The 52,099-nt window shown below is 37.2% G+C and overlaps 1 protein-coding gene across 4 annotated transcripts; it reads left to right on the forward strand.

The window, feature by feature from the left end:
* The first annotated feature begins 10,595 nt into the window (after positions 1–10,595).
* On the forward strand, positions 10,596–49,883 carry LOC105228557 (MAGUK p55 subfamily member 7). Of its 4 annotated transcripts, none has more exons than XM_049451714.1 (12): positions 10,596–11,832; positions 35,670–35,748; positions 36,027–36,208; positions 36,299–36,394; positions 36,485–36,616; positions 38,846–38,875; positions 42,465–42,632; positions 42,695–42,877; positions 42,943–43,081; positions 43,382–43,675; positions 43,743–44,086; positions 46,408–49,883. In XM_049451714.1, the coding sequence occupies exons 2-12, from the start codon at positions 35,706–35,708 to the stop codon at positions 46,582–46,584; spliced, it is 1,788 nt and encodes a 595-aa protein (XP_049307671.1). In that variant the 5' UTR covers positions 10,596–11,832; positions 35,670–35,705; the 3' UTR covers positions 46,585–49,883. The 4 variants fall into 4 exon arrangements, with proteins under 4 accessions (XP_049307671.1, XP_049307672.1, XP_049307673.1 ...); XM_049451716.1 differs by having other exon boundaries at positions 10,600–11,832; positions 43,499–43,675; XM_049451715.1 differs by lacking the exon at positions 38,846–38,875 and having other exon boundaries at positions 10,599–11,832.
* Positions 49,884–52,099: the final 2,216 nt, after the last annotated feature.

Consider the following 52,099-nt stretch of genomic DNA (forward strand, 5'->3'; position numbering starts at 1 on the left):
GACATTCCAGGTGCATGCCCTCAAATCATAGTCCTTATTTCGTTTGCCATGGTCGTCATCAAAAGGGGGGTCTCTCATCCGAGGCTGTTTTTTTTTTCCTTTTCATTCGGGGTGATTTTTTACGTGGCGGGTCCCAAACCCAGCGCACAACCCTATGCAGGGGATGTTTCGCCTTCTCACTTTAGCTCGCCTTCAAACGGATGTTCTTAGGCTACCCAGAGGATACTTGGTCAAAGACCGGAAGTCGTGAACTGCTTGAGTCATATGTAAAAGAATCGTTTCTGCCCACTCCCAAGTGAATGGCGATCAGAGAACTTTCCTCACTTGCGTGAACTTCTACACATGACTCCATCTTCCATCCTCCTAGACTAGAATACCAGAAATATTTAAGCTAATAGACAGTCGCACGAAAGCCTGTATTAGTGCTTCCATCAGAAGCACTCAAAGATGAGCTACGTGATATCTCATTGTTAGACTTTTTCTCGTCGGGATAAGTAAGTCTGAAGTATTATATATGCGGACAACCCCGCTTCGATTCAACTCTTGGAGCAAATTCATTGAAAATTGGACTCATGGAATGGACTATCTGAGACGTAGCCGCGGCTAACATTTTATAGAGAGAATCTTCAAAAAATAAATGTCAAAGAATGTTCTTTATAATGATAATAAATATTCTCCACTAAATTTGAAGTTCCTGTATTGTTTTCTTAAAAAAAAGTAGGGAACATCGAAATGGGTTAACCTTTATCATATATGGAAAACATAAGCCAGACTGATTGAATTAAGCTCTGGTATTACTAGAGGGGCTAGAAAAGTATAGACCCAATTTTGATTAAAATGCATCAAATTTAGTTGAAATCGATAGATTAGTTACTGAGATATATTATTTCATCTACATTAGGGTGCCACGCCCAATTTATTGTTTGGACGCAACGACGGACAGACAGTTAACCAAATTTCCACTTCTCTCGTCATCTTGATCTTTTACCCTATATCTATCTCAATTATTTTTAAGTCATACTAACAACCGTTAGGTGAACAAAACTATTATTCTCTGCAGCACCATGGTACCAGGGTATAAAAACCAATGCCACACTTTTACTTACAAATAAGCAAAGTTATCAAGCGATTTCTAAAATATTTTTTTCTAGAAAAGTATAATGGCATCTAAATATAGCTTTTCGCAATCATCTACTAATCAATAGAATGTGAGGAATGCGAAACATGTAAATGTATCGATTTGAAAATCTATGGTTTAACAAAAAAAAATGCGTTAACTTAATTTTCAGCGAAGCTATAATACCCTTTACAGGTGCCTTTTTCAATTTCAATAATCTATGTGCAATTCCCATTAAAGGACTTCAATTTGATCTGCCAGTTGTATGGTAAACTATATGTTATATGTATCTCTATATAACATCGGCGGTTCCGTCAAATGAGTAGCTTAATTAAGAGAAAAGGTTATAGGTAGAACTTCAGGACAGGCGGACATGACTAAAACGACTCGGTTCGTCAAGCTTTTTATAAGGCCGTCGACGTTTCCTTTTATGTGCTACAAACATGGTAGTTAACTTAATACACCCTTTTCAGGGAACACAAATGTGTTCAGCAGAAGATAGGAATGTATTTTGACGCACTAATCATATTGTAACGGGTGGTCCTGAAAGTATTCGACGCCGTACTCGCCGAGGGAAGCAGAGGAAGAGAAAGATCTCCACTCCGACGGAAAGAGCAGGTTGAGGAGGACCTGACTTCGCTTGGAATCTAAAATTGGCGCCGCGTTGCGAAAGTAAGAAACTACTGGTGCTGTTGTTAACTTGGCCATAACAGTAAAGAAGAAGAAGAGATACAACTAGAGATACTTTTTTCAATCGATTTTTCTGACAGATCAAACGTGAGTCGTGCCAAGATGTCATGTTATTTTTTTCCAGTATTGTGTGGCATTTCATCATGATAAGACTCAGGCCTGAATAACGTTTACAAATTGTTCGACACTATTACTCACGTTCGATAAAGAATGGGTTTCAGGCGATTCGGTCAACTTATGGTCAACATAATAGGCGTACTGGACGTACTATTCGCAACACCATCACCCATCTTGAGACCCAGCGTCGACTCAGCGTATTTTACGTCGAGATCTTAAACTAAAAGAGTGCAAAATACAGCTTGTGCAAGAACTGAAGCCGCTCGATCTTCCCAAGCGACATCACTTTGCTTTATGGGCTCTTGAAAAGTTCCATGATACGTCGTTTTCGAACCATATTTTGTATAGCGATGAAACTCATTCTTGGCTCAATGGGTATGTAAACAAACAAAATTCGCACATTTCGGACGAAGAGTAAAGAGGGGATGGGGATCCGCTTCGATTCAGGCTTCCGGCAAAAAAAACACGCGTCATTCGTCAGTTACCAGTCGAAATGTTGGAACGAGTCATCGACAATTGGACTCAACGGATGGACCATCTGAGACGTAGCCAACTAACATTTTAAAGAGATAGTCTTCAAAAAAAAAAAAACCAAAAGAATGTTCCTTCGATTGGTAATAAACATTCCCCATTAAAATTAAAATTTCTGTGTTTTTCCCTTAGAAAAGTAGGGAACCTCGAAATGGATCACCGCTTACATTAGCATTATTATCTATTACTTCCTTTTTCATGTGTAGTTTCAATCACCCTTAATTTCATTCAGATTTTGAACACAATTTCTATTATCTTTGCCAGGAAATCAGATTAGACAAATTTCTTTTATTTTAATTTTATTGAATTTAGTTTTTCAAATGTAGTTATTATATAACAATAGATACAAAATATATATTCCTTGCAATCCACCTTTACCATTTTCACCGTCTTGTGTACAACAAATCAAATGAAATAAAATACAAATAGATTTGCAATTAAGTTTGATTAATGTTATATAAAATCAGCGGCGCTCAACTAGAGCTTTTAACCAATAAATCCTCCGCCGACACCAAAACCTTTCACCGAGTAGCTCGAACGGAACTTGCCGATACCGAAGCCACCAAATCCAACGGGCGAATAACCACCATAACCATATCCAGTAGAATAAGTGGGGTAAGTTGAAATAGTGGACACTACCGGTACGCTGGACACTACAGGCACACTGGCGACCACTGGTACAGTTTGGATCGAGGAAACCGAATAAGCAGGAGAGATTATTTCACCGCCCGTAAAACCGCCCACAAATCCACCGCCAATGCCACCAATTCCAATATGACGCACGAATCTTTCATGTTCTGGCACGGCTACGTACACCTCCTCGCCCATCCATTGCGGACTCACTTCCACGAACTCCTCAGTTTTTTCTCCGACTGGCGCATCCGTTGCAGATGCGTCAGTGCTTGCCTCCTCCACATCTATCGATTCCGTCACCGGCTCTGGTGTCACTTCAACTGACTCGTCTTGTATGGGCTTAGCGCTTGTTTGCAAAGCACAAAACGCAATCAAGGCGCAGATAACCGCGAATTTATGCATATTGCGGCGAATACTGATTAATGTTTTGGAATTATCCGCAAATTTGAATAATTTTGTCACACTTTGTCGCTGAGTTCACACAAAATCCTCAAATAACAATTTTCGGCTATTACTTCACTAACGGTGCGTTACTGGTCACTTTTGCAAGCCAACTGGCAAATCGTCTCGGAATGCGATAAAAAGTGGTGCGTTTATATTTCGTCTAAGCAAACAACTTGAAAACACTGCTGACTTTTTATGAACTCGCAATTGAATTTCAGCTTGTGCTAAACATAATCACAATGCATACCACCATTTACTGTATCAATTTGCACCTTACCACAAGCATAGGAACTCGTATGATGTTCAACTTATTTTTGGCAATTTTTTGGCATGCCACAGTGGAGTTAGACTGTGCAAAAAGGGACCCAAAAAGTTTAATGAAATTTCAAGTTTATATAAAATACTTTTCAATAACAACATAATCGGAAACTTTTACGACGAATGGTAATCCGAAACCACTCATACTACTGTGATCAAAAAGTAAGATGAGTGATTATCGTTGAGAATTTTGGACGAAGAAGTATTGATTCCCCCATCACGATAATGGACCATGTCATACTGCATTGGGACTTCTTGAGTTTTTGTAAAAAACTCCGCTCATAACGTATTCACCTGATTTGGCTGATACGGGGACCCCGACTGGAAAGCATTGACTAAAGTGACAACAGTGCATTTTATACGACGGGGAATACTTTGGCCGGGACGAAATTAATTTGGAAGAATAAATGAAGAATTTTTTTATAAACATATTCAACATACTTTTTGATGACAGTTGTATTACTTGTGCCAACAGTTTTTCAATCCTCAAACCAATTATTAAAGTCAATTTCTGGAGTGGCCCTCAATGCGCGTGCTCGTAGCGATTCACGATTAGTGTCATCAATTGACTTAAAACAGTTTCCGCGGAGTAGTTATTTGAGTCTGCTCGGGGCTAAACCAATACGGTGGTTGCGGCACGAAATTGGTTGTAAATTTGGTGAAAAACTCACGAAGAATCAAGGCAGTATGCGACGGTTCATCATCGTGGTGCAAAACCAAGAGTTGTCGGCCGATAAATATGGCCTCTTCGCGCACATAACATCATTCTTTGTTAACAATTTGACCGGTCGGAAGGAATTCGGAGTGCACCACACATTGCTAATCGAAAATTATCGTCTTCGGCTCAGCTTTGCCATGATATTGGGCCGATTTATCGCCTGATCCGAGCCGAAAGCATATACTTATCTCATGATATCCTGGATACACAGACGCTAACGCGACGCTTTCACTTTTCTTAGGCCCAAATGATATTTCAAAATGGTTTTCACTGATCCTTCCAAAATTTCAACAATACCAGTCAGATCAATTACTGTTAGTCGTCGATTATCAAGCACTAATCCTTAACGTTATTGATGTTTGCATCATCCGTTGATTTTCATGGCCGTCGTGGACGTGATTCGTCGTCAACCTCCTTGGAATAATTTGTGTACCATTTGATTGGTGCACTTGCTCGCCACGAACAATTATCACCGAAGGCCTTTTAAACATTCTAAACTGTGATATTTGAGGCTGTTTCTTGCTAATTTTGGGTTGCTAAAGGATTTCTTAACACATAGTTTGTTGAGTTGTAATCAAGGGGTGTAGCGGTCAAACCACCACCATTTATTAAAATGACAAAAATAGCTAAACGTGATGGAAAAATGTTGAACTCAAATTCGTAATCAGGACACATCATATACCCCATAGGCCTCTTAGCACATCAGTCGCAATTTTTTCCTTTAGATTTGTTGAATAGTGTAATCTATGCCAAATTTCGTGGAGATATCTGGTCACATAGTAAAATTTAGTACAAGAATTTGATTTTGATAGAGCAGTTTTAATGATATAACATATAGTAGTCCTATTTCCACACTTCCGCTAGCTTTTTGGGGGAAAAGGTGTGTGTAAAGTGTGCGATCATCATTTATATATATTTTTTATAGCGCACCAATGTTTACTCCTGGGTGTTAAAAACTTCGTGGCGAACTGTTCAGAGTATAAAAAGTTGTTTCGTTGTGACGAAATTTGCGAAAAGATCTTGATCTACACCTTAACAAGATCAGATTGACTGAAGAACTGATGCCGCTTGACCACCACAACCGTCATATGGTGGTGAATTCGGCTGAGCAATAACGTGAAAATGATTCAGATTTCCATCGCAAAAGCATCTTCAGCGATGAGGCACTTTTCTTTCTGAATGACTTTGTCAATAAGCCAAATATGCTTTATTGATCAGGCAGCAATCCACACGTACTCCATGAGACACCATTGCATCTCGAAAAAAGTTTGGTGCGGCTTATAGGCCGACGGTGTCATTGGGCCGTACTTCTTCCGCAATAATTAAGACCGGCACGTTACTGTGCAAGGGAATTGCTACCGCTCAATGATAACCGAATATTTTTACTAGGACAGTTTGTGGTGGTTTAACAGGGCAGCACCACAAGCCACACAGTGAATGTCACAAACGATTTATTGAAAACTAACTTTGGTGAACGTGTTATCTCATAGTCAATTGGCCGCCTCAGTCGTGCGATTTGACGCCGTTAGCATTTTCACTGATCGATTCTACTGTACGCTGCTCGTGTTTACGTCTTTTAGTAAGTAATTGGTACTTTACCCAACTAAAATTTCATGATGAAACTACTATTTGAATCTGAATTCATACTGACCAAGTGATAAGTAAATACATTATAATGCAGATATACATAATAGCAAAACAATTATGATATTATTTTATTAGGAGAAAAAAAAAGTTTATGATTCAACTCAATAAGCTTTTGCAATTGGTTATAATATCAGAATTTCTGGACTGGATATGAAAAGCATAAATTCAAATCGAATGTTGAATTAGTTGACGAGTGCCACCTTGAACCAATACGCAATCAACGATTAAAGTCGCCTCTTCACGAACATAAGAGATACTCTACAAGTCTCTCGTGCTTCAACTAATACCTATATGGCGCATTATTTGGATCCGATCCGGTAACCAGTATTAGAAAAAGTGACTCATCGAGTTTGGAGCGAAAAAATAATCGCTTAGTTAGCACAAAAAGAAGTGTGAATTTATAAACAATGCATTAACTGACTCTTTGCCTTTTTATAGGATGTTCTTTCGAATGATAATCGAATGAGAATCGATTGAATTCAGCTAATAATTTCGAAATTTCTAAAATGATTTCTTTGACTTCACCACAGAACCAAATGAGCAATCCAACATTTTGTATGCTCTTCATGATACTTTGTCTAGTAAATAGAAGTAAAATATTGGCTCCTATACTGGTAAACAATTCTTCAATATTTTCTGATTCCAGGGCAGTAGTTATTTAGCACCTCCGCGACAGATATGTAAACAAACAGACGAGATAAGGTCATTAACATGCGGTGAGCTCTAGCTTACTCCAAAATATCATGTACAAACAATTTCTTGGTCAGTTAAGCTGTAAGTATCACATACCACAACAAGCTACAGCACATCGCGGCATAAACGTCATCAATAGCTTGCCACTGATCTTTCATTACCTTCGAAGGTACTCTGCCAGAGATTATGCAATAACTGGGTAAACTAAGTTTTTTCGAGGCTACATAATTGAAATGGTCAATAATGACGATCAAACATGACTCTTCATAAATAAGAGTAAATAAGACTTGGGAAACTACCGAGGTGAGCACACGCGTATTTACTTTTCCCTTTTTGAGAGCGCAAATCTGTTGAACTTGAATTTGTTGATGTGAAGTGTAATGACTTTGCCACGTCGGCAAATGTCAAAAACAAATTTCGAAACTTAGTATTTACTAAGCTTAAAGCGTGTGAAACTATATAAGACGTATGGGGTTACGAAAAGATTTTATATTAGCACAGGCAATCGCAAGATAAACTTGACTAGACAATTTGAAAATCTTATACGACATCGATTTCAATTTTCAGAATACACGGCAAATATGTGGTTCCTGCCAAGAGTATTACTAGTTTGCATATTAGCTCTCACAACAACTACGATTTATGCTGAAGAGGCGCAACTGACGCCGCCAGCCACGAGTTACGGTGTACCCGATTACAGACAAACGCGCTCCCTCGGCGTTGACGGTGACTATAGCAAAGACCTAGTTGGTCTCTCGACAGATCTCAGTGGCTTATCGAGTGATTTAAGTGGACTCAGCACCAGTTACAGTCATGCAGCAAGTGGTTTGGACGACAGTCTCAGTGGACTTAGCGCCAACAATGCAGTATACAGTAACTCCGACGCTTATACAAATGCGCTCAATGGTTTTACCAATTACGGTGGCGATCTCAGCGCATTACAATCGGTGCAACAAATTCCAGTATATTCCCAATTACAACAGGTTCAGCAAGTTCCAGTGATATCTAATCTACAAAGCGTACAGCAAGTGCCTGTAATATCTAGCGTGCAGCAGCCGATCGTGGTGCAACAGCCGGTCGCAGTACAACAGCCGGCACTCGGTGTTGAAGGTCGAAGTTTGGGCGGTGCTGGCATTGCGGCACTAGGCGGTGGCTTGGCGGGTGCCGGTATCGGTGGTTTAGCAGGCGCTGGTGCTGGCTTTGGCGGTGGTTTCAAGCGCTACCGTACCAGCATACACATTCGTTCGCGTGGCTTTGGCGGTGGCCTAGGAGGTTTTGGTGGTGTAGGCGGTGTTGGCGGTTTGGGTGGTTTCAAAGGCATCGGTGGCGGTTTTGGAGGTGGTCATTACAAGGCGCGCTATGCAGAGAGTTCCGGCGGTGGTTTCGCTGGTGCTGGTGGTGTGGCTGGCGGTTTCCTAGGCTAGCATAGAGAATTCGATCAATCATTTTAGATTACTCGTAATATTTTTACTTAAATATTATTTAAGAAGATTTGTAAGCACAAAAATATATTTAACATAAAACTTTTTCGTTGGATGAATACTTATTTCATGAAGGCTAACGGGACTAGATTGTAAATTACAATCAGATTTATTTATCGCTAGAAATTTAATTTCTCCCCACCAATGACCGTTCTGCTTATTGGCTGATCTCTGGTCTTCGACCTCTTTGAGGTTTACAGCCTAGTACTATTCGGTAATGCCTCTTTTGTGATTTTCGCAAAGTATTACAGATCCATTTACGGCATCGGAATCTACATATGGTATAAGGCCAGCTGCTTGGTTGCCGTCCAGAGGTTAGCATTGTTAATAATTCTGGACCAGAGTATGTATATGAAATATGCGGATATTATTTGGAAGATATTATTTAAGAAAAGATTGCAGCAACACTTGTTATACTGTCCTCCGCCTCCCAGCATATTGAGCAACCGATTTCATGCTTGACTGGAATATTTTTATCTTCAAAAGTCTGGGTATAAGTGTCGACCTCCAAACTGAGGAAAAAGTAACCGGTGGTAGAGATGCCGTAATATTAGGGGTTGGGGTTTGTAATTAACTTAGGTGGTTCAAACATCGCACATTTTGACCTAAATAAACTAATAAAAGTCAACTGAAAAGCCGGAAATATCTATATTAAGTATATCAATCGTCGGCATAAAAATAGAAAAATATCATTGAAATATTCTCATTAGGATTAATCTAATTTAAGATTAAGTATTATCAAAAACCCAAGCCTACGAGTGGTATAAAGTCTTCGAAGACGGTAGAGAGATCGTTGAAGACAAGCCTCGTTCTGGACGACATTCGAATTCCTCATTCTGATGAAAATATTAAAAAAAAGTGGGGGACCGTCGCGCAAGTGTTAGAGAGATGGCAAGAGAGCTCGACATCTCTCTGGAGTATGACTGACTCTTCGCGATAAAATGATTCTTTTTCTCTCTCGACATACTTAATCGTTCTAGTTTCGATCCTACATTCATGGAGAATATCATAACTGCCGATGAAACGAGTTCATGAGTTTGATATGCAAACAATTCAACAGTCATCGGAATGGAGGGAAAAAGACGAGTCGAAACCAAAAAAAAAAACACTCAAAAATAAAGTTGATACTCCTTGGTTTTTTCAATATTCGTGATTTAGTGTATTGTACGTTTGTTCCGGAAGAACAGGCGGTCAATAAAGAGTTCTAGTTGACCATATTGAAAGTTTTTCGAGAGAACATCAATCGAAAACGGCCATGGGTTTTATACGATGATATTCTACCATCGCATCGAGCCACGCTTGTGATCTAATTTAAAGCCAAGAACGCAATGAACACCATCGATCAACCACCGGACTTATCATTACGTGTGACTTTAGCTTGTTCTTCAAACTGAATTTGCCATTCCGTGGAACCTGTTTACAGTCGATCGAAGAGATAACACAAAATTCACTTGAAGATGCTGAAATCCCCTTTCTAAAAAGTGCTTATGAAAAGTGTCTCGAGGATTAGAAAAATCGTTGGCTTAAGTATATTACGTCTGGTGAGGATTACTTTGTAGGCGACAAAATAATTATTGATAAATAATTCAACTGACTTTTTTTTATCACAGTGTATCTCAAAGATTGGCCAATATTTTCTATTTTTGTAGAGCTGTAAAATTACTTTTTTTTTAATAAAATATATGGCATAGTACCTTGCCGTTACAATTAAAAGCTCTTACTTGAAGAGATTTCCTTTGAATTATCACTAAGTATTTACTTATATTTGTATTAAATACATTTACTTAAATCAAAAAACGCGTGTGTGGCAAATAATCACAAATGATACCTACCCTTCGATGTATTTAACTGCTTTTATTATCGAACGCTTATGTATTTGGAACGCATATAACTTAGCTAACTTAATTATATGACATTAATTATTGTTTGAAAATAATTCAACAGGAAATGGCTCGCCATTAGGGTTAAACACAAGTTTCATTATTTGTCGTTTAAGTAAATTCATTTAATAACGACAAAAACCACCCTGTGTTTGCAGCAGCTATGCATCCCTTTTCCACCAGACTACCGTTATAGCCGAAGACATGCGCATTTCTACCCCAAACAAAGCTGTCTGACATTGTCAGTTGCAGGAAATGTCACCATTTGACATTTCCAATCAGAAACAGAGCGCAAAAAGAGCACAATCCGCTCGCCGGAGCACCGTCGCACAACAAACGTCAGCTCAGCTGCATGTTCTCCACTCGATGCACGGAAATTAGAATACAATTCAGATATGATTCGCGTTTGAGGCGGACGGGTAATGTGGCACGGTTGTGTGGGCTAAAGCGTTGGACGTAAAGCAGAAACAAAAATCAAAAGAAAAAAGTGAAATACAAAGAATTTTCCTGCACTTTTTCACAGGGAGCTTGCCAACAAGGCATGTGGAAATTTGTGCAAAACAAAATTTAAAGATAATGTGATGATTTGGAAATGAAATTTCTATTGAAAGCTTTATCGAATTGGTAAAAGTGCGCTCCGCAGTGTGGCATTTCAGTGCTGAGGTCGTTGCTACGTTCGATTCGTACGCAGACCTCCCTTCAGGCAGCTCCGTTTAGGCGAGCAACGCGCAAAAAACACGTCTACAGCTAAAAATAGCAGACCAAAAAAATTCCTTGTTGTTAAAAATATTTCGCTCGACGTAGTCGCAGTCGAAACAAGTGAAGTAGTGCTGTGAATTGAGATCTCGCACGAGAGTAAATAAATAGCGTACGCAACGTTCGCATTGCAATTGTGCACAGAATACTACGAAGTGTGTGGATAAAATACATATGTACCGTTATATGCATATATAAGTACATGACAGCACAGTAGTGAAATCAAAGGCACAAATTTCATAATTTCACCTCTGCCTTCGCCTGCGCCTTCGGTGGTGGCTGTGCAAGAAAGCAAGCGAGCGAGCAAGGTGGCCAAAAATCCAAAGTGACGGTTGTGCAATTCGGCAGAGGGGTGTAGCAACAAACGCCCATACACACGTACAAACATAATACCCAAATTGTGCAAGAAAGAACAAATACCAGTCGGTATATTAAAAGTTTGTTGTTGTGAAGTGTTGTTTGTAAGATCGGCAAAGCAAAATAAAATCTTTGGCTCGACAACACACGGAAACCTTGTAATTGCAGATTTATGTGCCACAGGCGTACAAACCTACACACAATCGGCAAAGGGCGCATATATCCACATACATACAGACGCGTACATAAATAGTGCATACATACAAATATATATGTATGTATGTATATGTGTTGCTTCATAAATCTCAGCCGTGTGTGTTTCATGAAATTTTAATTCCGTGTGTAATGAATTGTGTGTGATTTGTAGTGCCGTAGAAAAAAGTAAGAAAGAGGCGAAGTCAACTATCGCAGCCGCACGAAGAGACCCCCTTCTGCATTTCTCCTGCTGAGGTAAGCAACACGACAATGAAGTCAACAACTTCTTTATGGGCCATTTTCGCACATATATCTCTCTAAGTCATTTACATTTATCAAACGGAAAACTTAAGGCGCTTGGCTAAAATTCGATAATGGCATCATATTCTCAGCTGGCTGGCTGCTGCTCGAATTTCCGAAGACATATGTTTGAGTAAATTACTTACTTATGGGTTTTTAGTGATAGTAGCTGTTGCCTGACTCCAAAGCTCTTAAGTTGAAAGCCTTTTTGGATAGCCAATGCTTTCGGTTTGAATCTTTAAACTTATCAAACTTTGAAAATTATTCTGAAGGCAATGAGAATAGTAAGAAAAGATAGGAGATCACTTCGGGCTCATTTCTCTTTCGAAAACTCTGCACCACAAAGCAGGATGGAGATGACGAGTGACTTGTGGAATTTGGTCTTTATTCGTTCTCAATTGCCTATTCAGTCCAAATTAGCTCCTGTTAAAGAGAGTTATTCCGCATTGGATTTCGAGGCTGATATTGTTTTTGCTGTTAATGCTGGTTCCTAAATAGACGAAATGATCTACCACTTCGAAGTTATGACTGTGAACAGTGACGAGAGAGCCAAGTCGCGAGCGCGACGACTGTTTTTTTGATGACAAGAAATATTCTTCCAATTTTTTTTAAGATATCTAACATTCTGTTATACATACTACGATCAGAAGTATACAGTGACGGTCCATCTTAAGTTCATACATTTTTTTATATTTGTAGCGGGTTGCGGATGCCATGCCAAAGGAACTGCGCCGGCTTGGCGAACAAGAATGCATTAAGCCAACCTGTTCTAATTTGAACTATATTCCGATGGATACTGTATCGACTGGAACAAATGGAATTCAGCAGAGGCAATGTCTGGGCTATAAGGTTTTTAACTAGCCTGACAATGGTGGAAAATTATTGCCTCGTGTCTAGTCGCACATGCCTGGCTTTTAACGGCATTCGTACGCCTGAATATGATGAGTTCTTGTCGGCAGCGTTTGAAGCATTTCTGATATGTAAAATCGTCCTTCATCGTCTCTTCAATTTATATGGCAACCAGTCTCCTTGCTTTTGAATTTGTACGGCAGTTCGTAGACGTTTAGAAATGGCTGATTGAGTGACTACCAAGGGTCTTGCATTTGGCAACAAGATTGTAATGCTCATCATCTTCAATTCTTCTTCTTGAGTGTTACTATATTCCAGATATTCGATTCGTCTGTTGTACTTTGACGACTCTCATCAAGTAATAATAGCCCCGAACTTAACTCAGATGTGCAATGCTGTAAACACATTTCGGTTTTTGACATTACCACCTTTTGTTGCCTTTCTGAACGGGGTACACACTTTGTTCTAGTGCAATTCTGACAGCATTCAGCAAAACAATACTTGTCCGATGAATATACTAGATCAAATTTGGCCAAAGTTTCTTGTTAAGAGGTTTCGTCACTTTGACATATACCAATAACTTGAGAACGATTACCTTAAAGGTCGTGAAACTTCGACAGCATTCTAATTAAGTTTAGTACTCTAAGCTAAAGTTAGAGAATTTAGAGTTGTGGTAGAATCGCTCCAAAGGAACATATAGTATATTCAATTTCAAATAATCATAGGAATTCAATCTCTCATCTGACTTTTATGTTTAAGTTGTTTAATGACTTTTTCACACAAAAAATTCACAATAAAATAGAGCATACGAGTATTCACCAAGTTACGTCCATTCATGACTTATATACATAGCTTGACTTCCTTATTCCTCATTATCTCAGTGAGTTACTTCTTAAAAACTAAAAATTACTTAAAAAAAATCCTTTAAAAAACCCTAGATGAAGACTATGCCAAGACTATTGCCTTATAGTCTCCATAAATAACGACACAAAAAAATTATTCTAACTTCGGCATAGTTGACAATTTCCAATGATTTTTCAATTAATAAAAAAATATCAAATTACAGAGAAAATTATAAAATCCTGTACAAATATGGTACAAATATGGTACCTTTAAAGTAAAAATTTTTCGAAACAAAGAATGAAATTGACAAAACTCACTTGACATGTGTACATCCTTCCAAGCATTTCACTTTCCTGTCTTCGTTTCTTCCTTCCTGCCTTCGAAATTCCTTTGCTGACGCATGCAATCTTACATTGAGTTATATCACGTCATCGGCCAACACGAGCAAGTGCAAGTGCACTCCTATTGTTCTAGAGTGAATAACAAAACGGAAACAATGCAACACCACCATAAAGACATGGTTGAAGTATTATTTGTTAATAATTCAAAAATATGAACGCATCATTGTTTAGATATGTACATATGTATATACGTACAGACTTATATATGGATAAGTTAGGTATGTCTATAACATATAGGAAGGATAAAATAAAAGCTTTGTTGGGTAAGCACATATAAGAGAAATTTACACCGTAGTAAGGGAGTGTGTTTCCATCACCGTATGTCTTCAAAGTTAGAAAATATAGAATTTCTAGTTCTATCGGCGAGGAGACTTCAATTTTGGTACATACCGATATCCTACCATCGGGTTAAAATACTAAAAATTCCTTCGCTTGCTATTTGACACAACGGCCGATATAAGCTGTTTGTGTAACCAACTAATATTTAGAGGAAAAGGCTATCGATACAATTAGATACGCACAAGTCACCCAAATATCGCTTTCAACATAACGTCGAAAAATTCGTGCAAGACAAAGCTTCTAATAAAAAGATATGACGCAACAAGTCACAAATACTGAACATTAATGCATTAAAAAGGCTAAAAAGGCTAAAAAAAGCGTTAAAAAGGTGAGAACAATTTGCCTCGTGCACAAAATTTCTGATAGATTTATCAATTCGGCCTTAAGTAACTCATAAAAACTTTAACAGAAATTTCGAGTAGCGCCCTTGGGTAATTAACCAGTGATTTAACCGATAGTTGGCTTAATGGGAATCCAAACGAAGGCGTCTTAAATTTACCGGATTTCAAAATATTATATTAAGAAAGAAATCAGAGGAAAAGTTCAAGAACTACATATACTACTATACCTACGAATATTTTTTCCAAAGCTTGCTCCTTTGTGCTGCTTACTCGCTATTAGACAGACTAAAAAGTCTGTATACTTTCTATAAGGTAGTCAAATAGTAATAAATAAAATTAATAAAACGGAATTTGGTGTTTTTAAAATAAATTAAATTGTTGGAAAAGTTGATACTCTAAATATATCAAAAAGCTTGTTTCACATTCCGTTCATGAACATTTGGATGGCAAGGCTCGCTGTTCTCCCCAAAATTTACATATTTCTTGTTGTGAGCACACTCTTCGTTTGAAGACGTAATTAATTAGAAGCCAAATTCGTGAAATTGTTCCATCTGTTCAATGTATATAATAATGGCTTATCAGCTTTGAAATCACCTTTAGGGTTTCAGCAGGTTTCAGAGAAAGAATGCCTTGAACTCTTAGAGGATCTAACATGTTTCACAATGAACTTTCAATGCGTTGATATTCCTGGAGAGTGTGACTCAGATGGACCAGCCAGAGCGGATATCACCCTACAATTAGACTACTATACAGAGGGAATTTATTAACCTTTGACTACTTGTAGATACTTAATCGACAAACATGTCTTACTTGTAGATAAAACTTGACAACGTTTCGGGAGTTTCACTATACATCTTTTTGTATCGAAGATCATCTTCAGGAGGACAGGTTCGTTCAGAGAGAACATAATAGAGTGAGGGCATTTTGGCGATTGTGGTTTCACAAAGAACCTCTTAAAGAACTAGGTGTTCTACTTACCCAAGTACCTAGTTATTCAACGAATTCACCGGTTCTATACTGAATGCCTTTTTTCTGTTCTTGACCTCACAACAATGGTGGCTTGAAGGGAGTTTTGCGAAAATAAGGTGATAATCTGTTAAGGATTATTTTGAAATAAAAATGCATATTAATACGAAGAAATTTTTTAGCTCAAGTTCGTAAACAAGACACTTCAAATACCCGACAGACCGCTTTGTTGAGTTGTACAATTGATTGAATTTACTTCAAGTTTTCAGAAAATGCTTGAATGATATTTTGCTTTAGATATGTACATATGTGCAAAACAGGTCGATCTCTTTTTACGTTCAGATTACCTCTAACCCCTTTACTTGATTTCGATCGGATCGATATTGCCGGTTCTGACAAATGAACAGCTTCTTATCGAAAAAACTATGCAAATTTCGGACTGATATCTCAAAACTCAGGGGCATTTTCGACTACCCGAAACTGTGTTTCAGATGGTCCATCCGATGAATCCAATTTTTTATGACTCGTTTAAACATTTCTACTGATAACTGGCGAATGACACGGGTGATGTTTTGCTCCAAGGCCTGAATCGAAGCGAGATTGGCCGCTTAGACTTTAGATTTTATATATCCCCACTGGTAAAAGTTTAGCGATGTGATACCTCACGATCTTGGTGGCCAATCGACCCACTTAAAACGTGAAATTATATGCTCACCGCTGTTTTCTCTGAATCCATTGATTGATGCGATGTGTAGGAAGTGGCGCAGTCGTGTTGATACCAAATGTCGCCGAGATCACAAGCTTTAATCTTAGGCTAAAATAGCTGGTTATCATGGAGCGATAACGCTCACCATTGACGATTACTTCCTTGCCGGCATCATTTCGAAGAAATATGGACCGATGATTCCACCGGCTCACAAATCACACCAAACCGTAGTTTATTCTGGATAAAATGGCAGCCCTTGAATCTTTTCAGGTTAGTCTTTGTCCCAAATATGGCAATTATGCTTGTTTACATACCTTTGAGTTAAAAAGGTATGTAAGCTTGAAAACGTCGGTACTTTTTGGAACTTTTAAGGGCTTTAGGAAGGTCGAGCGGTCTCAGTTCTTGCACAAGCTGTATTTTGTACGTTTTCAATTTAAGATCTCGACGTAAAATGTGCCAAGTCGTTCCATACGTCAGTCTGGGTTGCTGCGAACAGCGCCGAGTCGACTCTCCACAGTCTTCGTATAAACTCTCAGCTGCGGCTGCTTCACCGCTTGCTGGACGTGGTCTTTTCGGTTGCATGTTGGGTCCCATGCTGGGTCCCAAGATAGGTGATGGCCTTGCGAGTAAAACGCACTTTGGCCGACTATGTAGACCATAAGTTGAGTGAAGCCCGCGAAACACGTGAATTTTCGTAAAAAATTGAATGATTTGTAAACGTTATTCAGGCGTGTCATTACATGATGAAATGCCAAACAATACTGAAGAAAAATGACACGACTCACGCGTGATCTGTCAAAAAAAGTTATTGAAAAATGTACTCGTACCTCTTGGATCCACAGGCCAATCAAACTTTTTTCCCGCCCAAGTTAAGTTAAGAGCTTATCCAGCTAGAAATCAACAAAGTCGGTTGCTTCTATGTGCTAATAGTGATGAAGTGAAAATACTCCAAGCTGAAATGAAAGCACTGAATAATGCTGCCATTGAGTTCTGGGCAGTACGGCATAGCTACCAACTGCGTTAGCAACATTACCATGCGTCCATATGTGTATGTGTGTGCATGGGCGAGTGTGTGCTGCTGCAATTCTCTGTTTACGCCAACTTAATTCTTGAGGTGTCTGTTAGATTGATGGCAACCACTTGATATTGCGGCACGGTCGTTTGAAATTTACTTATGTAAATAACAGCATAGCGAACTGGTTGGCATATGTTTGCTGTGTATGTGCGTGTGCGAGTATTAGTGTTAAATGCATTGGTAGTCGACTGACTGTCACCGCCATTAAATTGATGTGCAAGCAACTTGGGCATTTGCTCACGCTATGCGTACTTACACATGTGCTCATACAATTTGCAAGTGCATGCCGCACATTTGCATGTATGTGTGTGTGAATGTGAGTGCATGCGTTGAGAAGTGTGTGGCGTCATTCCATTAGTAACATTAATTTAACTAGTTCAAGGTCTTGAGACGTCCTTTTCCACTGCTGCTTATTCCGGCAATGTGCTTTCTTCGTTTTCTTTCGCTTTTATCTCTTTTCGCTCTATTTTATTAAACTCACATAGAGACAGACACACACACTCATATACATGTATGTATATATGTGGGTGCATAAGCACGCACGGAAAAATGGTTGCATGTGTTTGTGTGAGTTCAATGTCGGTTATCAACGCACCCTCATCTAGCAGCAGCAGAATAACAAGAACGAACATAATAAATAACAACAAAGCACACGTTGCATGCGATGCCAGCGGGAGTGGCGAATATGCCCGAATTATATCTGCACGCAAGCCGCGAGTGGGCGACTTCGAAAAGCTGAACCTGCTAGCGTCGCTCGTACGAGCGTTTATGTAGTTGCTACTTAATAATCGTTTTTTCGACAAGTTGGTGCCGATAGTCACCCATTTTTTATTGTTTACTTTGTCTTTAATTAGCGCAGTTTATCGGCTTTTTAGATTCATAGACCTCCATTGACCTTGAGCTTTAAACAACTAAAAGTAAATAAGTGATTGCATAATAAGCGAAATTAAATGTTTCTATGAAGAAACAGACAATAGAACACTCTTTTTATTTCACTGAAATACGACTTCATTCGTGTGACGAACTTGCCTATTAATATTTTCATCCGATTTTAGAAGCTCATAATATACACAAAGTTCCGATTTCGGCAAATACAGAGCATTACCTTTGCGTCATTGTTTAATTCGTATTAATTTATGGTACAATATCGATACTCCTGAGACAGCCACTTCGCACAGAGCTTTTACATACTAAAATAATCATGAAAGTATGTCTAAAATCATTCTTCCTTAAATTGCTAATTGGAGATTCCAAGTGTAGCTGGGTCCTTCTCCACTTGGTCTTTCCAACGGAGTGTAGGTCTTCCTCTTCCTATGCTTCCCCCGGCGGGTACTGCGTCGAATACTCTCAGAGCTGTAGTGTTTTCATTCATTCGGGCGACATGATCAAGCCAGCGTACCCGCTGTCTCTTAATTCACTGCACTATGTACGTCAATGTCGTCATATGTATATCTTGCACATCTCATCGTTCCGTCGACTAGGGTATTTGCCTTTACCAATGCGCAAAGGACCATAAGTCTTCCACAGAACCTTTCTCTCGAAAACTAGTAACATCTACTCATCAGATATTGTTATGATCCATAACTTTGTACCATATAGCAGGACGAATTTGATGAGTGACTTGTAGACTTTATTTTTCAATTGCCTACTTAGTCTGAAGTAGCACCTGTTGTCAAGAGTTATTTTTCGTTGGCTAACGTTACTGTTAGTGTTAATGCTGGTTCCAAGATAGAAGAAATTATATACGACTTCGATGTTATGACTGTCAACAGTGACATGGAAGACAAGTCGCAAGTAATTCGTCTTGTCCTGGTTCCCTAGCAGACCCATTTGTTTTGCTTCTTTATACATTGCTATAATTTGTGCGGTTGATTATGGCATTGTATGATATCAATCAATATCGTATAGGCGTATTTGTTTAGGTCGAAATCACGTCCCGTTTTAGAAGCTTCAATGGATTTTAGATGAGTTTTTAAGAAAATTAAAAGTCAGGAAAATCAATTGTAACTTCAATAGGATGCTTTGAATCGTACCTCTCTTTTTTCGCCTAAAATAGTAGGAATTCCTATCTTCAAGTACAAAGTTTTAAAAACGTCAGTAAATTAAATATTATAAAACTCAATTAAAAATATCCCTTAGCCATGAAAATCATTCTGAAATTCATAGAACTGATAATATTATATTAATATAACACTTAAACCACGTACAGTATAATGGCCTACTAGAATGTGTCAGTTGCTGCTCTACCTAAGTGGAGTATCTTAAAAAACTATCCAAAAACTTTACCTATGGTCCAGTGACATAGTATGAAATGCATAGTATGAAATTACGAATATTGCTTTATGACTATATAAAACTAAGTTCGGGTATAACGGGTAGAATCAAAGCTGGCGAATTTCCTTCAGGTGTTGGCAAAGTTTTTATTAAAATAAAAGCATGTTGCTTTGAAACATCGATTATACATACGATGTAATCATGAATAAGTCACAATCAAATTTGGTATCTTCTCAACATACATACTATATATTGCGGACCATACACTTAGACGTAGTTGTAATGTCATATTTTAGTTTGCGTCAGCAAAAATTGTATTAAAATATCTTCGAGTAAGATACTCGTATGTGTAATATGTCACGATAATATGTGCTAAACTTAACAGAATGAGTTGAGGTGAAAAAACTCAACCAAAAGATAGAAATTCACTATATTAAAAGTATGAAAAAGTGGAAAGGCGGAAATCATTATATGGGGTGTATTGTGACAAAGAGAAGAACGGACTAAATGCATAAATTAATTGCTAAGTTATACTCGATAACCAAATTTGAAGTAGTGTTATAAATAAATAGTACTCACTTACAGTTATATTGGGCATACAGTTTGTGAGAATAAAGAAAAGTAGTAAAAAGGAGTTGGAATATTAATGACTCTATTTGTATCTATTTTTACCAACACTACATGTAATTAACATGCCACGGGAAAATAAAATGCTCTCAGGCTTTCATTAAGATACCTGACATACAATCATCAATCACAGAATGGATGGAGTAATAGTATTTATATAAGGTTTCCCTCACTTGTATCCATTTTAAGCACAAAAATAAAATTTTATGAGTAAAATATGCCCCTTCAATTTTATTAAGATAACTAATATATTGACCGATGTATGCGATATAAAGTCACACGGTAGTTCGAAAATCCTTATATTAGGTATATGGGTCCTAGAGGAAGTACTGATCCGATTCAATCCATTTTTAATATACAAACATACTATTATAAGGTAAGAATTTTCTCTGAATATCAATTATATATCTTACACATTGACTGATATTTTCGGTCAAAAGTCAACAATTGGTGCTGGGGTCCGCATATTTAGTCCCTAGGGACATGAACAGTTTTTATTGCATTTGGAAAATTTTTAATCTCAAGGTGACATATTTCAAAGGCACTATTAGTGTCAAGTTGTATAACGTCATATTAATAGCATCTTGGTTTGTATACTTGAAAGTGAAAGAATCAAAAGTAATAAGAAATAGGCGAAGTTCTAGTGACAAAAAATAATCACAGGCTGGGGACCTGTTTTGGGTCCATAGTCGCTTAGGACTATAAGTTTTACGGAATGATTCGTAGAACATTTCCAGCATACACGCTTTACCCGTTTTTTGGCTGCCTGTAAATAAACCCGCTTTATTGAACAGTTATGATACGATTTTGACAACTTTTAGACTTGACATGGCATACCTTAAATGCACTATTTCTGAAAAGTTTTAACCCGTCATATTCATTGTATACTCTGAAACGAATTAATCATATTGAATTTATAATTGTATTATAAAGAAAGTAGGCGTAGTAATAATTCTATTTCGCCATTTTCGCACCATAATATATGAATCTCAAGATAATGTACCTACCAAATTTGGATGAAATTGGTTGATCAGGTTCTGATATATGGGTTTTCACCGTAAGATAAGCAGTGCCACTCGCATTGTCCCATTTTGATACCGGTTCCTGTAAGGCCTGTTGTATCATCTCGGAGGCCACATCGAATGAATCTATGAGACAATCTTATTCAACCATTATCACAATTTGGAGGTAATGCCGAAAATAATTTTCTTAAGCAATTTTGGTATATTTAGCTAAATTGTTTGAGAGATATACATACATATATGCTAAACGTATTAGGGACGGGACGACTAGCACTTTTTCTTATAGCCACAGATGCCCCTCTTTTATGGTTACTATTCGTTTGCCAAAAAAAAAATATATTATTGCGGAGTTTAGTTATGATACTTAAAACTTCCAGTTAATGGCGTTTTGTGGGCGTGGCAGTGGTCCGACTCTTATAACAGTAACCATTAGCTGAACAAAACTGTTATAGTCAGTAGCAACATGTTGTGAAACTGTGAGACGACGCTGTCATAATCTCTATTTCGATCGCTCTTCAAGCATCTATGCACATATATCTTTTGAAGGCAAAATGCACTCACCCTAATGTGCACCAGTTATGCATTTTCAAAAGTTCTCTTAAAGCCCCGTAGAATTTTCATATTTCACGGTCTGCAAACGCTTCATTGAAAGTGTTGTTGTTGTTGGTGTTGTTTACAGTAGCTGTAAGGCTTTTAATCACAGCTAAGAAATTTAATACCTCCTTTTTGGCGCTCACACATTTTCATTCATGCCACATTGGCCAAATTCACTGGAATCGCGTAATTTGCAAAACACGACGGCATGAACACACACACACACAAATAGTGGTACTCGTGTACGGTGTATCCAGCCGTGGGCCGTCTGGTAGCAATTTCGCAACTTTGTATGATAGTAAATACAAGTGCGTTATTAAAAGGGCGTTCAGTGGGGCAATATGCGAGGATGTGAAATATGAGAGCAGCGACTTTATGTGACATTAAATGCACACAAACAACAAAGCGGAGCAAAAAGTAAGTTTTCATTTTGTCCACAAGTATCCACACATTCGCCTACATTTCGTCGGAGCTGTGTATTTATTTATTCGTGGTTGCCATATGAATGCGAGCGCCCACAAACGCACACACATGCAAACAAGCATTTATGGAACCACGCCGCGTTGGTGCTTCCACACTATTTTGCACTTTTGTTTACTTTAAAAGAGTGAAGCGTATAAGAATTTATTTTCTTCCTCTTTCGCTTCCTCTTCCTCGGTTGTTGGCGGTGGTACTCACACGTTTAAGTGTTTGCTTTTTATTTGGCGATATCATATTTCATAGGAATTCAAGTGCTCCAAAGGAGTTTCAAAGTGAAATACACATTTCTGTACATATTTTAGAAAATAACGGTTTGCATTTGATATCTGAAGTGGCAAAATAAACACGAATAAATTATACTTCTCTTTGAGTTACGGAGCTATTTTATGATTCATATCAATTCGGAAAACCACATATGTATGTACATAAATAGAAAGAGTTATGCGCTAATAATGTACGTACGAGTATAATAGTTTTGTTCACCTAACGGTACATAACTAAACCACTACAGCTACAGTAAACAAGCGCTTAGGACAATTCTTATAAGAACTATTATCAGCACTGATATAACGGTACCGCTCTCCATATAACGGTACTGTTAGAAACTACTAAAAGCGCAATAAATCATTAACTAAATACATCAGAGACATAAAATTTTACCCGCGAGATGGTATGACAAAGACTTGAAGGAGTCAGTGTAAAAATTATACGATGAGCGTGGCAACGCCCACTTTTAGGTAAAATCACATACCTCAGTACCTGCGGCACCAATTTCCACTAAATTCGGTACATAATATTCTTCTAACATTCTTATTTCACAGTGCGAATATGGGCAAAATAGCACTCCAACCACACCTATTTCCCCAATAACACAATTATAAATTGGATGTGATTCTTTCACTTTCCGGTCTACAAATCTAGATGAAATTAATATAACGGTATACAACTTTGCATAAATAATCCTTTAAGAGTATTCCACCTTAAGACCAAAAATTGTTCAAATCCAACCAAAACTCTTCAAGCTCCTTGGTAGCGTATATTTGGACCCAAGTATCTATAGTTTACTTTCCACCGAAAATAACGGCATGGGATTTGTATATATTGAAATTCAGGAATTGAAATTTGCCCGACAATGTTGGGTCTGTCTGTCAAAAATAGATTGAGTCGTGTCAATACTTCCCCCAGCTCCGTATACCTAACAGAACGATTTTTGTACTTGCAGGTGACTTTATACCCCATATGCCGACCAAAATGTAAGTTATCTCTATGAAAACGAGATAAAGTGTTTTCCTGTTACCAATGGGTCTTTTTGCCTAAATTTAATATACTTGACCGAAAACTTGATGCAGTCATCAATCCATATAACAAGCACATGACATCCGGCTGGGCATATGATTATTGATGGAAGCATAATGAACCTCAGAGAACATTTTATTAGTATGTGGCATATTCTTGGTATATAGTCCTTTGTAGTATTTACAAATATAGATGAAATCGAGTCGATACTACCACAAACTATCATATACTATATAAGTAGAAGTTCATTTTTCTAACAAACTTCTTGTCAAATATGTCGGTCAGTGTATGAATTATATAGTTGAACTTCCATAACTCGAACTTCTATAACTCGAACTCTTCAATTGACAATAGAAGTCAAATTTCATACAGATCTCCTTCCATAACTTGAAGTCTCTTTAACTCGAAGTTTTTTGTGGATTATGGTAAGGCAAGTTAAGGAAGTTCAACTGTATGCATAATTGCTTGTATTCTTCTATTTCCTCTGGTTTGCATCTGGAGGTACATATTTCTCCAGTTTGATTATTGCAAGTTGCAAGAGTATAAAATTTCCGGCTGCACCCGAACTTATATCTTCCTTACTTGTTTAAATTAATTTTAATAATTCGAAATATTACGTGGTTTGTTCAAAAAGTAAAGCGAAGGGGGCCATCGCCCCGGGCGCAACGTCTTTGGGGCGGCAAAACGATCTTCGCTCTTTTTTACTAAATTTATTATAAAAGATAAAGAGTTGTACACTCACAATGTAATAATCTGAATAACAATGAAAAATATAATTTTTTACTCGAATACTCTTCGGTCTTTGAATTCGTCTTATATCTTTTTTAAAAATAGTGATGGAACTTAAAGATGCACTTTTCTAGCTTTGATCGCTGCAAAATCACATATCATGTCATTGCAATTTAAAGTTGAAGCAGTTTCACATTCTATTGAGAGAATCGCTCTGACTCATGGTCGATCTCAAGTAAGATTTAATTTAAGTTTGATCGATCAATTTAAGTTTGCTTAAAGATCTTTCACAATATACAACTGATACAGGTATAGTGAGTATTTGTGTGGCTTCTAGTTCCTAAATTGTATATACTTAATATCCAATATATTTTGTAAAAATTCACTTTTGTTCGAACCACCTCATGAAACTTGTAGGTAGGTATATAAAGGAGGGCGGCAGAACATCCTTGTCCCCGGGCGCCCGAAGTTGTAGCTACGCCACTGCCTGAGACCAAATTCTCTTAATCAATGTCAACGTTGTTTTTGATCGAAAGTGAGTAATTTTGCCATGAGCTTCGCTGCGACAGGACCCATACCTAAATCATTGGTTAAAATCAAATACCACGAGCTAGAACAATATGTTTATGTCCCTTAGCATATTCTCTAATCGTTATTCGAGGATTGGCCAGTACTATTTTCTTGACTCTGAAATTGTTATATCATTCTAGAATTTAACTTTGCTACATATTTTCAAATACTTAATTCCAGAAGGTTATTATTAATATATAAATTAGGTTCCATAAAGCCACAGGTGCTAACAAGTTAAAATACAATTTTCAAAAATGCCGTTAGATGAAAAAAAGTGCACTGAGTCCCGATTCTAGTGAAAATTTAACTGGATTTGTTTGGAAACAACTGACATAGGAATTATCTATAATATTGAGATTAAGAATAATTAATATGGTGATTATAGAAAGGTACACAAACTTTACACCAGCCATAGCGTCTTTTATAACAATTTTAATTTTAGAAGCTTTCAAAAAAATAAATGGCCAAAAGCTCAATTCATCCTTCCAGTTGCTCTAATGATTCAATTTACCGAAACGTGACACCTCATACAAAATGGCATTTAAATTCATGAAATTGACCTAAAAACCATTGAATAGAAAGGCCATTTTGCCGTTGCGACTTCTTGCTATGTAAAAACTGCGCGGCCCCCCGCGCACCACAGGCAACACTCTTTCGACCATAACCCCACAAAGCGCAACACTTTTGTGTTTTCTTTTCAAATTACACAGCATAAGCATAATACAATTTCACCGTCACACCAACGCACCCCTACACCCACTTGCCGTCGTTTACAAAAGCGTTATATACTCGTACATACATATATATCACGTGCATAGTAGTGCACCTCTTGAATAACTCATTCGTGCGCTCATAACGGCTGTTAGCTCGCACATACATACATATAATATTTAGTAGTGGTGAATCCTTGCACTTGTCGTTTTGCAAAAACAATAGCACATCGCGTTGCAAGCAAACAACCAGCTGCAATAAGAACAAAATGCACAACAACAACACAAAAATATATAGTTGCGACTGCTGCACCGATAAACAATGCGAACTAGCTGCCACTGCAACTCTGCCTCTTTTCCAGCTTTTGTTTGTCACCGCTCGTGCATCCTTTCGGTGTTTTTCTACTTCGTCGTTTGAGCACGTCTGAGCTACCTTTCAAATGTTGGTGAGTTGCTGAGCGGATTTACTTTACACCCAAGGGCACCGATATTGCATAAGTATACCGGTTTTCTGCACCTACTGGTTGTTTGAAGTATCCTGGATTAATCGAAATAGTTATAGAGTTCCTTTAAGTTATCAGCTTAGCTATAATATCTTATTACGATGTAGTGATATTATTCGTATTGCAATATAGACGAATTAATTTTTCGAATTCAAAATTATTAAACATATTACAATTCTGTAACCATTAAAACATTAACTAGTAAGTAATGAATGGATAAGTTCATGTGTTACCAAACATTTTATGTGCTCGGATCAAAGCTGTCAAGTGTTGACAAAACTTCATACTAAAAATGCTGCGAGAGAATTAAAAATTAATTATTCGACGAAAATTATATTAAAATCATACTGAATCGAGGTATATCAGACATAAACTTAACCGAAGAGGCTAATTTGGATATATTGATTTGATTTTCAAAACGTCAACCAGGAGATCGGAATTAATGATATTAGGGATATGAAATTAAGACCAAAGTGTCATGTTCAGCACTGAGTCATTATATAATAAGAATTGTTAACATAACGAAAATTACTATATGTCTTCTTCCTTATTGGCGTAGACGCCTCTTACGAGATTATAGTCGAGTTCACAACATCGCGCCAGTCGTTTCTCCATTTTCGCTGTTTGATGGTAATTGGAGATTCTAAGTGTAGTCAGATCCTTCTCCACCTCTTTCTAACAAAGTAGAGGTCTTCCTCTTCGTTTGCTTCCACCCGCGGTTACTGCGTCAAATACTCTGAAAACTGGAGTTTTTTCACCCAATCGGACGACTTATCTTAATCGACTGCGGTTTTTGCGGTTGCCAATGACCATAATCTTCTGTAGCACCGTTCTCTCGAAAACTCCGAACGCCGACTTATAAGCTGATGTCATCGTCAATGACTCTACATCATATAGCACGTCGCGGATGATGAGTAACTTGTACACGTAGAATTTGCTCTTTGGTCGTCGAGAGAGCGCTTTACTTCTCAATTGCCTACTTAGTCCGAAGTAGCACCTGTTGGCAAGAGTCATTCTGCATTGCGTTTTGAGGCTGCCATTGTTTATGGTGTTAATGCTAATTGCCAGATAGACGAAATTATCGACGACTTCGAAGTTATGACTATCAACAGTGTCTTGGGAGTCAGGTCGCGAGTGGGATGGCTGTATGTTTATCGCAGGAGATATTTCTTCATGCCCTCGTTCACTACTAGACCAATTTGCTTCGCTTCTTTGTCCAACCTGGAGAAACCTGGGACCTCCTTGTCTGAAACATCGTTCGGTATTGAACGACTCGGTAAGATCCTTCTCGATCTTAACAGAGCTTTTGGTATTGCTCAATGGTAGTCTGATTTTGATATATCAGAGTTAGCCACTCGATGGTCCGAATGGCCCTACTCCAAACTCGTCGTTGTAACATAAAAAAAAATTCACAAACCATCGAAAAAATGGCCAAAACCGATCAACAGAAAGGGCTTCGTCTTCCATCAGGACAACGCTAGGCCACACACATCTTTGATGACTCAACAAAAACTGGGGGAGCTTGGCTGGGAAGTCTTGATGCATCCACCAAATAACCCTGACCTTGCACCATCGAAATACCATTTGTTTTGGTCAATGCAGGACTCCCTTATTGGAGTAAGGTTGGCTTCAAGAGAAGTCTGTGAAAAATAAGTTGAAGTTTGATTAGAAATACGAAAATACTTTTTCGACTACCCTACATACGCCTTAGTCCAAAGCCCTATTTTCACTACAAGGTACACACATGCATAAATATTCCTCATGAATATGGAGTGTGGCGGGTGGAGACCAAAAGGCCTCACCGTGAACTGGAAAGGTGTTGCGAAAATGCGTTGTGCAAGTGTGTTTATATTGAACGTCGCGGACCACAGTGGCTTGTCGTTACATTAACGTTCGCTAACAACTACAGCTAGCTTAAACTCAGGAAAACAGGAGAAAGGGAATGAAGAACAATTTTTTTATTCTCTCATTCAGTTTGACAGATAGGATTACGGCGGGTTTTTGAAAACCGAAATATGTCTAAGTGAGTTGCGTCGTTGAAAAACATTGCCTATGCACATATACATACATACATCGCTCCGTTGCACCCGTAATCGCCTCTTCCTTACATAGTTTTTGTTATTCGGAAACATGCGCTATTCTGTAAGTATGTAATATGCACGTTTTTTGCCCTGTTCGGCCATTCTACTAAGTTCCAGCATTGTTTTAGCTGTTGCTTGCGCTCATACTTCAACACGTTATGTAAATATGGCTGTGTGTATTTTGAGTTATGAGTTCATGCGCATTTAGTCCAGTGGCTTTTGTTTGGATGCACTCCAAAAACTGCTCATTCATTTTGTTTTAATGCACACAAATAATATGTATGTATGTATTTAGGGCTTGGTGCAGTTGCTGCCCATGTAAACTTCGGTATTTGAACATTAGTTCGAAACATGTACGTTTGTATGTGCTTCTTTGGAATTATGTCAGCACATGCAAATTTTGTGTGCCATATCCTGGCTTGTTCCGACTTGGTAGACTGAAAGGCTGCAAAGTAATTTGACAATTTAAAAACAAAACGGCGTATTTATTATGAAATTCTTCTGTTGTTTCTTATTCTTTTTAAGATTTCTTTAACTTTAAAATAATACAATTAAATGACGTTATCAAGAGGAAAGATAATTGATTTAATGAATTTAGTTCATATTTCACTAATCTTCTATTATTCTATGAAATTCAACACAAGTGTTTATTCACCTTATCGTTTATGACCTCTCATTTCCTTCTTTCCAGTGAATCCAACTGATTTTGTTATTTATTTCTGAAAGGCTCCATATTGTTCGACAATACATATGTACAAACATATCTACTTCTTTATTCAATAACGGACCCTTTTGTAATATTATTATGATACGTCGTAATTACGTAGGTAGGTTCGAACCCTGCCATCATGGCCTTAACTAGCGCTGGTTAAAGCACTGTCGTAAGACTTTATAATCAGGCTATACCGTTTCATTGTTGTGCTCAAACTATTTGGTGCTTTCAACCACTTAAATATATCCATTATGCTTTTTGTGGGCATTCAAGGTTTGGTGCCTGAGCGGTTCTAAGTATTTCATGTCGGGCGGACATTCACAAAGGAAGTAGAAACCAGTGAGCTTAAAGCATTCATGCAGTTGAAGACTACGCTGGAATTATTCTGTGGCGTCGACAACGCCATCAATGCCGCCTGGCTTCTATTATATGTATTATTCTGCTTTCTGTGGGATAACACAGGAAATTGGCTGAATTTCGTAGGCGAATAGAAAGAGTAACCGCGGCGATCATAGGAGTAAACCCTCGCCTCTAAACCGCAGTCTATTTTAAACCCATCAGTATTGATAGACCTAATATTCTCCTCTCTTAATAAACCTCTGCTCCAGTAACGACTAAAAGGTAACTTGAAATCTAACTTTGGGAGGATATAGTCTGATTTACTAAGTTTAGCTGATTCAGAATCTCGATATGTCTGTAATATTTCTGGTTCCAACTTTCTAATACTTTATTTTGATAGCAGAACTTGTTGCTGTCTCTCGAGTAAATACGTCTATGAACAGTTGATGCAGGAACATATTAAGCGCCTCGGTCGGAGGCTCTTTGTATTTCACTTAATATCCTGATACTGTATTGTTTCTTTATTGCTGGCCACCAATCCCGATTTTTAAGAATACCATACCAATTCAGTTTGGTATTCGTGAAAGAGAGTGAAATTGTTTTACTACTGAGTTAGAGAAGATCAAATCGTGGGATTTTTGTTTTTTTTTTTAGTGTAATGCATCAATTCCGTTTTACTACTCGTAGGGTTAACACCTAGTCCGTTGTTCGTGGCCCATAGGTGTAACCTCCGTAGGGCTCTCCATAATCTCACGCTTAATGAACGAAAAGAACTTTTATCCTTGCTTCGGAATATTCGACTCATAAAATCGGGGGTGCGCCCAAATTGCATCTGATCAAATTTGAACCGGACTGAAAAAAACGACATGTATTTTGAAATAAATATTCATTATAGTTTAAGACAAATTCAAGCATGCTTAGTTTCTATGTATATAAGCCTGAACTGGGATGACTTTCGGTGTCTTCAGCAAATTTTACGGTTTCAGGTCATTTTTGGTGCTGACGTCATATTCATAAGCACATTTGACGTAACACTAAGTAATGATTTTTAATCGCCTTTCGTACTTCGTTCTCGTCACAAGTATTTATACGCCAGAATGTGGAGAAGATAATAAGATACCTTAAGTGAAGCTTGAATTTTTTGATTTTATCTGAGTTTTCACCGTAGATCATGTACATATGTTTTATAGGAATATTTTTTTTTCATGATAGAAAATTTTTGGCAATAATATTCACGTGTATGTTAGCTCTTTCAAATATTTCTTTGCTTATCTGAAATACGATGTTTAGGTGTAGACAACTTAGGAGAAGACCGGTGATAATAGGGGATCAAACCAAATGGCTACGAAATTAACTTCCATGAAAGCTCAAAAGAAATCGTCGCGAAGGAAACGGCGCCTATAAAAAATAGTTGAACCGCATCTTGTAACTATTCCACTCTGTCTTCCCTAATTTCCTTGCTCCGCGTCACACATTTTTAATATTTCATTCCATATTTGATTCATAATAAAGTTTCCTTTTATGCACTCACTTCCGCGTTCTTAACTTCCATCGCTTCCATCAAAAGGCACGTGCTTTTCAACGCGAACACGCCAAACTCTAATCAATAGGCCGAATCATTGATTTTTTTCGCCACGCTTCAAATACATCCATCATTCTATATACAGCAAGGTAATCGAGAATTCACATTTCACTTCATTCGCTGATTGCCACTTTTCGACGTAAACACTCGAATATGTACATATGTATATGTGTATATACAGTATGCGCCCAAAATGAAACACGAACTTGAATGAACGAACTTATGTCAAAGAGGTTATATAAAATATATTAGCTGTCTTTGAATCGAAAAAAATGCTTTTAAGAATTGTATCTCAAACACCTGTATAAAACTTTATGAAGCTCTCGAGAAATCTTGCCAACCGACTTCAAAAACACAGCTTCGAGAAAAACGCTATTAAAGACGGCGCATTTACCTAGCCTCTAGCGCACAAGTTTTCAAGGTTGTATCTCCGAAACTCCAACCAAACAACTTGATAATTTGTTGTATTTTTACATGCAATTCGCTTGACAAGTGAGTAGAGAAAAGGGGAATCGAAGACAGCTATTATTGTGTTGCACCCGTTTCTTTAGCGAAGCTATTTTTCCTTTTGCTTCAACAAACATTTACAAAACCCCAAAGGTTCTAACAGCATTCAAGTCTTACGTCTTCATCAAAATTATAAAGATATGATTTACTATAAATCTACACTTAGCCATTAATATCAATTACAAAATCAAACATCCATTATGAAAAAAGAAAGCTCGAATGTGGTATTCACAGATAGTTTCGAATTCAACTCGTTAAAAAAGAGTTATGGCGTATCGAAGACTGCCAATACTAAATGCGAGTATAACCAACTAAAATGTGCGTAATTTTATCACACACAATTGGTGAACCACTGCAAAATCACTGGAGTAATACTTTTAAAAGATGCCGTTATATCTATTTTGTTCTCTTTCATAGTTGAATGATAAGTTTCGTGCTTTAGTTTTGGCATCCACTGTATAAATTTGCGTCTATATATATATGTATTATATGTACCTATAGCTGAGTATGTCTATAGACTTATTTGTGATTTGTGATTGCGGAATTGTGGCGCTTTACATGATTTTCCATGCTGTGATTTTGGGCGCCAAAGTGTCGAATTCTCCACAGCAAATACAAACAACTAAGCAAACACTCCCACTCATCCAATATGGTCACCATCGCTATGAATTTGTTGTGGGGGAATGTGGTAATCAAATACATATATTATAAAAGGTTTGAATGAATCACTCTACTACAATTTGTGGCTTTTAATTAATGTGTTTAACTGGAGCAACATTTTATAAATAATTGGCAATTATTTCCACGAACTTTTTATTGCATTTTTGAACATGCTGCGGAGATTTACTATTCATTGCCAATCGATGCGAAAGAGCTTGAGGCGCAAAAATGTGGAAAATGAAAAATGGGGGAGTTGCCGTTCATTTGCATGCACGCAAAACCTTGAAAAATTCTACCAAATTGATAAGGACACTGCATGAGTTTGGACTTGGAAATTAATCTTGTTGAGGTCATAGATATTTACAATATGCGTAGAAGAGTCCATATGTTATACACTGTATTACTATGGCGTATGAAAAATTGTTTCGAAGTTAAATATATAAAGAAGTTTTATGTGTATAGTTTTTGATATGGTTAGTAAAAAGTAATAATACATATAAAGTATCGATTAAAATAGCGTCAAAACTATTTAAGGGCGCTGATGTCGTTTAATCAACTGTTTAACATACGTAAATAATTCCATCTGCTTATGGCACTGAAAAATTCTTGAAAGTAAAGTACTATTCTCTGCCGAACAAAATGAAATATCCAGATACACGATATTTTAATTGTTTAATATTTTTAAATATATACTACACTACTTTGAAAATTATAAAAAAATAAATTTGCAATAAAATCATCGGAAACAATAGATAAAATAACAAATATTAAGGAACAAATAATTTACGGACGATCTGTGGTCGGGAAAATGAAGAAGAGTTCTGAATTTTTAAAGGTCAGGAATAGTTTATTTCGATTTCCGACGAAACTACCTATAGAAAAAAGTTTATAAGGCAATATGGTGGATAATAACCAGGTCTATAAATTTTATGTATGGACATTTTTGACATAAATTTATGTAAAAAAAATCACCTAACTAAATTTTCGCCGGTTTTAATTTTATCTTGTAACGGGTGATTTTTTTGAGGTTAGGATTTTCATGCATTAGTATTTGACAGATCACGTGGGATTTCAGACATGGTGTCAAAGAGAAAGATGCTCAGTATGCTTTGACATTTCATCATGAATAGACTTACTAACGAGCAACGCTTGCAAATCATTGAATTTTATTACCAAAATCAGTGTTCGGTTCGAAATGTGTTTCGCGCTTTACGTCCGATTTATGGTTATTTCAGCGATGAGGCTCATTTCTGGTTGAATGGCTACGTAAATAAGCAAAATTGCCGCATTTGGGGTGAAGAGCAACCAGAAGCCGTTCAAGAACTGTCCATGCATCCCGAAAAATGCACTGTTTGGTGTGGTTTGTACGCTGGTGGAATCATTGGACCGTATTTTTTCAAAGATGCTGTTGGACGCAACGTTACGGTGAATGGCGATCGCTATCGTTCGATGCTAACAAACTTTTTGTTGCCAAAAATGGAAGAACTGAACTTGGTTGACATGTGGTTTCAACAAGATGGCGCTACATGCCACACAGCTCGCGATTCTATGGCCATTTTGAGGGAAAACTTCGGACAACAATTCATCTCAAGAAATGGACCCGTAAGTTGGCCACCAAGATCATGCGATTTAACGCCTTTAGACTATTTTTTGTGGGGCTACGTCAAGTCTAAAGTCTACAGAAATAAGCCAGCAACTATTCCAGCTTTGGAAGACAACATTTCCGAAGAAATTCGGGCTATTCCGGCCGAAATGCTCGAAAAAGTTGCCCAAAATTGGACTTTCCGAATGGACCACCTAAGACGCAGCCGCGGTCAACATTTAAATGAAATTATCTTCAAAAAGTAAATGTCATGAACCAATCTAACGTTTCAAATAAAGAACCGATGAGATTTTGCAAATTTTATGCGTTTTTTTTTTTTAAAAAGTTATCAAGCTCTTAAAAAATCACCCTTTACAAAAAAATCTTTCAAGTAATTTGGTAGAAACTTAACTTCTTGTGTCCCAAATATACTGTATTTTTAATATTTATTATTTTTTTATATTGGCCTATAGTCCGTACTTTATGATTGTAACTATAAACACATATACATTACTATGGTAAGTTCTCTCAGAAAACATATCAAAAGACCCCACAAAACAGCTGAATAGCTCTTTGATAAAGTTTTCGCATGCCAGCCACGTGTGATTTTGGTTTTGTCTATTCCGTTCTGGTAATTTTGATATCAAGATTTCGATCAAATAATAGAAACCAGTCCAACCCTCATGTAAGCACTGTTTCGATTGTTCAAGAACTAACCATTACACGAAATGCTTTTATAACGATCTGAATAAGGCGTTTGCTATAAATCGGGCCATTATCTTGCTGGAAAGTTCAATTGTCTTCTTCTTTACTACCGTAGACACCACTTAGAAGATTATACCTTCTCTATTTAGTTCTGCAGCTCAAATTATTTTCTTCAAGAATATATTTAAGATGTCACGCAAAAGGGAATCACCTTGCCTGAAACCTCGTTTGGTATCGAACGGTTAGGAAAGGTCCTTCCCGATCCTGACGGAGCTTTTGGTATTACTCAACAGCAGTTTACAGAGCCGTATTAGTTTTTCAGGGATATCAAATTCAGAGACCGCGGCATAAAAGCAGCTCATTTTCGTGCTGTCGAAAGCAGCTTTGAAATCGACGAAGAGGTAATGTGTGTGTCGACCCTCTTTTCACGGGTTTTTTTCAAGGTTTGGCGTATGATGAATATCTGGTCCAATTAGTTTGTTGACGGTGGGCTTTAATCTTTCACACAATACGTACGATTAGATGCGATTTTGAGAAAGCTTATCTCACGGTAGTTGGCGCAGATTGTGGAGTCGTCTCCCTTTTTGTAGATTGGGCAGAGCAGACTTTCATTCCATATTCCACAAATAAGCTAATGCATGCTAATTATTAGTTTTTCGCCGCCGTATTTGAATAGCTCGGCTGCCAATCCATCGGCCCTCTTCGATTTGTTGTTCTTGAGGCGGGTAATTCCTATTCGGGTTCGCCATCTTCAGATGTTACACTTTCACTGCCATTAAGCAGGGTGGAGAACTTCAGTATGCTTTGAGCATCAGCCACTATATCACCACTTTGGGACCTACAAGAGTATGCTCCAGGCCTGAAACCTTCCGTTAGTCGCCGCTACTTTTCGTAGAATTTTCGAGCATTACCCCTACATGCTATGGCGTTCTTTTTCTATCACTGCGCTGATTACTACCATACTTTGAAGGTTTTTTTTTTTAGGTAATTCCTAATTGTATTTCTATTACGGTTTAGTACTGTGCAAATTTTTTTATTTCCACACCACTGTCATGCAAACCTAGTGCTCGTCCCTGCTCAAAATTCGAAAGGCTTGTTCCACGCGGAATATTTGACCACAAATCCAAAACAATTTACTGATTTTTTTTTACTTAAGTTTTGATTGACAGATTTTAAGCTCACAAGCTGAGCCTCTATAAAACAATACTTCAGACTTTTAGCAAGAATTTATAAATATTAAAGCAATAAGGAACATAAAGATTCTTTGCCAAAAGTCTAATTTGTACCGATTTCTTTCAGTGCATGTCAGAAAAAATCGCTTGCTGAACTAAGAGGATGACAGCTGAAGTTATGGCTACAGATACAAATTGGGATCCCGGTAAGTACGAAATAATCGAGACTTTTTTTAGTTTATTCTAGATTCTTGTGTTCTCATATCCACTCTTCTCATTACCTTCTTTATTTCTCGTTAACTATAATAAGTACGATAAAACTATTTTAATCATAAAGATCACACTTTAATATAATTATGCATGCACGAAAAGTTCCGTTCACTATTTCCACCTTGTTTGCACTCTGCACAACCTCTACCCCTTTTTGGGTGCTTCGTTTGATAACATATTTTTCTTCTCTTCTTCGCTCTAAAACTGTATGCAGCACTATCGAAACTCATAACATCACTGAAGGAGGCGGAAAATCTCTCCAATGACCAGGAAATCGACTTCCTTAAAGCCTTGCTCGAATCAAAGGAACTCAATGCGCTTGTCAATGTACACACGAAAGTGGCCAAAGTGGGTCGAGACGACCGACTGGCGCCAGTGCTCTCCACTTCCGGACAGGTAATATTGTCGCCCAATAACAAGCGCACACACATACTTATGTATATAGATAAAGAAAATTTTCAAATTTACGAAATGCTTCTGCTGCAGATACTGTACGAAGTGCTGGAGCAGTTATCGCAACGCTGCCACCTGAACGAGGAATGCAAAGAGGCCTTTCATTTGTTGCAAGAACCGCATTTACAAGTGAGTTCTACCAGCTTCATTTTATGCAGCACAAATTGCATGGTATCACATATGTATGTATGTATGTGGGTATGTTTTTGTTGTTTCTAGAGCCTTTTATATGCACACGATGCCATTGCGCAGAAGGACTTCTATCCGCATCTGCCGGAAGTACCCATCGAAATGGATGAGGATGAGGAAACAATTAAAATCGTCCAGCTGGTGAAGAGCAATGAGCCGTTGGTAAGTACATCGCTCAAGTTGCTATTATTGCAAAAACTTTATTTAAAAAAAACTGAAATTTTCTGTTAAATCATTTCACTCGCATCGCCACATCACAAGCCACCAAAGATTTCCAACAATAAACGAAATTAACATAGTTTCTTCATCAATGCATTTGTTTACCAATATCATCGACAATTTTATCGACATTTCATGCAGGCAACGGCCTGTGGCATCAACGCTCTACTCCCACACAATACTCACCGACAAACACATAACCTCACTCAACTCTTATATCTACACACTCGCAGTTTAGGGTATCGCGCAGCTTCTCTCTGCTTTCTTTGTTCATTGCTTTTGTTATTGTTAGTGCTATTTGTATATGTTAAGACAATCTTTATTTATTTTCACTGCATAAATTACTCAGTTCATTTGAATCGATTCAACACCATAAACTAAAAGCAATTTTATTGGTCTACGAAAGAGTCGAGAAAGCGTACAAGTAATTTCTAAATTATTTCAGAACACAAGTATTTTATCCAAACTTTAGCATAAAGTGAATTTATAACTGTTTCCATGGTCTTAAGCTGATACGCTTTAAAAAAGATTTGGAAGGATTATTTGAAAATTCATTTAACTCACTCTCTCATAAGACATTAAACCATTGTAACAGGCGGTCCAAGTAGAGGTACTATTTTTAATAGCCTTTTTTTGTCAGATCACGGGTGAGTTGTGTCAAGCTGTCACATTAGTTTTGTTCAGTATTCTTTGGCATTTTTACCATGGAAAGACTTAGGCTTGGCCTACCATTAGAAATCATTCAACTTTATTACGAAAATGCACCTTTAGTAAAGGGTGTGTTTCGAGCGCTTCACTCAACTTCTGGTCAATATAGTGGCCCTACAGAGCGTACTATTCGCAACATCATCACCCATTTTGAGACCCAGTATTAATTATTGGATAATATTCGACCGAACCGAACATGCTGTTCAGCACGCAGTAAAAAAAATATAACAGCGGTAGCAGAGAGTGCACACGAAGACCGTAGAAAGTCGATTCGGCGAGGTTCGCAGCAACTCGCACTGACGTATGGAATGACTTGGAGCATTTTACGTCGAGATATTAAATTGAAAGCGTACAAAATACAGCTTGTCCAAGAACTGAAGCCGCTTGGCCAAACAACATCGCATCGTTCTATGGACTCTTGAAAAATTTTAATAAAATTCGACGTTTTCGAGTCATCTTTCATTGAGCGACTAGGCCTGGATATGTAAACAATAAAAATTTCCGCGTTTGGGGCGAATAGCAAGCTGACGAGACTCAAGAACTGCCATTCCCTTCAGACTTTTGCCATGTGGGATATGTCTATAGTCTATGCAGACATTCCCACTTAAATGCAGGTTTTGGAGCAAAATATCATCCGTGTCTTTCGCCAGTTACCAGTCATGAAAAATTGGACTTTTGAAAGAGATACTCTTCAAATAATAAATGGCAAAAAATATTCTTTCGAATGAGAATAAACATTCCCCATAAAATATGAAGTTTTTGTGTTTTTCCTTTAAAAAAGTAGGGAACCTCGAAATGGATCGCCCTTTAAATCTACAGCATTTGCAAACTATGTTCTGGAATAAGTATGTTCATATTTGGGGCCGAAAGTGGGTAAAGTTGATCCATGAACTATCGAAGTCCTCGCATACTCTTCACAATTTAGCTGCAGATGCTTTTAATCTGAACATTTAAAAATTACTTGTACTCTCAGTAAAAAAATTAATAAAAATTATTTGAAGAATTAAAAAAAATATATGTCTTCATTTCTCAACTCTTCTTTTATTACTACTATAAATTTCAGCACCGCTTTCACCACACAAAAACCAAAACAATTTTACAGTGTCCTCAACCATTATTTACAAAACAACTTTAAGAGAACAACAAAACTTTTTCCTCAGTCATATACCCACATATGAGTATAATCAACAGTTACACTTGTAAAAAACCCGAACACTTCTCATCATCGCCTTTTCTTGTACAAATCTATGTGTATTCGCAAATATTTTTTCAAAAAGTATGCTCACTCTTAGTATATTGCTAATGTTGAAACGTTCATCAAAAAGTTTAAATATATACTACTTTTTTATTTACAATATTTGTGCATTGTAAAAATGCAAAATGCAAAAACAAAAATATGTGATTTTTTATCGAAATTTGTACTTCGTGTATTTCACACACATTCTCTCTCACTCCAAACCACAGTCAGGAGCACAAAGTGCGGAACCGATTGTTGTAAGTAATTGTCTTTAAGAACAAGTAATGTGTACTTTATGTAATTTAAAACTCCTGCATACACATATTCAATGTACATATATCGATGTTTGTTCCTGCTAACTTTTGCTATTTTATATACTATTATTATACACTATGCGAAACACACATACCATACATACATACATTCGAGTCGTAGGTGCACTGCCTTCAAAAACATGCATTTAAGCGTTAAAGGATATTCGAGTTTTGGAGTGTGAACATGTCACGTGGAAACGAATTTAGCAAATAACTTTGTTTGATTTTTTTTAGTAAGAAGATTTATACATACACACATAAGCACGTTAACCTCGGCTGCACCGAAACTATAATACGTCCAACAGGTGTATTGCTTATGGCATAAAAGTTTATGAAACCCCTTCTCTTGCCTTGATTTGAATTGCTCAGTTAAATGTCAGCTTTATACTACAGTGTACAGTGGACAGTCCTATCAACTCACCACCGGGACTTTTCAGTTAACCTGTTATCTCCTTCATGAATTAAAATATTATGGTAAAACGGAGGCATGCAGAACCACACATAGTACAGGGTGGGCCATATAAAATTTTAAATTTAAAAAGTCAATAAAAAAAGGCTTGATATTTTTCAAAGGTCTAACATTTATTTAAAAGGCTGTTTTATGAAATTTATTTGTGGAAAACAATTTCGGACAAATAACCACCACGGCTGAGTTGACAGTAGCTTATCCGATCCACCCAATTTTGGAGTACTTTTTCGATGGTTTCAGGCCTAATGGCAGCTACAGCAGCTTGAATCTCGTACTTTAGATCTTGAATTGTTTCTGAATAGTCGTAATGTTACGACATTTATCTTTAACAGCTCCCCACAGAAAATAATCCAACGGAGTTAAATCGCAGCTTCTGGGAGGCCAATTCACATCACCTCTTTTGCTGATTATGCGATTTTCGAAGATAGGGCGTAAAAGATTGAGTGTAGCGTTTGCTGTATGGCACGTAGCGCCGTCCTGCTGGAGCCAAATGTTGTCCAAGTCTTCCTCTTCAATTTGCTTGAAGAAAAATTCGGTTAGCATTGCGCGATATCGCTCACCATTGACGGTTACGGTTCCTTCTTCATTTTCGAAGAAAAGTGGGCCGATGATTCCACCAGACCAAAATCCGCACCATACAGTGATTCCTGCTGGGTGCATTGGCTTCTCGACGATTACGTGCGAGTTTTCTGTGCCCCAAATGCGACATTTCTGCTTGTTAACGTAACCATCGAGGTGGAAATGAGCCTCGTCCGAAAAGATGATTTTTCGGTAAAATTGACTATCCTCGTTCAAACGATCTTCTGCCCAATCTGCGAACTGTAGACGGCTTTTCTTCTAGTGAATAGAGACCCATTTCGTAAATTTTAGACTTTTTACTGAATATCTGTCACTTTCCGAATGGTATTTGACGTGTCCAATGTCGAAATATAAATAATTCAAATTTAAAACGATAGATGGTCTACCGTTATATGCAAACGAAAGCGTATTCAGTTTCTCTTAAAAATATTCACAGAGCATAGTTTGCGATTACTCTAAATCTTCGTATCAAATTGACGTCTATGCCAGTGGCTTCGGAATCCCATGTAGGGTTATGGAATGAGTATTTCATTATCACATTCCACTTTCGAACATTTGAATTAAACCGTGCCACATTTGTCATTTCGTTCGCTGTGCAGTGGTCAGATTTTAACAAGATGTTTGGAGATTATAGCGAGGTCTACGTTATCTGTGCCGAATTTCGTGAAGATTAATTACATCAAATAAAAAGTTTTCCTAACAAGAACTTGAGTTGGATCGGTCTGTTTGTTACAACTGTATATTTATAAGCTACTCTGGTCCGATGTCGGCGATTACAAATGAGCAGGTTCTTTGAGAGATAAAAAGATGCGCGAAATTTCAGATGGGTTCCACAAAAACTGAGGGATTCATTCGCTCATCGAATCAGCTGGCCACATTGACCATTTATGTATTTATTTTATAGGGTCTGCGACTTTTCCTTTTGAATGTTACAACTATCGTGACAAACCTAATGTGGGCGGCTTCAAGATTCGTATCCACAACATATTCGGTTAATCTATAAGAGATAATTTTTATTTTTTTAAAAACACCCTTTTATTCGTAACTCTCTCGACGTTATCGATATTAACTTGGGAAATATAACTATTCTTTAATTTCACGACCCTAAATTTAACTTTTTTATACTTAATTGCATGAGTTCTCTATCTTCACACTCTCAAACTTCTTTGCAACATTTCCAGTAATTCTATAGCTTTTCCCATGTTTTACATCTTCTAAAAACAACACAGACAAAGTATATTCTTTGGTCGATTTCTCGATGCACCTTCGTCACTGGAAGTCAGCTTTTTCTCGATTAAATGAGATTTAAGGGCATCAAAAAAAGACAATTGGAAAAACAAAACGCAGGCTAGAGAGATTAAAAAAACCGTTATTATACTTTCTTTCAAGGTAGGTCTCATCGGTGTTTTATTTTCTATCACACTTCTCTTGAAGTCTGACAACAAAAAAAAAGATAAGAGAAGTCCAAAGATTATGCCTGAAAATTCGGAAACAATTTCAAGCCCAATTTACCTAGCCATCTTTTCAGTGATTTGTGACTATGTGCTTTGGTTCATTGTGAGCTCGCACGGCAAGGCTTTTTTTCTTTAGAATTAGATTAGAATCTCAACTATATTTACTAACTAAGTTTTACAATCAAACAAAATTATTTTATGAATTTGTTCTATATTTTCGTTATTATTACCTCTTTGGTTTCCATATAGTTTGTACGGAATTTAGCAAAGCCTTTGAATTGTTATTCGCCTGGCTCAGAAGTTTAATGTTTTTTAAGCCATTGCATCAAGGCAAAGTGTTTTCCGAAACTTCTTCTTACAAAGGTTTTTCAAAATAATGCATAAAATGCCTTATCTGAAGAACCAATTATCCGACAGCAGTGAAATTGATAAATTGAGTTGTAGGTAAGGTCTTGGTAGAAACCAGGAACTTAAATTTTAATGACTCAGTATCGAGAAGCGATTAAAACTTTTCTGATACCTGACATTTAACTATTAATAGTTACAGCTGATAAAACCAGTACTATCGTCGATTTAAACCTAAATTTTTTAAGGTTCCACTGCGCTTTCGACATCAGACTGCATGTGCTGCATCTCATCTATGTACATCTTGGCTCTGAACTCAAATCGTTAACTATACATATTTATTACAACAACTACTTTATTCACTTAAATATTTACATTTATTATTATTGCCCATAAACCAATAAGAACACCATTAGCAATTACACCCGAGACCAGATGTATATACCCACCCACATCCACTAACCGCAAAAAAAAAATCAAATTTTTATTTCAAAAACATGAGTACATTTACATCTGTCGATGTCGTAATTTATGTGCGTTAAGTATTTCGAAAAATTACACTTACCTAATTTGTTTACACCACGGTGCATTGCTAGTTTTCGTGTTGCAAATATTTTCAAAAAACATTTTCAAATCCTAACCACATTCTCCAGACCAATTTACTTAGCATGCAATTAAATTTTAGGGCGCAACGATAAAAACGGACGAGGAGACGGGAAAGATAATTATTGCGCGCATTATGCACGGCGGTGCCGCCGATCGCTCCGGACTGATACATGTGGGCGATGAGGTGATCGAGGTGAACGGCATAAATGTGGAGGGGAAAACGCCCGGAGACGTGCTAAGTATTTTGGTGAGTTGCGAAAACCTACATATAACCAAACAACTTAGATTTTTATTACTTCTTTTGTGCAGCAAAACTCTGAGGGCACGATCACCTTCAAATTGGTGCCATCGGATGGCAAGGGCGGCCAGCGTGAGTCCAAGGTGCGCGTACGTGCGCACTTCGACTACAATCCCGAAACAGATCCCTACATACCCTGCAAAGAGGCGGGACTGGCATTTCAACGAGGCGATATTTTGCATATTGTATCACAGGTGAGGTGATCAAATTTACGTCGGTATTTGTACTCTTTCAAAAGCAAACTTTTCTCTCACTGCAGGACGACGCCTATTGGTGGCAGGCACGCAAAGAATCGGAACGCACTGCCCGCGCTGGGCTGATACCCAGTCGTGCGCTGCAAGAGCGGCGCATTATACACGAACGTTCGCAAATGGAGACGAATGATGCCGATTCAAAGAGTGAGTTGGCTTTATGCATTGTACATACCTACAACAATTTATTTATTTAAATGTTCTAACAAAAAAATCGCTTTTTACTAAACTAAATAACTCGTGTATACCAAAACTTTTTTTCAATAATATTCACTTTGCATGATTCTGTGTGTGTGTTTGTGTATGTGGGTGCACAACTTACCGCCATTTTCATCATCAACGTCCGCATCATCATTATCCACAAACAATTTGACCACTAAATTCCTTTCGACCAAAAAAATCGTAAAATTAAAATCTAACGCATCAACTTCAAATAACCGTCATCAGAGGGCTCTTGCGCTTCCATATGCACCACCCCGCCCGGTACACCCATCTTGCATTCTAGCAGTAGCACTTCCTCATGCCGTCAGCCCAAAACTAAAAAGATTATGTACGATTTGACAGAGAACGACGACTTTGATCGTGAAATGATCGCCACCTATGAAGAGGTTGCCAAATTATATCCACGTCCGGGCGTCTACCGTCCAGTTGTGCTGATCGGCGCACCAGGCGTGGGTCGCAATGAGCTGAGGCGTCGCCTGGTAGCGCGCGACCCCGAAAAGTTTCGCAGTCCAGTGCCATGTAAGACATTACTAAGTGAAATCCTTTAAGATTTACAAAATTATTTATCTCTTCTATATTTCAATAGACACCACACGTCCAATACGCACCGGTGAGGTGGCAGGACGTGAATACATATTTGTGGCACGTGACAAAATGGAAGCCGATATCGCTGCTGGCAAATTTATCGAACACGGTGAATATAAGGGTCATTTGTATGGCACTTCCGGCGAGAGTGTCAAATCCATTGTCAACGCCGGCTGTGTTTGCGTGCTGAGTCCACATTATCAAGCGATTAAGGCGCTGCGCACGGTACAAACGAAACCGTTTATAATCCATATAAAGCCACCAGAATTTGATGTTTTGAAAAAATCACGCACGGAGTCGAGAGCCAAGTCGACTTTCGATGAGAGTAATGCTCGTGGTTTTACGGTAAGTACTCGTATAACGGTGGAAAGTGGGAGATTGCATATTAGGTGAAAACAGGCGAGAGTATTTCTTATAGTTCAATTGTAGTACAGTTATGGAGTGAGAGATGGGTTTATTTTATTACATCTAAGTTAGTGTAGAGAATTTTTAGATACCTTTCTTTAAAGCTGTTCTGTTATAATAATATTGTGAATAGAAGATCACAGTACCCCCACACCAGTTTCGAGTTCGGCGACACTGCCGAAAGCTTTAATAAAATTTCGTTAATCGCAACATTAATCAGAAAAAATAACCCTTTATTAGGCAGAGAATCGCAAAATCACTGTATAATTGCATATCCAGTTCCAGTCTCCGGAAAATATAATCTAGTTGAGAAACGGTGTAATATCACACCATCTTGGTGGCCAATCGACCAGTCCAAAACGTGAAATTATCTTCTCACAGAAGTGTTCTCTCAATAAATCCATTAATTAATGTGATGTGTGAGAAGTGGCGCAGTCTTGTTGAAACCAAACCGTTGTTTTTCTGGAATAAATGGCAGCTCTTGAATCTCTTCAGGCTGCTCTCGTCCCAAATGCGACAATTTTGCTTGTTTACATACCCATTGGAATTCATCAAAATTTTGTTCGAAAACGTCGTTCTTTCAAAAGCTTATAGATCGAAGCTTTCAATTTAAGATCTCGACGTAAAATGCGCCAAGTCGTATGTCAGTCCGAGTTGCTACAAACGGCTCTGAATCGACTCTCCACGGTCTTCGTGTACACTGTCTGCTACGGCTGCTACAACTGTGTTCGAAATAATAGCAGTGGCATAACCCAGAATTCAAATGAAGCAAAAAAATATTGTGATTGATTTTTATTATGGGTTATTATTATTGTATTTAATTCGCTCATATTCAAGCTTAAAAGAAATATGATTTCTTTAAAGAATAAGATAAAGTTCTTCTTTAAATAGATAATAAAGTTTGTAAATGAAAATTTCAGCTGTGATTAATAATAGCAGTATTGAGGATTTTACATCAAAAATCAATTAATTCATTATAATAATATAAAATAAAGTTTAAACAATTAGTATTTCGTCGAATGACCGTTGTTGGATAACACAGCTGTGCATCTCCTAGGCATGGAGTCCACCAAACGCTTGCATTTCTCGAGAGGAATGGCCTTCCACGCCTTCTTCACAGCACTCCATAATTGCTTCGTATTTGACGGATTCTTTTCCCTATAGCTTCCTTGACCTCTGCCCAAAGATTCTCAATTGGATTAAGGTCCGTTGACTGAGCCGGCCATCCCATAACCCCAACTCCATTTAGAGCAAACCAATTTTTTGCCAACCTGCTGGTATGTTTGGGGTCGTTATCTTGTTGATAGACCCATTTCAACGGCATTTTCCAATCAGCGTGTGGTTGCATAGTCGCCTCCATTATTTCAACGTACAATTTGTCATCCATGTTTTCTTTAATCCAAAATAACGAATCTGTACCACAGTTAGAGAAGCACTCTCATATATTGATTTTGGCAACTCCATGTTTTACCGTCCGGGAAACATATTTAGGATCAAATGAAGCATTTATTGGTCTTCGTACATACTGTCGGCGTCCTCGGACCAAATAAAACAATTTTGTTTCATCGGATCACAATATGTTGCGCCATTTTTCGACTGACCAATGCAGGTGCTCTTCAAGCCACTGCTATTATTCACAAGGCACTGCTATTATTTCGAACACAGTTGTATATTTTCTTCACTGCGTGGTTAACGTGGTCTATTCGGTCGAATATTATCCAATCCCACCGACTTTTTTAATAAAGCCAAAGAAAGTTGTCTGAAATCTTCATATAAATTTTAGTTTATGTGAAAAACTGTTAACACCACGAAAATCTACTTATTACCAACAATTATGTTGTATAACCTTTTTATAGGACTCGTTGTTCTCCCGGAAATCGAGATAATCTATTTTTAATGCTAAAAAATTTCACCACTAATTCTCCCTACTACAGACCACTGGTGAATTATTTTACATTCAGTTTTTATTTCATCTTTTTTGCCAATGTGTTTCTTCTTTTTATTTCACAAATTATCGCATAATTTAATACCTCTAAAAACTATCAATTTAAAGTAACAATACGCTTATTTAAATTCCTTACATCAAAAATATATAAACTGTATAAAACTAAATACGTTAGCAACCTCTGAATACCGAACAAAGCTTTTGCTAAAGTTTAGCCAAGTTCCGAACCTCTTCAAACGGTTAATGTTAAGCTTTGAATGAGGGCAAAACAAATGCAAATATTTTGAACTAAAACTTTGACTATTTCACCATTTAGGACGACGAATTCAACGATATGCTTAAATCAGCCGAACGCATCGATTTCCTTTATGGTCACTTCTTCGACGAAGTCATCATGAACGACGATCTGCTAACGGCTTTCGAGCAGCTGATGAACGTAGTGCAACGCTTGGAGAATGAACCGCTGTGGGCGCCCGCCGCCTGGGTGCAATAAAATGGCTGAACTGACCGTGGGAACAGAAGGAACAACCAGAAAAAGACAAACACTGCTGATGAATATGCTAAAAACAAATGCCAAAAACCAATAACACAAATATAATGAACACATAGATACATACATATATATACAATAATACATGCATACATGAATACATACAGGTTTGCATACATAGATGCATATATGCATACATACACATGCATTAAATACCTAATTCTAATTTTTAAAGAAAAACTAAAAACTGTTTAATGAATTTGACATAAAAACACCAAAATATATGTAGGAAAAAAACATTTTTGAATAGTTTCCGAATATTTTGAATTTTTTTTAAGCGTAGACAAAAATTTATGAAACAAAAGCGGAAGTAAGGATTTCCAGTTGGCGTAGCATGTTTCCAAAAACCCTCTCAAAGAAATGTAAGTAACTGATGAATGCAATAAAGATGTAGAATATGCGTAACTCATACTTATATAAATATATGTATATACATATATACATAAACTCCACACACACAAAGTAAATTGTATATTCCAAACTGAAATTACTCATGTACAATATTTTGAAAAAAAAAACAACTTCTCCGTGTCTGTACACAATAAAAACATAATTTCAGTGTTGCCAAGTGCATTAAAAATCATGTGTATGTAAAGTAATTAAATTAAAGAAAAACATTGTGCAAACATCCTACAAAATAATACTACCGATTTTGAAGTTATCGCTGAATTTTCGTCAATGTAGTTAATGAAATTCTAAATATAAAAATATAAGTAAAATAATTCTGTTTTGCAAAAAAAAAATAAATATATATACATATATAAAAATTAAATAAATTGTATCACAAATGCATAAAAAACTATAAAATTTTAAACAAAAATATTTTCCTTAAATTTGGTTTTAATTTTAGTTCGCATTTTCTACTTTGAAATTCAACTAGCGCAAGTAAATCAGACTTTCAAACAGCAAATGTCTTTAATGTCATAACATTTGCTGTCAAAATATATTTGTTAGTTAAAAAATTTTCTTCACCGCTAAAATGCAAACATACATACATATATAATTCGTAGTAGTTATATTTGAAACTGCCTAAAAAATTATTATATTTTTAATATCTAAAAAAATAATCTTTAGTGCTTTCTCCGACCACTATGTTGTATAACTTTTTTATAGGACTTGTTGTTCTCCCGGGAATTTTTAAGTAATGCTATCGCTGTAATTTTGAAAAAATACATATATTTAAAGCAAAAATTATCATTTTCATGTTATGCTATTCATATTGTATGTCTATGTCCTAAGCCATTATGTTAACCTTTACAAGCTTGCCTGAGTGCAGACGACCTTCCCAGCATCGATAATTTCCATAACCCTTCCCACTTATTACAACAATAATTGTTTATGTATTTTTATCTGCTAATATAACATAATTTTAAATTTATTTTTAAATGTAATTATTTTAAATTATTCACATCTTAAATTAAAAAAAATTAAGATATATTACTGTAGTAGTGTTTCTAAGATATGAAAGCCAAAAAAAAAACTGTTTTCCAATGAAATATGTGAATACATATTAAAAAATTTATGCAATTCAAAATACATATGTATATCTCAAAAATGGATTTAAAACCTCATCTATCAGAGCTTTTTATTAATAGTTCTGGCTCTTTCAGACAAAATTTCGAAACATCGCATTCGGCTAAACTAAATGGTTTCATCGCGTCGGGATGCAAAATCTTCGCAGTAATCTTTTCTTGTAAGGAGTGCTTTTTAGGCGCGTAGTTTTCACGCGCTGTTGTTTTCAAGAAATTACGGCGAAGACGCATCACTCTTCACCATGACACTATACATCGACGGAAACAACAGCACTTTTGAGTTCTCAAAACATTGATATGATGATTTTGAATAACTTCTTTTTAAAGATAAACTCGACGTCTGAAGAAGAGGTTGATGCTGGTATGTTTTTGATAGACCCATTTCAACGGAATTTTCCATTCAGCGTGTGGTAGCATAGCCAACTCCATTATTTCAACGTACAATTTGGCATCCATGTTTTCTTTAATCCAAAATAACTAACCTATACCACAGTTAGGGAAGCACTCCCATACATTGATTTTGACAACTCCACGTTTTACCGTCCGGGAAACATATTTAGAATCAAATGAAGCGTTTATTGGTCTTCGTACATACTGTCGGCGTCCTCGGGAACCAAATAAAACAATTTTGTTTCATCGGACCAAAATATGTTGCGCCATTTTTCGACTGACCACTGTTATTATTCACAAACCAGTGATATAATGATTTTGAATAACCTCTTTTTACCATACCTAAAAGATAATCTCGACGCCTGAAAAAGCGGTTGATGCATTCATAACCCATGTTTTGCACATACCTCAATCAGAGTGGCAAAAACGCATACAAAAGTGTTTGGATCTTAATGGGAAATATTTTGAATAACAATAAAGCATGACTAAAGTTTTTTTTTCGTTCTCTAATCTCAAATAATAATAATAAAAAATACGATCTTTCTGGCCGCGCTTTGCGCTCAGGACGCAAGAAAATGTGCTCACCTAAAATTTTCTTCAATAAATTGATTGTTTCGTTGGCTGTATCGTATATAGCACCGTGTTCTTGGAATCAAAGGTCGTCAGTCAAAATCATTAACCATGGCTCTATAGCATTCTCCATTGGCTGTAACATTATGACTTCATTTTTGAAATATGACGAGTGATTCCCGCTATGTTCCCACGACAGTGATTTCCCTGCCCGGACAGCACACAAAAAGTGGCTTTTTGAGAATGTAACGGGTTCCCAACAATGGCTTGTGGATTATCAAAACACACCAATTTTCTTTGGTACCGTACCCATTCAACCTAAAGTGAGCTTAACAGCTGAGCAAAATTTTCTTGTCAACGTCGCGATCGATGGCCATCTCGTTTTGGCCCGATTAACCGAATGTGCGAAACGTGCGTTTGATAGCGGATAAACTCATTCGGGTCGATACTCTGCGTCTTCGGGGCGCATTGTACTTCATCTCTGAGTGTGCGCATTATCTACTAAAGTAAATGTGGTGCAAAACGGAGCCATGGTTGCTCGAATTATCGACTCTGCTGGGCGATTATCTCCTATGTACTATATATTCGACACGACGTTTGATATTCCGCGCGAACCGCTGTAGATCTCTTCATTATAAAATGTTAATTGTTATCTCATTGAATACCACACGTCTAAAAAAACATGACTTTGGCCCAAAATCAATTCGTGATTTCTGTCGACACGAGCGAAGTTAATTTGTTTCTATTTTTATGCGAAATTATAATTATATCGGTATTCTGCGTAATCTGAAATACAAAAGTAACAGCTGGACTAGGAAGCAAAAGAATATCCGAAAAATGTTATATTTGCAAATTTGGACACTAAGGTATCTGTTTTCCATAATAAAAAGATATTGGCGGCCGTAATTTCAAACATAACATTACATAAAAAAATATTCAAAATCAGCTGGTGTTCTTCCACACTTATGTATATTATAATATATTTCTCCAAATACAAAATTATATCACTATAAACACGCAACCCATACATGTAAATTTTCGCTTTCACGTTTAAAACCTCAACCCTAAAATTCTAAATTGCATTCTATATTTTACATTCAAAACTTATTTAAGGCTACTTAGCCGTTAAGCTGTTTCCTTTGTGACAAATAGTTACAAAAAATTTTGCAATTTTTAACCAAAACAATTTTTTTTTTGGTAGGTCGTCTCATTCATTAAAAAAATGTACCAATTTACTTAAAACAAAAAAACAAGCGATAACAATGAAAGGAATACAATAATGAAAATTAAAAATAGATTTTCCAAAAATTCAAAATATGTTACCAACCACTATTCGAACAAATGCAATAATAAAAGTATTAAACGATAAGAATGTAACTATTTATTTCATATTTATAATTATATAACAGAAAGCAGATTGTCCAAAGTGTAATAACAAATATATATACATATATATATATATATATATTTACAGTGTATATAAAATGTGAAATTATGAAAAAAATAATCCTTATTATTATCTATTGTAATTAAAATTGAAAATGCATATTCTTATATTATAATATAATGAAATGTTATCAATATGAAAATGTTGAAATAAAAAATTTATTAAACAATAAAAACAAAACAACAAAATGTTAAGAAATTGCAGACAAAATATGACAACTTTATGTTCACCGCTCAAACAAAAATAAACGCATACATACATACGAGTTTATGCACTTCTGTGACAATATGTTAAAAGAACATACTACAAGTATAACTACCTTTTGTCATTGAAAAAAATTTGAGTAAATTCCTTGTAAGTTTTCGAAGCTCTCCTATGTATTCCAAGAAGCAACGACTTCAATTTGCAATAAAGAAAAGAGCTAAAGTATGGACTCACCTTTGCAGAAGTTTTCAAAATGTCAAACTTACTTCATTCGACATCGCTTTATTGAAAAATTTTTGCAGATACTTATATACATACATACATGGACATGGAAAACGCCCGAACGCATATAAAGTCAGCGGCTCTACTTATGCTACAAGGTCTACTTTTCAAGAACTGTAATGGGGTTTCGTCCATAGCTGAGGTATGCTCAGCCGCTCCAGGGTCAGCCTTGGGACCCACGAACCAAACAATATTTACTTTTTGTAATAGATGTATCCACACCCCTTATGTGGACAGCCAGACCAGCTTATATTTATATGGCGAGTCAGGAGGAATCGATTGGATTTGGTGTGCCAGGCGTTGGTTATTGTCGAAGTCGGCACGGTAATTACGGTAAGGTGGTGGTCCTTCTATATTCTGATGAGGAGTAGTTACTCCCAGACACGGTGTCGACTGTACGGTACAGTGCAGTATTCTATGGATCCCCTGCGAAGGAGAAATTACAATATAAAAATATTAATATGTCAACCGAACGCGTTGAACTACGGTTAGCAACTCCTCGAGCACTATCCCTTTTCTCTAGTCTGTACTTACATGCAAGTCGCCCGTTAATCGCGTTAGTTTGGTAACGGTGCACTAGTGTGCAGGCTGCGGTGGTGACGCTGTTCGAGGCAGCGCAGTTGTGGTATCGCTGTTTTTTTTTTTTTTGTTGTCGGAGGGGGAATCTTCTAAAGATACTGCCAGGGTGAGGCTGGTAGCATGCACGATTCATATTGCTCGCTAGAGTACACCTGTTTCGGGACCACGCCCAGACAGCGTTAAATCACTATGCTGGACTTGCGAAACAGTATGCCTACGTACTAAACCCTTAACTCCGGCTGCTGTAGCTTGTATTCGGACCTGCGAGACCGCCGTTAAGCACTACTTCCCAGGACCAAGCTGGGCGATAACTGCCTCTTCACGACCTACCTCCAGGGTTATTAATGCGGTCTTATGCTTCTGCGCTGCCTTTCTTTCGTTCTGAGTTCTCGGATCGCTATTGCAGTCCACTCTTTCATTTTAGCCCACACCAGCTGTGATCGCAGCATGTGAC

This window comes from Bactrocera dorsalis, chromosome 3, assembly GCF_023373825.1.
Source record: "Bactrocera dorsalis isolate Fly_Bdor chromosome 3, ASM2337382v1, whole genome shotgun sequence".
Classification (NCBI taxonomy): domain Eukaryota; kingdom Metazoa; phylum Arthropoda; class Insecta; order Diptera; family Tephritidae; genus Bactrocera; species Bactrocera dorsalis.

What these genes read in the sequence shown, in the direction of transcription:
- LOC105228557 (XM_049451714.1), top strand. Translation starts at nt 35,706, where the DNA reads ATGACAGCTGAAGTTATGGCTACAGATACAAATTGGGATCCCG. An exon ending in TGAAGAGCAATGAGCCGTTG is followed by an intron (nt 36,617 to 38,845) that starts GTAAGTACATCG and finishes TCCAAACCACAG; the next exon opens with TCAGGAGCACAAAGTGCGGA. An exon ending in GAATGATGCCGATTCAAAGA is followed by an intron (nt 43,082 to 43,381) that starts GTGAGTTGGCTT and finishes AACCGTCATCAG; the next exon opens with AGGGCTCTTGCGCTTCCATA.